Below are 72,089 nucleotides of genomic sequence, written 5' to 3'. Positions count from 1 at the left end.
TCGTAAAAAAACCTTGCTTCACCTGGCCCAGTGAGGGCCCCTTGCCAGGGATATGGGGAAGACCTTAACGGCAGTGAAGACGGAGATGAAGATCATCGGTACGGCGGAAGCGGTGGAAGAGGCAACCTTGCTTTTTGGGGTACTATAAATCTATCGTCCACGGTTATTTGGACAAAGGGCACGTCCAAAGGTTAATGGCGATACCCCTACAACGTATGTTCCACATCTTAGTGGAAGCTGATCTATAAAACTCAGAAGTAGAACTCTGAACTTAACCAGACTGAAATCTCAATTACAGTCACAAACCCAGTCCTAATAAGTCAACATGGATACAGCGCCTTCAAAGACAAATTACCCCAGTGGGTCAAATCCCCCGGTTGAAAAACCGTAAGTGGTCTATTCGGATTCTAGGGAGATCACAGAAGTGTGCATGGAGGTAAATCGGAATGCCTCAAAACCCCATAATAACAAAATCAAACCAAAATCGACAATTTGGCTAAAGACATTTAATATAAATTCTCTCTTAAAAATGAGAAAACTAAACAACGTCCTGGACAAATCCAGAGAACGTAAAATCAAACTTATCGCATTTCAGGAATCACTATATACAGATGAAAATCCTTTTGATTCAGAAGGATATAGGATATACAAAGGAAAACCTGGAAAACGAGCCATGGCAAACTGTCCACAATATGGAACTGGATTTTCAGTCACCACTTCCAATCTTACTCGGGTCGGCTCTCCACGATGACGATAAAATCAGCTAATAAGATATACACTCTAATCAATGGGCATGCAGCAGCTAACATCACTAACAAAAACAAAGTAGCAAAAGTAGAAGAATTCTGGAACCATTTAGATAATATTCTCCAAAAAATCCCAAATAATCATGTCAAAATCCTTATGAGCGATTTCAATGCAAAAATTTGTAAAGAAAAGGAATATCGATATTGGGTAGGCAAATGGTCAGGACATACACAGACCAACGGGAATGGCATGCGATTCATTGAAATCTGCAAAAACCACGACCTATTTTTTCAAATCGATATTTTTCAAGAAAAGAGCCTCGAAAACCAAAACTTGGATCTCACCTAATCCATTAGTAGGTGAATGTCAGTGGGATCATGCAATGATCTCCCGCGTAAATACAGTAGAAATCATGAAACTTAAAGTCCTTAACGGACTAGATCTAGATTCCGACCATTGCCCAACAAAATTCTCCCTAGAGGTCTTTCCAGAAAAAAAGAAAATTCACTAAGAAATCTCCATACCGTGAATATGATGTACAAAAGGTAAATGGTAATGAACAATTTACAAAAGAAACACAAAATTTAAAACCACAAAACTGGAAAAAACTGCAAGTAGGACTTTCAAAAGCAGCTGAAACTGGAGCACCGCAAACAAGAACACGTAAACACCCATGGTGGACAGATGTGTGTGTGTGACCAACTGATAAATCTCAGGCAACAGGCGTGGCAAAATTGACTGTGCAACAAAATCAAAAGACCCTGGAAGGTATCAGAGATACCAGGAAAATAGTCACAAAAGCAGTACGAATAGTCCGTAAAAACACGAAGACAAAAAATTGCAAGGCATAGAGGATGATTTCAAAAAAAAAAAAAAAATTTCTACGGAGTATTCAAACAAAAATTAACAAAGTACTCTCCTCCATCACTCCAATTCAAAAATGAACATGGGGAAATAGCCCATACCAACACCGAAAACTGTGAAATTCTTGCAAAATACTTTTCTAAATTACTGAATTGTGGAAAGCTTGCAGAAAAATTTGAGTTCCGTCATACACAACGAAACCCAGACTCAAAGCCACCAAATTTACGGGAGATTAAAGAGATAATTAAGGCACTGAAAAACAACAAAGCATTAGAAGAACACCAAATCATCGCAGAATTATGAAAAAACGCAGGAGAAGATCTTGTTGCAAAACTCAAAGAAATTATAGATGAAATCTGGAAAACTTAAAAAATCCACACAGATTGGAAGACAGCAATCATACATCCTCTGTACAAAAAAGTAAGACAGACCACAACAACTATCGTGGAATCTCTTTATTGTCAATAACATAAAAAATTCTCTCTAGAGCTCTCCTAAACCGAGCAGAACCTCAGATGGATTCAAAACTAGGAGAATACCAAGGTGGATTCAGAAAAGCTCGATCATGCGTAGAACAAACCCTTAACTTGAAAAACTCAATGAAATATTTGCATAGTACTTCAAACAAAAGTTATGTCATCACGTCTGTCGACTTTAAAAAAGGATATGATACTATAGACCGAGAATCCCTTTTTGAAGTGTTAGCAGAATTTGGACTAGATCAAAAGACAACAAACATCATAAAAGAAACACTCAAGGAGACCAAATCCAAAGAAAATTTATGGGATAATAGAGCATAGAATTTGAAATAGACAAAGGAGTACGAGAAGGGGATGGACTGATCCCAGTGCTCTTCAATTGTGCTTTTGAAAAAGTTGTTCGAAAATGGAGAAAAGCAGGTGCACTAGCACATTGACTGGGACCAAAACGGAAGGGCATAGAATTAGACTGTTTAGCATTTGCTGACGACATGGCACTGATCGTCCAAGACATTACCGATGCAGAGAAACAGCTAGAATTATTACAAGAGTAGCCGGCAAAAATAGGATTAGAAATTTCATTTGAAAAACAAAAAATTTAAATATTTAGGTGAATAGATTGCAGAAAATTGTAATGAAAAGAAATCTGTCAGCTGGAGAGTCTAGAAAATGGAAACGGCGTTTCAGTTAACAAAAAACGTTTACAACAAAAAGAGTCTCTCGTGGAACTGCAAAATACGACACTGTTGTTGTTGTTGTGGTCTTCAGTCCTGAGACTGGTTTGATGCAGCTCTCCATGCTACTCTATCCTGTGCAAGCTTCTTCATCTCCCAGTATCTACTGCAACCTACATCCTTCTGAATCTGCTTAGTGTATTCATCTCTTGGTCTCCCTCTACGATTTTTACCCTCCACGCTGCACTCCAATGCTAAATTTGTGATCCCTTGATGCCTCAAAACATGTCCTACCAACCGATCCCTTCTTCTAGTCAAGTTATGCCACAAACTTCTCTTCTCCCCAATCCAATTCAATACCTCCTCATTAGTTACGTGATCTACCCACCTTATCTTCAGCATTCTTCTGTAGCACCACATTTCGAAAGCTTCTATTCTCTTCTTGTCCAAACTAGTTATCGTCCATGGTTCACTTCCATACATGGCTACACTCCATACAAATACTTTCAGAAACGACTTCCTGACACTTAAATCTATACTCGATGTTAAACCTGAAGCTCTCTACGCATCTGAGACAATAAATCTTCAACACAGCACACTAAAAGGGGAATCGGAAGTGAAAGAACGTAAAATAATGAGGAAAATCCTAGGACCAAGAACTAAAGATGGTGTGCATTATCCAAAACCCAATGTAGAAATATATAAAAATATCTCCAAAATAACAGAGGCAATGAGCATGAGAAGAATGCAATTCATGGGGCATTTAGAAAGAATGGGCTCCAACAGGTTAATGCACGAAATCCATACATTTTAAAGAACAAAATTACAGTACCGAACTGGTACAAACAGACGGGAAAAGACCTGAGAGAATTAGGGTCTCCAAATCTACATGACAGAAATGAAATCAACAAAATCGCAAACACACGGGGTTTTGAGGTAGAAGAGAGAAGAACTAACCGACATACGTGGTCTGCGCAACGAAAAGTAGCCCATTCGTTGCGTATGAAGGAACACTGGGCGGAAAGGAAGGTCAACAAATGTTGATTACGCGTGGTCCTAAGTGGTCCATCCGCGAAGAAGAAGAAGAAGAATTAATAAGAGAATTTAGACGTTTTGGCACTTAGCACCCGAATTTGCCGGCCAACCAGAAGAAAGTTCAGTAAAATTGGGAGACTCTCCCACGGGAACGGTACACACTGTATTGTCTATCGCCTGTACCCCAACCCCACTTTTGTACCACATACCACTTCATGTGTATCAAGCTGCATCAAGGCGAGCTTCTACGAGGGTCACTCCAAAAGAAATGCACACTATTATTGTAAAAATAAAGTTTTCATTCTGCACGTGTGAAAGTTTTACAGTGTGTAGATACATCCTTCCCGCTTGTTTTCAAACTTAGTTGAATCTGCTCCCATGAGTGGCGCCGTCGCAGCATGTCTTCAAGACGGCTGCTACATTTGTCAGAAACAACGTGCTGTCATAGAATTCCTGTGATGTGAAAACTAGACAGTGGGAAACATCCACAAGAGGTTGAAAAACGTGCATGGAGATGCTGCTGTCGATCGCAGTGCAGTTAGTCGGTGGGCAAGCAGGTTATGTGATGAAAGCGGGCACGGCAATATTGAGGATTGTCCTCGCAGCGGCAGGCCTCGTACTGCACACACTGCAGACAATGTGCAGAGAGTTAACATATTGGTGACTGCTGACAGACGCATCACAGTGAACGAATTATCACGCTGCATTGGGATAGGGGAAGGAAGTGTCTGCAGAATATTAAAAGTGTTGGCGTTGAAAAAGGTTTGTGCCAGGTGGGTTACCAGGATGTCGGCAGTGGCTCACACATAAACAAGAAAAACGGTATGCAGCGAACTTTTGGAACAGTACGAGAATGGTGGAGATGAATTTCTTGGAAGAATTGTGACAGGTGATGAAACGGCTGCATCATTTTTCACCAGAGACGAAGAGGCAATCAATGGAGTGGCATCATGCAAATTCAGCCAAGAAAAAAAACTTCAAAACCACACCTTCTGCTGGAAAAGTTACGGCTACGGTGTTTTTCGATTCCTAAGGACTCTTGCTTGTGGAAATCATGCCAAGTGGAAACATCCTAAAATTCTGATGCATACATGACGACACTGAAGAAACTTCAAGCTCGACTGAGTCGCGTTCGACCACATAGGCAAAAGCAAGATGTTTTGCTGTTGCACGACAATGCATGGCCACATGTCAGTCATAAAACCATGGAAGCGATCACAAAACTCGGATGGACAACACTGAAACACCCGCCTTACAGTCCCGACCTGGCTCCATGTGACTATCATTTCTTTGGGAAACTGAAAGACTCTCTTTGTGGAACAAGGTTTGAAGATGATGACTCCCTTGTGCACGCTGCCAAAATGTGGCTCCAACAGGCTGGTCCAGAATTTTACCGTGCGGGTATACAGGCACTGGTTCCAAGATGGCGTAAGACAGTTGAGAGGGATGGAAATTATATGGAGAAATGAAAATATTGGTCCTCAAGGATGTATCTACACACTGTAAAACTTTCAAACATGAAGAATAAAATATGGATTTTAAAAAAATATTGTGCATTTCTTTTGGAGTGACCCTCGTAGCAAAATAAAATACTGGCGGCCACAGCGAGAAGTATCACCCAAGTGCTAGCCAAGCCCGACAGCGCCTAACTTCGGTGATCTGACGGGAACCTGTGTTACCACTGCGGCAAGGCTGTTGGCTTTAATAATGTTCACTCTGTATAAGCCAGTATCCCACATTGGTAGAGAGGAGGTTATTTTTCAAGTAATCATTTTCATTTTTAATGACTTGTAATGAAGTTAAAATTATAAAGAAGTTCTAGGTACTATCGACAGGCGTTTCATCGTGTCCACACTATCGTTCAACTCAATTGCGAGAATGTGTACTCGTTACTTCCAGCTAAAGATACGGCATCTGACTTCGTTTCGAAATATACAGCGCGCATCATCCTGTAGGCAACATTTCATTTGCGCATTCGTGATATCTGCATACACAGCACCGGAAAAGTACATAGATTCGCTAATGTAACGTTACCATCACGATGCGACAGAATCTATGAATTTTTGGCTGCCATTGAGTCTGTCCTGGACGGAAGTTTGGTAGTGTTCGTTTTTTTTTGTCATTAATGCTGAACCGTGAGTGCGACAGGTTAAAATCGCCAGGGCGGACAGCCTCTTTCCCACCCTGCAAACTGAATGCACCACCCACACGAATGGAACAGAGTGGGCGGCTCGCTTTAAACCCCGTTCTGTAGAGCAGCGCAGGCCTCACTCGCTGTGACTGGCGGGACGGATGAGATTAAAGACTAGCTCTGCTCGGCAGCGAACACAGAGCACGTAATTATCTGACCTGTGCGACAGAATGGGGCCAAAGTGGGTGCAGTTTGCGAAGGGCTAAAAGGCTGACTGAGTTCGGCTGTTCCCAACTCATGCTGCTGCCCTGCTACCGAATGCAATGCAAAGACATGAACTCATAGCACCTGTGGGATCTAAACCAGATCTTAAAGAAGCTATGAGTTCATACCTTCGCTTTGCATTCAGTAGCAGGGCAGCAACATGAAGTGAATGATTTATGTATACTACTGCCATTACAATTGCTACACCATGAAGATGATGTGTTACAGACCCGAAATTTAACCGACAGGAAGAAGATGCTGTGATGTGCAAATGATTAGCTTTTCAGAGCATTCACACAAGGCTCGCGCCGGTGGCGACACCTACAACGCGCTGTGGTTTTCGTTATTTGTATTCTTTTGTGCAGAAGATATGCTGAATTCATTTATTCAGATTAATTCACTGTTTTCTTTTACATGATAAAAGGATATAAGTGATCGTGTGAGGACTTACTTTCAATTAATTACAGAATATGCATTTCTTTTAATTAGTAATTACTATGTGAAGATGGGAGAGCTGTTTATTCTTAGTTCTGTGACTATGTATTCTTTGCTTCACTGTTGATCCAAGCGACAGAAATTAATGGTTACAATGAGTTGGACCATTAATATGCATTCGTTCAATAAGTAATGCCCTACATTTTCATAAAATGCCATTACTATACATATATAGACGAACGTCCTTGTTAGTGCTTCACATTTGATGTTTATTCTGTGCGCTGGTGAAGTTCCGAACCGTTCTGGCAGAGGGCAGAGCCGTAGCACAGCGACAAAATGGCGTCTACATACGACTCACGTTACAAGCAGTGTGCTGTTATTGAATTCTTGTGTGCAGAAAAAGAAACCGTGCTGAACATCCATAAACGTTTGTGTGCGGTGTATGGCGATGCTGCAGCTGATAGGAGTACCTTTGGGTGATGGGTAAAGAAAGTTACAGCCTCAGGAAATGCAGAAACAGAGTTCCTCGATCAACCCGTCACAGCCACTGCCCTAGACGTGCTGAATCGTGCGCATGCCATTATTCGTGCCGATTGGTGCATCACAACTCGACAATTGATTCTGCAGTTGTCGGTCAGGATTGGAAGTGCGTTTGCAATGATCGAGACTCTCGGATATTCAAAGAGATGCTCACTATGGGTTACATGAATGCTTACAGCGGACCACAAGATTCAAAGAAAGGCGCTATTTCATCTGAATTGCTGGAGCGTTTTGAGACCGACGGAGAGGCCTTTCTGTCACAGATCATTGCGGGAGATGAAAGCTGGGTCCACCACTTTGCGCCACAAACAGAAAGGCAGTCCATGGAGTGGCACCATCCTCATTCACCACAAAAGAAGAAATTCAAGACAACCCCCTCTGCCGCAAAAGTCATGGTGGCAGTCTTCTGGAATTGTGATGGCGTCATTCTCGTCGATGAGATGCCAAGAGGGTCAACAATCAATTCAGAAGCATACGTGAAGCCTCAGAATAAACTCAAGAACCGTTTCCGACGTATTCAATCGTACAAGTATCCAGCAGAAGTCTTGCTCCAACACGATGAAGCATGCCCACACAGAAGTCTGAGAACCCGGGAACACATCGCCAAATTTTGTTGGACATCATTGCCTCATCCACCCTAAAGTCCAGGCGCATCTGCCTCATCCACCACACAGTCCAGACCTGGCACCCTCGGACTTCCATCTCTTTGGGCCACTTAAATAATATCTATGGGTAACAAACTTTGAGGATAAAGAGAGTGTCAGTCATGCAGTGAAAACATGGCTACGCCTACGGGAAAAGAGCTTCTACCAGCAGGGAATACATGCTCTTCCAGAACGGCCACAGAACGTGATGGAGAATATGTAGAAAAATAGGACATAGACAAGACGTGTTGATGCATGTTGTCACCAAATCCTGACTCTTAACAATAAATATGTTCTGAGAAAAAAATGGGGACCATTACTCATTGACCGACCCTCGTATATAATTATGTAACAAGATCACTGTTTGTTTTTCTTGTGATATCACTGAGGTTTCTGCTATTATACTGAATGATTTGAGTTTAATTGAAAAAACTCAACAACTAGTTCCCGATTATTGGTTGGTTAGTTGATTTGGGGGAGAGGACGAAACAGCAACGTGATCGGTCCCATCGGATAACGGAAGGATAGGGAACTAAATCGGCTGTTCCCTTTCGAAGGAGCCTTCCCAGCATTTGTCTGAAGCGATTTAGCGAAATCACGGAAAACCTAAATCAGGATGACCGGACGCGGGTTTGAAGCCCTGTCCTCCTGAATGGGGAGTCCAGTGTGCTAACCACTGCGCCACCTCGCCTGGTATTGGTCTCGAGAGTATCCTAAAAATTGAAGAGTTCTTTCAGCCTGTTATGGCCCTAACATAAAAATTCTCCCACATTACGAGGGCAGGCTAAAAAGTAATGGCTACCATTTCTTGTGTGAAACCTATTAAAGTGTTTTAAATAAAACAATCGTTACTGATCTTCTACATCTTCATGTCTACATATCTGCAAGCCTCTGCTGCTAGGAGGCTCCGAACCATAACGTGTAACATGGCTGTGTGTAACATAACTGCGTCGGTGCGTGAGAAACAGCGTGCTGCAATCGGATTTCGGATTCGAAGACATCGTCCACACACGGAGTATTCTCTCCTTCAGAATTATAGTGCCAGACCACACAGGAGCGGTGCGACGTCTTCACCAAATGGATGCCTTGGGTAACTATCATCGACCGTCTTCTATACGGTCCCGATATGATCCATCCGACTTTCATTTGATTTCAAAATTCAAAGAACACCCTCGAGGACTTCACTTGGATAGTGATGTAGCGGTGCAAGCAGAAGTGAGACTGTATTCCGTTAACAAAGCTAAACATTCTAGAGATGGTATCAACAAATTGGTCTCGCGATGGGAGAAATGTGGTAGACGCCAATATCACTCTGTTGTGAAATAAATATGTAGACATGGAGAATAAAGATGAAAATTGTTAATAACGTGTGTTGTATTTAAAAAGCTTAAAGGGGTCTCACATCAGATGTTCGGAGGCGTTACTTTACAGCACACCCTCGTCCAAATGTCCCGGCAAAAATATCATGCTGCGACGGAAAAATATTCGATCTGACTGCATATTAATGGTTCAACCAACTGAAATCATCGATTTCCGCCGTTCCGTATGACAAATGAAGCAAAGAATACTTAGCCACAGAACGAAGAATAAACAGCTGTCTCGGCTTCATGTAGCATCTACTAAAAATAAAAACTGCACATTCTGTAGTTAAATGAAAGTAAGTCATCACAGCGCCTCTTATATCCTGTTATTATGCAAAAGAAAACAGTAAATTAAACTGAATGAATAAATTCAGCATATATTCTGCTCAATCTAACCTCTTTAGTTCGAGCAATGCAAAAGCTATTAGTAGTTGGAAATTTTTATTGCCTGCGTATGCGCAGAAAAGCCAGCTTGAAAACGTGTAAGGAGTGTGTCAGAACTCTCCACTACACTGAAAACAATACAGTCAACGCTATTTTTTGCTTTGTGTGAGCACTCAGATATCGATAGTAACAATCTGAGGGCGAAACGTGAGAGCGCGGTCCTAAGTATTATTGTGAGACGAGGTCTCTCTGCGAAAGTGGAAGTAATAGTGTCGGTCGAGAGCTCGGAGACAGAAGACGTATTATACTGCCCTCACGTCGGTGATGGCAGATCTTACCACACTCAAGGCCAGATTTCATTTATATACCCAGGAGAGATTTACCTGGCTTAACTACGCTTGAAGATGGAATTCAATGCAAAATTCGCAAGCACAGCGCAAAAGCAATTGAGGGTAAGGCTCGTGATTGTCAATCAATGCATATACGTATGCCACTACAGAAAACTTTTCAGATAATAATAGAAATCTACCAAGAAAGGAAAGGGCCAGAGATGGAAGTAAATCATAATAAAATGAAAGCAAGTGAACCACAAAGGGTTAATTAAAAAAACAAAAAAATATTTCCTGTACTAATGATCTTTTGCATGTGTCAGAGGAAACTGAATAGCCACTTCAAAAGAAGAAAACTTATTGCTTTTAACTTAGACACTAACGAATTTCTTCCTTTACAAACGAAAATGACGACTATAAACGTGCCAGCACCCACTGCAACGTAAACCATGAATGTGAAAATAAGAATTTTATGTAACATCTATACTACTGTTAGTATAAGGACTAATCCATTTTTTTTCAGATGAAAATAAAAGAGAGAAAGTATATTTAATAGTATTCCATAGTGAATACAACAATGAAGAAGCTGACTATACCAATTCCCTTCACTAAAATCTATATCCTGTAGAAAGATTGATCCAGTTTATGTGTAATATAGTTTCTTGTGTAGATGGTAGGACAGTACTTCCATTCCCAACAAAAGTGCACTTCTGATCATACAAATAACAGCTAGAAAGGAACTATATTATTCATTATATGATTATTAAAACATTAAGGTTGCTTAAGTAAAATACTGATATATGTCATTGTTAAGATTTTTAATCAATATGCACTAAATACTGCCTGTGCAGACCAATATATTTTTTAGCGTTCTTGCATATACACTCCTGGAAATTGAAATAAGAACACCGTGAATTCATTGTCCCAGGAAGGGGAAACTTTATTGACACATTCCTGGGGTCAGATACATCACATGATCACACTGACAGAACCACAGGCACATAGACACAGGCAACAGAGCATGCACAATGTCGGCACTAGTACAGTGTATATCCACCTTTCGCAGCAATGCAGGCTGCTATTCTCCCATGGAGACGATCGTAGAGATGCTGGATGTAGTCCTGTGGAACGGCTTGCCATGCCATTTCCACCTGGCGCCTCAGTTGGACCAGCGTTCGTGCTGGATGTGCAGACCGCGTGAGACGACGCTTCATCCAGTCCCAAACATGCTCAATGGGGGATAGATCCGGAGATCTTGCTGGCCAGGGTAGTTGACTTACACCTTCTAGAGCACGTTGGGTGGCACGGGATACATGCGGACGTGCATTGTCCTGTTGGAACAGGAAGTTCCCTTGCCGGTCTAGGAATGGTAGAACGATGGGTTCGATGACGGTTTGGATGTACCGTGCACTATTCAGTGTCCCCTCGACGATCACCAGTGGTGTACGGCCAGTGTAGGAGATCGCTCCCCACACCATGATGCAGGGTGTTGGCCCTGTGTGCCTCGGTCGTATGCAGTCCTGATTGTGGCGCTCACCTGCACGGCGCCAAACACGCATACGACCATCATTGGCACCAAGGCAGAAGCGACTCTCATCGCTGAATACGACACGTCTCCATTCGTCCCTCCATTCACGCCTGTCGCGACACCACTGGAGGCGGGCTGCACGATGTTGGGGCGTGAGCGGAAGACGGCCTAACGGTGTGCGGGACCGTAGCCCAGCTTCATGGAGACGGTTGCGAATGGTCCTCGCCGATACCCCAGGAGCAACAGTGTCCCTAATTTGCTGGGAAGTGGCGGTGCGGTCCCCTACGGCACTGCGTAGGATCCTACGGTCTTGGCGTGCATCCGTGCGTCGCTGCGGTCCGGTCCCAGGTCGACGGGCACGTGCACCTTCCGCCGACCACTGGCGACAACATCGATGTACTGTGGAGACCTCACGCCCCACGTGTTGAGCAATTCGGCGGTACGTCCACCCGGCCTCCCGCATGCCCACTATACGCCCTCGCTCAAAGTCCGTCAACTGCACATACGGTTCACGTCCACGCTGTCGCGGCATGCTACCAGTGTTAAAGACTGCGATGGAGCTCCGTATGCCACGGCAAACTGGCTGACACTGACGGCGGCGGTGCACAAATGCTGCGCAGCTAGCGCCATTCGACGGCCAACACCGCGGTTCCTGGTGTGTCCGCTGTGCCGTGCGTGTGATCATTGCTTGTACAGCCCTCTCGCAGTGTCCGGAGCAAGTATGGTGGGTCTAACACACCGGTGTCAATGTGTTCTTTTTTCCATTTCCAGGAGTGTAGCTGCCTCAAACAGCATACCCTTTGACCATATACACAAAGCACGTATTATGCAATATAATATTTTGTGCTATTTTGTGTATGACACTGCAATATACAAAGCATTTATTATGCAATATAATTTTTTTGCATCATTTTGTGTGAAACACTGTACATTGCAGCACATTTTGTTTAATGTTTATATTATAGGAAAATACTGCCTGTGCAGAATTACTTAGTATATGATTTATACTTTATATGCTTACCTTAATAAACTTCATGAGCAGAGATATTAATTAGTAATTAAACAGTTCTCACACTACCACACATATGAGTTTTATGTTCAATAATTTTACAATCATATCAATATATTTGTGTCTCATATGAAACAATTTACAAACTGTCATCCATATAAATTGCATGTGCAGTTACATACTTGACTATATTCAAATGCACATGTGATGTCTGCAACAGTGATGTCACTTCCAAGGATGGCAGCAACCAAGATGGTCTGTCATGATGAAGGATGTCTGCAATAAATACCTGTTTTTGAATGGCAGTCAACAACCACTGTTGAGCATTGCCTTCTAGAGCCACAATTACACAGTGCTTCTCAGTGAAAGGACATTAACAATACAAGCTGCTGTGTCACCAAAAATGCAGTTTCTCCAAGTAAAGGTGTCAGTGAGATAGACACTGTACACTCAACCGCATGATTCTACTACACTCTACGTTTCTGCATTGACGTGTTACTGATATAGACACAAAACGCACCTCCACACATAGTTTACAATGTTGCTTCTCCTCTCAAATTTGTATAAGTGTGCGAAGTGCAAAACAATACAAAACCCCCTGTGCAGTGAGCTTTCCCTTCTTACAAAACAATGACACTCCTCATGTTCTTGTTATTTTATTAAACTTTACAGGTAGAAATTTTTCATATATTACAATGTGCCTAATTACTTATTTTAAAAGGCTCTTAAGATAGTCAGAAGATAATTGAGCCAATAATGAACAATCCTAATATTAATAGAACTTCTACATCTTCATGTATTTTGTTTAAATATTTGAACATTTTTGGTAAGCAAGAAATGCTTCACTCTATTGTTTGTAAAAACAATATTTCCTGTCTAACCTATATGTTTATATAAACATATGTTTCATAATTAAGATCTTATAGATCTTTTTGTCCTATTTGTACATAAGCCCCATTCAAATTCTTAAAGAACCGACAGGGAGACTATGTAAGGAGTGTGTCAGAACTCTCCATTACACTGAAAACAATATAGTCAACGCTATTCTTTGCACAGTGTAAGCGTTCAGATATCGATAGTAACAATCTGAGGGAGAAACATGGGAGCGCGATTCTAAGCATTCTTGTGAGATGAGGTCCGTCTGCGATAGTGGAAGTAGTAGTGTAGGTCGAGCGCTCGGAGACGGAAGACGTCTCACGCTGCCCTCACGTCGTTGATGGCAGATCTTACCAAACTCAGGGCCCGATTTCATTTATATAGCCAGGGGAGATTTAGATGGCTTTGCTACGCTTGAAGATGGAATTCAAGGTAAAACTGGCAAGCATTACGCAAAACCAATTGCAGTGTTATGTTCGTGATTGTTAGTCCGAGTTTGCAATAATCCCATGTTTTGCTTGTCAGTTAAATAAGCCTCTTTATCCTCCAAATAATAACAATTATTCTCTGCATCTAATTAATAAATAAATGCTGTGGTTAGTAAATGTTAATGTAAGTTTGAAATTGAAATAATTTGTTAATCTTGCATATTATTGATACTTATACAGCCACTGTGAGGGATTTTGCCATTATTAATACTTCATGATTTCTGAAGTTTTTCAATAAACTGAATTTATGAAATCCCTTCTTACAAGTTATTTAGTAGTTAACAGAACCCAAGCAAACTCCTTTCTATTAAATTCATTCTTAGTAACAATAAGCTTTAGGCGCTGCTGCTGCGAATTGCTGTAAACGACGTGGAAAAAGGCAGTCATCTAAAGAGGTGAGTGCAAAACTCGGGGCCAAAAGAGAGATACTGACACACCGTAACATGTCATGTACCCTAACCCAGAAAAACCCGTTACACATACCAGATTCTGTAACACATGTACATTCTTGTTCAGAAAGTCAGATTGCTTAGGTATTTTATTACAGGTTCGTTTGTTCCTGTAGTTTTTCATATACGCAGTCAGATAGCTTATCCGAGGGTTAGTTTTTAGTTTTTCATGTAACGATGCGTTGAGGGCTTAAATGACAGTGAAACTGACACTCATACAACACGCACACAGTGTTATGTGTTATGCAGGTTAGATTCCGTTTACTGATAGCTCAGATTGTTTACCGAGTCCTTTTTGACAGACGAACATAGGCAATATTTGTTGTAGCTACGTCACATGTTAGTTGTAGGTACGTTACACATATGTTGCATATATGTAACAAACGTTGTCGGACGTTTTCTAATTACTGCTCGAATAGGCTGTCTCCGTGCTGCAGTGTTTGGTCCGCAAGCCAATGTGTGATGCCACGTCTAACGGCCAGCTACCACGACACAGCAAATTTAAACTATCAGGACATTACACGATACTGGTGAGACGGCGCGTTAAACATTTATTGGCGGCTGTGATTGTCATTTCATTAGTATTATCAGAAAGTTCTACTGTGGCTGAAGAGCAAGTAAAAAATTCCGCACCCGTTTTGTTTGTCTGTGTTCTCATCCGCATAACTCCACCAAAAGCTGCAATGGGCAGTTTTCAGGCGATACTCTAAAGGTATTGGGAGGATTCTGAGCTTCTACATGTTTGTAACAAAAATTTTCGGGAAAGCATTGATGTCCCATGTTAATAAAAAATTAATCTTGATGTGGGTGGCAGACTTGCTAGCTACGAATCATAGGAGAAATATCGGTGGTACCTGTAACGAAAAAGTATTATAATGAAAAGACTAAACATACATACCTATTAATGAGTATCGACGTATGACGTAAATATAGAAGTTCCAACAGCACTTATGATATTAATCAGTCCTTGTCGTAATTGTTTGCTAACTTTTCTTTAAAGAAAATCAATTAACGTTAAGTACAAAAACCCTGGTGTGGCGCGAACAAAATTAACGTCAGTCAAAAAGGATTACACGACAAAGACTGATGGAACACATTCAACCACTTATTCTTCGTTCACCAGGAAACAGCGGCTGGTTTTCGTCGCCCCATTGTTCTGCGACTCCAATTCATCCACGTTGCATTTCCAGATACACCATCCTACGGGTTGTTATGCTACATAGTGGTTCGAACGTTCATTGAATGCGACAATTTCACACACCACTGACTAATCGAAAGATTTCGTTTTCATTTTTCGCCCTTCTCCCACCACTCAGCAAATGTTCTTAATACATTATTTTGGTTCTACACTTTGAATTAATGCTTTGCCGGGGAATTAAAAGGCGAATGTAACAGGACTATTACATACCATGCTGTTTCTTTATGAAGTTCAACACGTATTGTATTGTATTGTATTGTATTGTATGTTAACCGGAGGCCTAGCAACGACGGAGAGGCTCCATACCCGCCGCAGCCGCAGTGGTCCACAACCCCACAACGACTACCGCAGTCCACTTCACCCCTCCGCAGCCCCACACCGAACCACTCTTTCAGTGTTATTGGGCGGCTCGGCTTCCAGTGCCCCCCCCCCCCCCCCCCCCCACGGAACGTCTCACACCAGACGAGTGTAACCCCTATGTTTGTGTGGTGGTAGAGTAATGGTGCTGTGCACGTACATGGAGAAATTGTTTGCGCAGCAGTCGCCGACATAGTGTAGTAGTGTAGCTGAGGCAGAATAAGGGGAACCAGCCTGCATTCGCCGATGCAGATGGAAAACCGCCTAAAAACCATCCACAGACTGGGCAGCTCACCGGACTTCGACACAAATCAACCGGGCGGATTCGTGCCGGGGACCAGGGGCCCCTTCCCACTCTGGACATCAACATGTATTAGTCAAATGTGATACCTATAAAGCGAGAATGGTATGTTATAAAGAATTTATCATCTATAATTGTCATATAATTCTCGATAACAAATGATTCCTCAAAAACAACTACTTTGGATTTGGTTGTCTGTACAGGGTGTTTCACAATTATACTACTGGCCATTAAAATTACTACACCACGAAGATGACGTGCTTCAGACGTGAAATTTAACCGACAGGAAGAAGATGCTGTGATATGCGAATTATTAGCTTTTCAGAGCATCCACACAAGGTTGGCGCTGGTGGCGACACCTACAACGTGCTGACACGAGGAAAGTTTCCCACCGATTTCTCATACACAAACAGCAGTTGACCGGCGTTGCCTGGGGAAACGTCGTTGTGATGCCTCGTGTAAGGAGGAGAAATGCGTACGATCACGTTTCCGACTTTGGTAAAGGTCGGGTTGTAGCCAATCGCGATTGCAGTTTATCATATCGCGACTTCGCTGCTCGCGTTGGTCGAGGTCCAGTGATTGCTAGCAGAATATGGAACCGGTGGGTCATACGGAACGCCGTGCTGGATCCCAACGGCCTCGTATCACTAGCAGTCGAGATGACAGGCATCTTATCCGAATGGCTGTAACGGATCGTGCAGCCACGTCTCGATCCCTGAGTCAACAGATTGAGACGTTTGCAGGACAACAACCATCTGCACGAACAGTTCGACGACGACGTTTGCAGCGGCATCAACTATCAGCTCGGAGACCATGGTTGCGGTTACCCTCGACGCTACATCACAGACAGGAGCACCTGCGATGGTGTACTCAACGACGAACCTGGGTGCACGAATGCCAAAACGTCATTTTTTCAGATGAATCCAGGTTCTGTTTACAGCATCATGATGGTCGCATCCGTGTTTGGCGGCATCGCGGTGAACGCACACTGGAAGCGTGTATTCGTCATCGCCATACTGGCGTATCACCCGGTGTGATGGTATGGGGTGCCATTTGTTACACGTCTCAGTCACCTCTTGTTCGCATTGACGGCGCTTTGAACAGTGGACGTTACATTTCAGAAGTGGTTCGACCCATAGCTCTACCCTTCTTTCGATCCCTGTGAAACCCTACATTTCAGCAGGATAATGTACGACCGCATGTTGCAGGTCTTGTACAGGCCTTTCTGGATAGAGAAAATGTTCGATAGCTGCCCTGGCCAGCACATTCTTCAGATCTCTCACCAACTGAAAACGTCTGGTGAATGGTGGGCGTCACAATACGCCAGTCACTACTCTTGATGAACTGTGGTATCGTGTTGAAGCTGCATGGGCAGCTGTACCTGTACATGCCATGCAAGCTGTGTTTGACTCAATGCCCAGGCGTATCAAGGCCGTTATTAAGGCCACAGGTGGTTGTTCTGGGTACTGATTTCTCAGGATCTATGCACCCAAACTGCGTGAAAATGTAATCACATGTCAGTTCTAGTATAATATATTTGTCCAATTAATACCCGTTTGTCATCTGCATTTCTTCTTGGTGTAGCAATTGTAATGGCCAGTAGTGTTCTATTACAGACTTTAGGGATTGTAGACGGGACTTCGTAGATAAATTTTTGACAGGGAACAAATGTCCGGAAATGTACCGTTTGGGTATGAAATAAGTTTGTACATCGGATCACTTTTAAATCTCCCGCTTCACCGTACCCACACAGGGGAGACAGTGAGCTGTGACACGTATGCTCGATATGAGCCCGTGGCATGGGCACTGTTTCGAGTTCTCTTGTAAGCCGCAAGTACAGTGTGTCAGTGGAGTGGCACAGTCAACCCTCGTAGTCGTGCAGTTGATAGTCGTGTCAGTTTTTTGCTGTTGAGGTCGACGAACCATGTGACACTGTAGGTCTTACAGAGCCAGCAGCCGTCTGCGGCGTGGAACAAGTAACTATTTTAGAGAATTTTAATAGTCATTTACTGCGCGTTTAAATGCATGCAAGTTCTAGATAGCACACGATATAGTGAAGCCCTTTAGTGGGTACCTTTTCGCTGCTATACCGATTTCCCGTGTGCCCTTCACGGAGCCGAGAGTTCGCAAAGTATGACAGCGAGGCAATTAGTGTGACGTCAGAAGTTCGTTGAGGGTGCCCGTATCTGCCACCGGCCCTCGAATGTGATATGCGATGTCGTTAAGCTCAACAGTGTCTTCTCACTTAATGCGTGTGCTGTGAAGTGGAAGATTTGAAAGTGATCCGATCTTCAAAGTCACTTACATCCAAACGGGGCATTTCTGGGCATAGATTCCTTACCAAAACTTGATCTACTAAGGCCCCTCTACAGCCTCTAGAAGCCTGTAACAAGAACAGTGAAACACCCTGCACATCTAGACAGCTATCAAATAGGACCCGCTTACCGTTGATTAGAGTTGAAGTCAATATTCTCTTAATTTCTCGCACTGTTCGTCCCGCAACATAAACACAGTTATCTTCTTACTGAAGTATATGCAATAGCGCAAGTGATTTTACGGCCAGACATGCAACTATCACAGAACTGCGAAATAATATAAATGAAATCATTATAAAAGAATTAATTGGAAAAATTGCAGATGATTAATGAAGTAGGTCAAACTGAAATACATAGGTTTTAAATGAAACGAAGTTTAGTTAAAACAGTTCCAAAATACGTTGTGAATGGTGGCCTTACTCATTGAAGTGGCGGGAAATGAAGACTTAAGGTGCAGCTAAGTTTTACGAATTGTGTAAACTGCAGAAGCAGCTTCTCCGAAATGAGTACGTCATGCCAAACAAGTCCCGAGGGGCACTCATAAACGTGTAAGTCTCTACCCCCATTCCAATTTCTGAAAAAAACTTCCGAGTTCAAATCCCCCTCGTAGAAGTTAAGATTCTAAACAGTCTTTTGCCGGCCGCTGTGGCCGAGCGGTTCGAAGCGCTTCAGTCCAGAACCGCGTTGCTGCTACGGTGCTACGGTCGCAGGTTCGAATCCTGCCTCGAGCATGGATGTGTGTGATGTCCTTAGGTTAGTTAGGTTTAAGTAGTTCTAAGTCTGGGGGACTAATGACCTCAGTTGTTAAGTCCCATAGTGCTTAGAGCCATCTGAACCATCTAAACAGGCAACCAAATTCTATGAGCGGATTCGATTACATTGCGCTAATCCCAACCAGAAGTTAAGGCATTCTACTCTCGCAACTGACTCAGAAATATTACACCAAGCCCGAACGAAAGTCATTGTATTTAACAAGCAAGGCCGACTCGCCGCCCAAATCACTCACGTAACAATTGACCCTTCTGATAGACAGGAGTTCCTCCCGCACTGACGACCACACGCATAAGAAAGACACCAAACCTTCAGTTCCCACGCTCTTTATACTCTGTGGCTACCGCCATTCCTCCATTTAAACCGCCAGTTCGGTAAAGTGGATCACCATTTAAATTTAAACAAACTTATAGCATAGCTACAGATACTGAGACTAGCGCTTCTCTTGACTGGTCCTTCTGAGACAACGCAAGACAATATTTGTGAACGTTCAGGGTAAACAGCCAGTTCTTGCTACAGCCATCGATCATCTGCAGGCATTCCTTCGTTTCGCAACAGTTTTGTAGCATTCCAGCCTTCCTATAGCATAATCTGCGGACACCTTCACGAAACCTTTAATCTAATTACAACTTGAAACTTCCTGGCAGATTAAAACTGTGTGCCGGACCGACCCTCGAACTCGGGACCTTTGTCCGAGTTCGAGTCTCGGTCCGGCACACAGTTTTAATCTGCCAAGAAGTTTCAAATCAGCGCTCACTCCGCTGCAGAGTGAAAGTCTCATTCTGGTAATTACAACTTGATAATACACACATCAAAAAACGTTTTGCATCACACCATTCCCAGAACTCTTGAAGATACACGTTGGCTGTGGATATTGTATCACAGACACGTCTCTGACTCTGCAGAGATGTCTCTAAACCCGCCCAAAGATGTAAACAACCATGCATGAGCAGCGGCTATTAGATGCAGGAGATCCGACAACCGATCAGTTCCAGTCATTCCACCAGGAAGGAGGTACATGGCTCGTGTTTTCTGTAGTTCAACCATGTCTAGAAGATCAACACCGCGGTTCGATCGCGTCCACATTGTTACTATGCGCCAGAAAGGGCTCTCAACATGGGAAGTGTCCAGGCGTCTCTGAGTGAACCAAAGCGATGTTCTTTGCGTTGTAGCTGCATTTAGTAGTTAAAGGCCACATTAATTTTGAATATAATTGTGACAATAATAATTTTCAACGTATAATAAAAGCGCACACTGCGCTGCAGAGTGGAAATCTCATTCTGGAAACATCCCCCAGGCTGTGGCTAAGCCATGTCTCCGCAATATCCTTTCTTTCAGGAGTGCTAGTTCTGCAAGGTTCGCAGGAGAGCTTCTGTAAAGTTTGGAAGGTAGGAGGCGAGGTACTGACAGAAGTAAAGCTGTGAGGACGGGGCGTGAATCGTGCTTGGGTAGCTCAGTTGGTAGAGCACATGCCCGCGAAAGGCAGAGGTCCCGAGTTCGAGTCTCGGTCCGGCACACAGTTTTAATCTGTCAGGAAGTTTCATATCAGCGCACACTCCGCTGCAGAGTGAAAATCTCATTCTCAAAGCGATGTTGTTCGGACATGGAGGAGATAGAGAGAGACAGGAAGTGTCGACGACATGCCTCGCTCAGGCCGCCCAAGGTCTACTACTTCAGTGGATGACGGCTACCAACGGACTGCAGCTTGGAGGAACCCTGACAGCAACGTCACCATGTTGATAGTGCTTTTCGTTCAGCCACAGGACGTCGTAGTACGACTCAAACTGTGCGCAATAGTCTCCATGATGTGCAACTTCACTCCCGACGTCCATGGCGAGGACGCTCTTTCCAAACACGACACCATGCAGCGCGGTACAGATGGGCCCAATAATATGCCAAATGGACCGATCAGGATTGGCATCACGTTCTCTTCACCGATGAGTGTCCCATATGCCTTCAACCAGACAATCGTCAGAGACGTGTTTGGAGGCAACCCGGTCAGACTGAACGCCTTGGACACACTGTCCTTAGACACACCGTCGAGCGAGCGCAGCAAGGTGGAGGTTCCCTGCTGTTTTGGGATGGCATTATGTCGAGGCTGACGTACGCCGCTGATGGTCTTGGAAGGCACTGTAACGGCTGTACGATACGCGAATGCCATTCTCCGACCGATAGTGTCACCCTATTGGCAGCATATTGGCGAGGCATTCATCTTCATGGACGACAATTCGCGCCCCCATCGTGCACATCTTGTGAATTACTTCCTTCAGGATAACGACATCGCTCGACTAGAGTGGCCAGCATGTTCTCCAGGCATGAATCCTATCGAATATGCCTGGGATAGATTGAAAAGGGCTGTTTATGGACGACGTGACCCACCAACCACTCTGAGGGATCTATGCCGAAACGCTGTTGAGGAGTTGGACAACCTGGACCAACAGTGCCTTGATGAACTGGTGGAAAGTATGCCATGACGAATACAGGCATGTATCAGTGAAAGAGGATGTGCTACTGTGTATTAGAGGTACCGGTACGTACAGCAATTTGGACCACCACCTCTGAAGCTCTCTATCTTTTGATTGCATTGGCTTAGAAGCTTCAATTTTTTTTACACCACCAAGGGACTGTAGGGCTTAGTATCTGACACAAATTTCAACTTGGTATATCTACCTATTCTTGAGAAAAAGGTTTTTAACATTCGGACAACAGACAAGACAGACAGACAGACGAACGGCCAACATACTGATCCTAGAAGGGTTCCTTTTTTATCGACTAAGGTACGGAATCCTAAAAAGAATATAATTATTATACCGTGCATTGAACAAATTGGTTCTTAGTGACTGTAGTAACTTATTATAGAGCGTCATATACACACTTCCACTGTAATTAGGCCTTAATATGAAATGTAAATTGATTGTCAATATTACATGATCGCATTTATCATATGTAAGATAAATAAAATCAGTGTATTAATATTTTGTCGATGACTATGAGAAATCTATGTATTACACAAAATAATTTTTATTGATTTTAGCAACTAATATTTCACGCTATTACGTTCTTACAGGGAACATTTATCTAATTTTAATCGATGATTACATAACCCAGGTGGCATAGAACAGCGTTTTATTATATCTCGGTGCCCTTTGAGAACAATAGTCACTCGTCTTATCATAGAGGTTTTTCTTGACCCCCCATAAATCAAATGTAAAACAGTTGTTAACAATGTACGATAACTTAACACAGGTGAGATAGGAAAACTGTAGTCTTAACGATTGGTCTATTTTCATAAGTAACTTTAATTTCAGTTATAACCTGACTGAAGCATAAGAACATTAATCTGATCTTATGACCGACAGATTTGACAACGTGTAACATATACGAGGGTCGTTCAATAAGTAATGCCCCACATTCTTTTAAAAAGCCATTAATATACATAGACAGACGTCCTTTTTGGTGCTTCACATTTGATATGTATTCTGTGCGCTGGTGAAGTTCCGAACCGTTCTGGCAGATGGCAGAGCCGTAGTACAGCTTCAAAATGGCGTCTACATACGACTCGTGTTACAAGCAGCGTGCTGTTATTAAATTCTTGTGTGCAGAAAAGGAAGCCGTGCTGAACATCCATAAACGTTTGTGTGCAGTGTATGGCGATGCTGCAGTTGATAGGAGTACAGTTGGACAATGGGTAAAGAAAGTTACAGCCTCAGAAAATGCAGAAACAGTTCCACGAACAGCCACACTCAGGACGTCCCGTCACAGCCATTGCCCTGGACATGCTGAATCGTGCGGATGCGATTATTCGTGCCGATTGGTGCATCACAACTTGACAATTGAGTCTGCAGTTGTCGATCAGGATTGCAATGATCGAGACTCTCGGATATTCAAAGAGGTGCTCACGATAGGTTCCACGAATGCTCACAGCGAACCACAAGATTCAAAGAAAGGCCATTTCATCTGAATTGTTGGAGCTTAAAGATTCTCTGCGGCGAATACAGTTTGAAGATGACGAGTGTGTCAGTCATGCAGTGAAAACATGGCTTCGCCTATAGGACAAGAGTTTTTATCAGCAGGGAATACATGCTCTTCCACAATGGCCACAGAACGTGTTGGAGACTACATAGAAAAATAGCACATAGACATGTTGATGTATTTTGTCACCAAACTCTGACTCTCAACAATGAATTTGTTCTTTGAAAAAAAGATGTAGGGCCTTACTTATTGAACAACCCAATAGTATACGATTAATGCTGTTACGTTGTTTATGTGCTACCGTAATCTAATTTTTGGAAAATTAACCGGTACATCTGAAGATGGGGCTGGCAACCCCGAAGTCGAGAAATATTAAAAACCATCCTTGCAGCTAGAGGCTAATTTGTTTTTAATTGCAAACACACTATCGGAATTTTAGCACTAAACGACGCCGTGATACACAAGGCCTTTCTCCTAGCGTCTACCACTCGACTCAGCATCTCCTTGACGCCTTCTTGCTTACTAACGAGGAGAACAAGGCAAGTGTTGTAAGCCGATTTCCCAGAAATTTCGCTCAGTGGAAGAGGGGTCAAGGCAAGCGAACACGTGTCTCAACTTATAGGTAGATATTCGACTGTTTCTGAGAAAGCAACTATCTAAGTTTTCGGCGTACTTTATGTGCCTTTCAGCGCGAAAGTGGTTGAAACGAAGCAGTGGAACTGTGGCTAGCGTCGTTGCTTCACACTTTTGCACCCCGTGTTTCAAAACCCGATCACTATTTTTATTTGACTCTGTCTATAGAATCATGTCCATAGAATTTTACTACACCAATGTTTTTCAGTGTGTACTGCAATAATGTTGTCCTTATTAGTCTAATAATTGTATGTCTAGTGAACGAACTAATAAAAAAGAATAAATTAATAACAAAATTATTTGTTTTCGGTGAAGTTCCTGTAGTCTATTTTGAGTCATAATCATTGAAAGCGCCAATTTTCCGTAAAGTGATCCATTATACTTGCTTTGCAGCGAAATGATCGCCAACGCCCAAATTTTCAGCAATATTAACGACGGTTCATTCCTGACTGAAATCCGTACAAAGAAATGTCGCTGTATCCTCCTGCAGAATGAACATAATAAAATATAAAAATTTAATGCAAGAATTAATATAACAACGAAATATAAGAACATGAGAATGTAAAACGATTGTAACCCCTAAAAATTCCATGCGATACATATTAATGTAATAAATGTATGACACTCATTGTGAAATGCATTTATAATTTTGCTATTAATATAACGCCCTTGTACCCCTAACGTGATAAGAGACACTGGTGTAGTAACCTTTTACGGATATGGGTACATAAATGAACAAAAGATACAGGATCTTGGTTTGCGATAAGCTCATGAAAGTTCTGACGTTATACACTGGATCATTTATCAAATATATTGTGAACAGTAGGTTGAATAACACTCCCTTCGGGAATTTCCGATGTTTCTTTTACATTTGAAAATTTCTTTCTGTTAAGAACGACACGATGTGTTCTATTTTCTAGGAACTCTTCAACCAGATCACACAGCTCTCGTGATATTTCGTACCGTTCATCCTGTTCATTCGGCACCAGTGGGGGAGCATATCGAAATATGGAAGTCAACGGACACGGCATCTGTCTGGGCACCTGGTATTTGTTTTCACTCGTTCGTTATTAGCGGGATCCATGGTGATTCCTACAGAAGAGACTTTTGGTTTCTAGAAAGATGATAATAGGCGAGCATAGAACGTATTCCAAAACTCTACAAGAGACACATAAACAATATAGTTCTGTCATTGTGAGCGTCTGTTCGACAAGTCCTCTTTAAGCTGGGAATGACCTGTGCCTTTTTTCCAATCACTAAGAGCGCTTCGATTCACCAACGATCTGCCGTACACTGCTGCTACAATAAGAACAAGTTCTTTCCTAAATCCCTTAAAGGGTACCCCCGAACTCCTTCCCAAGCCTTTCCCAATCGGAAGTTGTACTCTGTCTCTAAGGATCTCATCGTCGACCGGATGTTAAACCCTATCTTCACTCGTTTCCTTCCTTCTAAATCTGAATCTAAACGGGGCATGCTGTTGCAAGTCATTCAACGTACGACGACATGCTACTTTTGATAAACATGACAAACATGTCTTTTCCGTGAATGTGTGCAGCTGCAGGGTCAACAGCTACTCAAGGGAACCCATTGTCTTAAAGGAATCACGAACGTTCGAAAACTTCGTGCTATACGGATTTACTCTGTTGTGGAGAGACGTTGTTTGGGCGAAAGAACTGAGGATCTTCTTTTCTGTGTCGTGGAGGTTTAGCACATTTCCACGAGGAGACGTATCAACTAATCCCAGGCCAATGCGGTCTCGTTTAGCGACTATCAACATGAGATAACCCTCCTTGATTTGTATTTTATACATAGGAGTAGTTGCAACAGAAAAAAAATAGAGTGAAAAAAATACGAGAGACAAATTTTATTCACACTTCATCGCCGCTCCAAACGCAGAAATGATTAAAGAGTGCTGCACCGAACGGACAAGAACACGCGGTAAATTCCTGTTGTTGTTTGGGAATGTGGGCTGAGTGATTTCATGGAATGTACTCCATACGTGGATATTCGATTACACACTGAAGCACCAAAGAAACTGATGTAGACATGCGTTTTCATATACAGAGATACGTAAACTGGCAGAATATGGCGCTGCGGTCGGCAACGCCTATATAAGACAACAGGTGTTTGGCGCAGTAGTTACATCGGCTACTGCTGCTACAACGGCAGGTTATCAAGATGTAAGTGATTTCGAACGTGGTGTTATAGTCGGTGCAAGAGCGATGGGACACAGCATATCCGAGGTGGCGATGAAGTGGGGATTATCCCGTACGACCATTTCACGAGTGTACCGTGAATATCAGGTATCCGGCAAAACAACAAATCTACGACATCGCTGTGGCCGGAAAAAGATCCTGCAAGAACGGGACCAACGACGGCTGAAGAGAATCGTTCAACGTGATGGAAGAGCAACCCTTCCGCAAATTGCTGCAGATTTCAATGCTGGGCCATCAACAAGTGTCAGCGTGCGAACCATTCGACGAAACTTTATCGATATGGCCTTTCGGACCCGAAGGCCGAGTCGTGTACCCTTGAGGACTGCACGACACAAACCTTTACGCCTCGCCTGGGCCCGTCAACACCGACTTTTGTACTCTTACTGACTGGAAAGATGTTGCCTGGTGAGACGAGTCTCATTTCAGATTGTATCGAGCGGATGGACGTGTACGGGTATGGAGACAACCTCATGAATCCATGGACCCTGCATGTCAGCAGGGGACTGTTCAAGTTGGTTGAGGCTCTGTAACAGTGTGGGGCGTGTGCAGTTGGAGTGGTATGGGACCCCTGGTACGTCTAGGTACGACTCTGACAGTTATATGTATGTAAGCATACTGTCTGATCACCTGTATCCATTCACGTCCGTTGTGCAGTCCGACGGATAGCGCAAAGGGACACCCAACACGTCCAGAATGGTTAATGAGTGGATCTAGGAACATACTTCTGAGTTTAAACACTTCCGTTGGCCATCAAACTCCCCAGACATGAACATTATTGAGCATATCTGGGATGCCTTGCAATGTGGTGTTCTGGAGGGATCTCGATCCCTCGTACTCTTACGGATTCATGGACAGCCCTGCAGGATTCATGGTGTTAGTTCCCTCCCACACTATTTCAGACATTAGTCGAGTCCATGCCACGTTCTGCTGCAGCCCTTCTGCATGCTCGCGGGGGCCCTACACATTATTAGGCAGGTGTACCAATTTCTTTGGCTATTCAGTGTATGTCTTTAACCATTAGACGTTTCAGCACTAATGAATTTTCAAAGGAATTAAAAGAAAAGGAAAAAGAATACATTGAGAAACATGTGAGTATTAAATACAATATGAACTTAGCAGAATTTGAACCTACCATAATCCAACTGGAACAAAGAATTGCGTGAAAGTTAGGCACGTCAAGCATAATTGCAAGATGGCTTACGTGTGGCCATGGCAAGATAAGGAAAATAGCTGTGCCAGATGGCGCCAATGTAAAAAATGGTATTGTCCTACGCCGAATACATATTTTTGCCTTTACAGATTTAATTTATGGTAAGCCTCCGTGTGAGCCCCAACCCATCTAATTTTACCTTGATGGTCTTTCCACGAAATATACGAGGGCTATTCGGAAAGTAAGTTCCTATCAGTCACTAAATTAAAACCACTGTGAGAATACGATGAAGCTTTGCACATATTTGTTGTTCATTGTCTCTAATACGCCAGTCGATCGCGTCAAATCACTCTTTTCAGCTCTGAGCACATAGTGAGCACGTAAAGATGCTTATAACAGTAGTGTCTTCCGCCAAGTATTTGGGCCTGGTGAGAGATTTTGCCTGATGTCAGGCAGCCCTTATAACTGTCATAAGGTTTCTTTTTCGTGACAGTTCTCGGCCGCACTCTTCAGGAACAGTTCCTGGGTGAGGTATCGAATATATTACTTCCCTCCACTTATACCTCCAGAGGAGATCACTAATGTAAAATTACAGAGATTCGAGGGCGCACGGAGGCTTTCCAGCAGTCGTTCTTCCCCCGAACCATACGCGACTGGAACAGGAAAGGGAGGTAATGACAGTGGCACGTAAGGTGCCCTCCGCCACACACCGTTGGGTGGCTTGCGGAGTATAAATGTAGATGTAGAGAACAACGAAGATGCTCCTGCAGGGTTTGCGATGGTGTAAGGAGTGTGTTAGAACTATCCATTACATTGAAAGCAATATAGCCAACTTAACGCTACTCTTTGCATTGTATAAGATTGAAAATAAATAAGAACTCAGATATCAATAGTAACAATCTGAGGGTGAAACAAGGGAGTGCGATTCTAAGTAATGTCGGTCGAGAGCTCGGAGACATTTGTATGGCCAGGATAGCTTTAGATGGATTAACTCTGCTTGAAGATGGATTTGAAGGCAAAATTCGCAAGCATAGCGTAAAGTGCAAAAAAATGGTTCAAATGGCTCTGAGCACTATGGGACTCAACATCTTAGGTCATAAGTCCCCTAGAACTTAGAACTACTTAAACCTAACTAACCTAAGGACATCACACACACCCATGCCCGAGGCAGGATTCGAACCTGCGACCGTAGCAGTCCCGCGGTTCCGGACTGCAGCGCCAGAACCGCACGGCTACCACGGCCGGCGCGTAAAGTGCAATTGCAGGGTTAGGTTCGTGATTGTTAGTCCGAGTTTGCTGTAATCTCATGTTTTGATTGTCTGTTAAAGAAGCCTCCTTATCCTCCAAATAAATATGCTGTGATTATTAAATGTTAACGTAACTTCGAAATTGAAATAATTTGTTAATCTGGCACTCAGCCATCATTGATACTTATGACACTATCAGGTGTTTCGCCATTATTAATACTTGTCAAACCATTGTTGGTCACAATGATTTCTGAAGTTTTAAATAGACTTGATTTATGAAATCGCTTTTTAGAAGGTATTTAGTAGTTAACAGAACCCAAGCAAACTCCTTTTTATTAAATTCATCCTAAGTAACAATATGCTTTAACCGCTGCTGCTGCATGCTGCTGCATGCTGCTGCGAATTGCTGTAAACCACATTGAAAAAGGCAGTCTCCTAAAGAGGTGAGTGCAAACCTTGGAGCCAAAACAGAGACACTGACACATGGCAACGTTTCATGTACTCTAATCCAGTAAATTCCGCTGCACAAGTCAGATTCTACATCACTTGTAAATTCTTATTCAAAAACACAGTCAGATAGCTCAGGTATTCATTATTACAGGTTCATTTGTTCCTGTAGTTTTTCATAGACAAATACGCAATCAGATAGCTTACCCAAATGTTAGTTTTACGTTTTTCATGTAACGATACGTTAATGGTTTAAATGACAGTGAAACTGACACTCATACAACACGCACGCAGTTTTATGCAGGTTAGATTCCGATTACTGATAGCTCAGGTTGCTTATCGTCTCCATTTTCATAGACGAACATAGGCTTTATTTGTTGTAGGAACGTCACATATTAGTTACGGTACGTTACATATTTTGTTGTAGACACACACAGTGATATTTGTTGCATATACGTTACAATGGGAAGTGTTTGATCACCCACAACACAGACCGTAATAGGCTCCCGCTGAGTCTAATCTCTGCTCACATGAACTGCTGGCGACGAAGACAACGTTTTGGCAAAGACAACGAGCTGTATATCAGCTTAGGAAGCACAGGCGCCTGCCTTCTACGTCGAGGGTACTGGAAAGTTGGTGTAACACTACATCAAATGTAAGTCGGAGCGGTGACTATGTGGAGAACTGACTGGAAGGTGTAGCCAACTGTCACAAACAAAACATTTTTTATTTTTACAGTGGTTTCCATTTCGCGACCAATCGGAACTTAATTTCTAGCCCTCGTACGTAGGAGGAAGTTGCATATTAGCTGACTCCTCTAGGAAAGTACACCATAGTATTGTGACTTCCCATCGTAGAGTATGACGATTTGCAACAAGAATAGAGGAGAAAGATTGGCCCGGTGAGAGTAGAAATCGTGCCCGGACGGTTCTGTAAGGACTTAATTATGTAGGTAGACAGTTCAGCCGTCCCGGGCGTAGAGGATCTTGAAGATTTTTGCCTGTTAAAGACATTGATTCTGGCAGGATATCGGTCCTGTGAAATCCAAGACTTTGGAGAATATTTAAATTTGAAGTGGGATAACAAATGATAAAACAAATATTTTTTCGTGCATTGTAATTACAAACTAACTATTTCGGATTTTTTTTCTTTGCTTATATTCGCCACATTTTATGATACTAGCCAACGGAAAGTGTCCTATGGGTTTTGACAAATGAGTTTACGAGTATCAATATAGGTGACATAAATGGCCGTATCTTTTAACTACATTTACATAGAAGCTTACATTTATTGCAACGCCGAGGGACCGTACACCTTAGCATGTAATACAGATTTCAACATGATACGTCTACCCATTCGCGAGATAAAGGGGTCTCAACAGACTGGCGTATGGACAATCAGACAAAAAATGACAACTTTTTTCGTGTGAGATAATTAGAGATTAAAAGTTTCTGGATTTTTTGTTTACTTGCACTGTGAAACTTAGCATTTTGCGAAATTTCATTATTCTAGCCCAACGGAAGTACCTGCAAGAACCCCCCTCTTATCTAAACCTCCAGAAATGTCTCAGTTTAGCCATTGAGTCAGTAGATGTTGGTATAGGGCGTACAGTATAATTGGCCGCGCTTTTCCACCAGAGTTTTGCTGTAACTAAGCCAGTCCGTCTTTGAACTGACGTAGTGAGCCGCCACGTAGGAATTCTTCCTACCTGTTAGTGGAGACGCTCTCGTAGTTTTATGTCCCCTTGCAGGGCCGTAGCCGCGTCGTCGGATTCTGAAAGTGCAATACTGCTGTCTATGATTTACACAATAACACAGGAAGAAATTCTTTTTTATGCAAATAATTTTCGCATGGGATGCCACTATGGTGCATTTCTTTAAGAAAAGCCGTTCGCACTGATTATAAACTAACCATTATCGGTACGACAGCATGGTTTACTGCATGACTAGATCCACAGAGACATCCTATCGGCGACTGCCGACTATGACGCCCAGTCTGTTACTTGAGCCTACATTCGGTCTAGTTCATATAAGATCACACATCTTCGTTTATGCCAAAGTTATTCATTTTTTCCTGTATAATTATTGAAAGACAGTATTTATGACCCACAGACTGCTTCAAATGTCTGAATGGCAAAAGGCAACTTTTGTTAGCAAATATTTATTAAGAACAATTACTTGATTCACACCAGCATGACTGTACCTTCTCTACGTATCTCTTTGCTGATGCCACGAGCGATTTCTGCATCGGCGCCTCATCTCAGTTGCTCTGAATGCACAAGATGGCCAACCGCCTCTCCTAGCCGCTCCCTACTCTATGCGTACTACAACGCTGATACGTCCACTTCAATCAAGTATGTGAAATAACAAAACTGGAAATAAAGTAGAATGCGCTCTTATCTGCAAATAATGGATACCTTACATACCCTATAGGTGACTGTGAGTCACAAAATATGTGACATAAATTTCCCTATCCTTTGAGTGTTCTGACTTACAAGGGAACCTCCCCATCGCACCCCACTCAGATTTAGTTATAAGTTGGCAGAGTGGATAGGCCTTGAAAAACTGAACACAGAACAATCGAGAAAACAGGAAGAAGTTGTGTGGAACTATGAAAAAAATAAGCAAAATATACAAACTGAGTACTCCATGCGAAAGATAGGCGACAACAAGGGTAGGCTGAACTAAGGAGCGCCGTGGTCTCGTGGTTAGCGTGAGTAGCTGTTGAACGAGAGGTCCATGGCTCAAGTCTTCCCTCGAGTGATAAGTTTAATTTTTTATTTTCAGACAACTATTATCTGTCTGTTCGTCCGTCCGATGCGAGGTAACTGCGCAGTAGTATGGGGACGCTACACCTAAACAACATATTCCTCTCATGTGACGCACATGCCGTCACCAGTGTCGTATAGAATATATCAGACGAGTTTTCCTGTGGAGGAATCGGTTGACCTATGACCTCGCCATCAAATGTTTTCGGTTCCCATTGGAGAGGCACGTCCTTTCGTCTACTAATCGCACGGTTTTGCGGCGCGGTCGCAAAACACAGACATTAAATTTATTACAGTGAACAGAGACGTCAATGAACGAACGGACAGATCATATCTTTGCGAAAATAAAGAAAGTAAACTTCTCACTCGAGGGAAGACTTGAACCAAGGACCTCTCGTTCCGCAGCTGCTCACGCTAACCACGAGACCACGGCGCTCCTGAGCTCACACTATCCTTGATGTTACCTATCTTGCGCATGGATTACTTAGTTTATATATTTTGCTTATTTTTTTCTTAGTTCCACACAATTTCTTCCTGTTTTCTCAATTGATCTGTGTTCAGTTTTTCAAGGCCTACCCATTGTGCCAACTTACAACTAAATCTGAGGGGGGTGCGATGGGGAGGTTCCCTTGTTAGAAGTTTAAGTGTTACACGGCACCAAGGGACCACAGACCTTAGTATGTGACAAATTTTGACTTGATACGTCTACCCGTTCCTGAGGGAAAGGTGTCTTAACAGATGGATGGATGGACATTTTTTTTCGTGTTCTTACTACCTCGGAGATGCTGTGTCCCATCGCTCGTGCACCGACTATAACACCACGTTCAAACTCACTTAAATCTTCATAACCTGCTATTGTAGCAGCAGTAAAAGCGATCTAACAACTGAGTCAGCTACTTGTTCCGGCCGTAGTGGCCGAGCGGTTCTAGGCGCTTAAGTCTGGAACCGCGCGACCGCTACGGTCGCAGGTTCGAATCCTGCCTCGGGCATGGATGTGTATGATATCCTTAGGTTAGTTAGGTTTAAGTAGTTCTCAGTTCTAGGGGACTGATGACCTCAGATGTTAAGTCCCATAGTGCTCAGAGCCATTTGAACCACTTTTTTTTTAGCTACTTGGTGTCATATACGCGTTGCCGACCTCACCGCCGTTTTCTGCCTGTTTACATAGCTCTGCCTTTGAATATGCGTGCATTCACCAGTTTCTTTGGCGCTTCAGTGTGTTATAAATACCTCTGGTCAAGAGGAGAGTTTAATTGCAAGTGCAGAATATGACCGCCACGTTTCACAAAGCTTTCGTGTAATATGTGTCTTACCAACGTTCTGTGAATTTGAGCACCATTCGTGACTGGAAAGGGAAAGAGGATGGAGGGGGAGAGGGGGGGGGGGGGGAGTGATGCTCAAAGTACGCTCCACCACAAACCATAAAATTAGTTTCGGATTATGGCTACAGACGGAGGGAAGCCATGGAAAACTCTAATGTGGATTACAGGATGCACTTCTTAGCCGTCGTCCTCCCTAATATGTACGCCATTTTCCTCCCGCTGCGCCACCCCGCTCAGTTTTTAGATTTATCGCTGCACAAAATCCACCCTCCAGGAACGTGTCGTTAACTGCGTAATTTCTACTGAAAACGCTATTATCTTCGCATACTGGAAACTTGACACACGCCTTGTCAACCTGACCTCCAGGCAGGTGAGTAAATTTCAGGAATGGCAGTAAATTACTGCATTGACGTTAACGAGTAGATTTGTCGCACGCAGCGAAATGTTTGAAAAATGAATTAGATTTTTAAGTGCTCCGAGCATTAATTGAAACGTCAAGCACGAGATTAAAATTGTGATACGAACGGCAAGCTTAAATTCAATCTCTACCTTCGTCAGTCAGCTGCGCTAATATCAGAGGTCAAACAGCAGAATCACAATTTCAGATATTGCGAAGTTTGACATATATTAATCTCCTAAATTGATTTTAGAAACGAAGCGGCGAAGAGGAGATAACGCCGGAGAACACTGCCGTAATCTGCACTAATACGGAATATACACTCCTGGCAATTGAAATAAGAACACCGTGAATTCATTGTCCCAGGAAGGGGAAACTTTATTGACACATTCCTGGGGTCAGATACATCACATGATCACACTGACAGAACCACAGGCACATAGACACAGGCAACAGAGCATGCACAATGTCGGCACTAGTACAGTGTATATCCACCTTTCGCAGCGCTGCAGGCTGCTATTCTCCCATGGAGACGATCGTAGAGATGCTGGATGTAGTCCTGTGGAACGGCTTGCCATGCCATTTCCACCTGGCGCCTCAGTTGGACCAGCGTTCGTGCTGGACGTGCAGACCGCGTGAGACGACGCTTCATCCAGTCCCAAACATGCTCAATGGGGGACAGATCCGGAGATCTTGCTGGCCAGGGTAGTTGACTTACACCTTCTAGAGCCCGTTGGGTGGCACGGGATACATGCGGACGTGCATTGTCCTGTTGGAACAGCAAGTTCCCTTGCCGGTCTAGGAATGGTAGAACGATGGGTTCGATGACGGTTTGGATGTACAGTGCACTATTCAGTGTCCCCTCGACGATCACCAGTGGTGTACGGCCAGTGTAGGAGATCGCTCCCCACACCATGATGCCGGGTGTTGGCCCTGTGTGCCTCGGTCGTATGCAGTCCTGATTGTGGCGCTCACCTGCACGGCGCCAAACACGCATACGACCATCATTGGCACCAAGGCAGAAGCGACTCTCATCGCTGAAGACGACACGTCTCCATTCGTCCCTCCATTCTCGCCTGTCGCGACACCACTGGAGGCGGGCTGCACGATGTTGGGGCGTGAGCGGAAGACGGCCTAACGGTGTGCGGGACCGTAGCCCAGCTTCATGGAGACGGTTGCGAATGGTCCTCGCCGATACCCAAGGAGCAACAGTGTCCCTAATTTGCTGGGAAGTGGCGGTGCGGTCCCCTACGGCACTGCGTAGGATCCTACGGCCTTTGCGTGCATCCGTGCGTCGCTGCGGTCCGGTCCCAGGTCGACGGGCACGTGCACCTTCCGCCGACCACTGGCGACAACATCGATGTACTGTGGAGACCTCACGCCCCACGTGTTGAGCAATTCGGCGGTACGTCCACCCGGCCTCCCGCATGCCCACTATACGCCCTCGCTCCAAGTCCGTCAACTGCACATACGGTTCACGTCCACGCTGTCGCGGCATGCTACCAGTGTTAAAGACTGCGATGGAGCTCCGTATGCCACGGCAAACTGGCTGACACTGACGGCGGCGGTGCACAAATGCTGCGCAGCTAGCGCCATTCGACGGCCAACACCGCGGTTCCTGGTGTGTCCGCTGTGCCGTGCGTGTGATCATTGCTTGTACAGCCCTCTCGCAGTGTCCGGAGCAAGTATGGTGGGTCTGACACACCGGTGTCAATGTGTTCTTTTTTCCATTTCCAGGAGTGTAGATTCGAGTGTAATTATGTTCCCGACTAAACTGCTGGACTGACTTCGATGAAGTTAGGTGTGGAGCTAGCTTGAACCCTGAGAAAGAACGTAAGCTACTTCAAAAAATGTGTACTACAAGATATATATTGATCTGAAGAATATTACGCGAATTAGGGAAAAGTGTTTACTCTTTGAATAAGCTATTTACTCTTTAACTTTTGATCTTAACCATATTGGTGAAGTGCGTTTGTTGGCTTATATTTTCTATGTAACACGATTCAGGGTGCTTAATCCATACTTTCATGCGAATATTATTAAATACGGAAGTTACTCAGTCCGTTACCTTTCCATGACTAAACCAATGAACTGATTTCGATGAAATTTGGTAGGGCAGTTGAAGTTATCGCGCGTACAATAGCTTGCTTACTTAAAATCGCTCATAATACCAAAACTACTCATATAGGAGCGCAGCCGGTGGGTAACAGCTAGAGCTTCAGTAATCTGCACGTCTCTGATACAATGTATTGTAGCGACACTGAAAAATTATCTTGTTGCAAGGTGCCGATTGTCAAAGAATTTTACAAGACTTTCAAATGTTAGAGCGCAGCACCCAGTCTTCCTTTTCTTTCAGTTTTATGTGATATGTCTAGTTTTCGGTTACGCCTAGCCATTATCAATGCACTATTTCATAGTATCAATGCATGACCTAGTACATCACTCCCCTGCTGTTCAGGCCACATTCACAGTTCGTTCAAGACTATTGTGTGCAGTAGTTCTGAAAGAAAAGGACGACTGATTGCTGGGCTCTACCATCTGAAAGTCGTATTACAGTCGCTGAGTGCACCCACATTCCTAATGGGAGGTAGCTTGAGTTTATGAGACTTTATGTAGTCATAGTGTAGTTTATTCTTTGTTTCTACTTTTGGTCTCCATGTGTAACCAGAGATGTTTTTTACGCGTTGCCTCTGCGGCTTAATTCCGTAAATGTTGGAATAAACCTAGTCAAATGCCCATCATTTAGCGGTGACTCCGACGTGATCGCGCCGCCTAACAAGTTAAACGATCGCGTCGGTTACAGCGCAAGCATAAACCTCCCGTACCGTGGCGTAACGCGTAATAACCGCGCCAGCCGCGCCGCGTACTTCTACGCAATTTATAGACCGTGGATTTACTTTCAAAATCTTTTCATACAGAATTTACTTTATTTACTAGCGATTCATCAATAACATTAACACATTTAATCACACTATGTGAACGTGGAAGTAGCTTCCAGTGGGTAACTGATGAAAAATTTCTTTCAACAACTGGAAATTTTATTCCTAAAAACCCTTTCCTTTTTTTAAAAAAAAAAAAAAAGATTGAAAAATTATAATCAGAAAGCACCCTCTAAATATCAAGTTACAATTTATTCAGAGGCAGAAATAACTTTTTTTTCAGTATGAGCTTTCGGGCTGAGAATCTTGCCGCTCCCTTTTAACACGGCCGTAGTCACGACCGCTCACAACAACCTCTGAAAGACTACACTGGTGCCAATCTGCAACACACCAGATTACTTTATACTAAAAATTTTAACACCTCTCACAAACACAAACTATGCACCCCGTAGGAGGGATGGAAATGGTACAAAACACATTAAAAAATTACTTGCCACCGAAAGTGCAACTTGTTTTTAAAAGAAAACTCTTACGGTGGAAGGGTTGCAACTTTATACACTAAAATGACCATTTAAATAAAAACCCATGAAATGCAGTCTTACATAAAACGTACAAACATGCTCTACATTACACATATACCGCCCCGCAAGATGATACGGATGATAAAAACATATTTAAGGAATTGGGCCTTTACACCTTAAGCAATAAATTCGTTAACAGCGGCCGGCCGGGGTAGCCCAGCGGTCCTAGGCGCTACAGTCTGGAACCGCACGACCACTACGGTTGCAGGTTCGAATCCTGCCTCGGGCATGAATGTGTGTGATGTCCTTAGGTTAGTTAGGTTTAAGTACTTCTAAGTTCTAGGGGACTGATGACCTCAGAAGTTAAGTCCCATAGTGCCCAGAGCCATTTGAACCATTTTCTTTAACACCGAATCCGACAAACATGACAGAGGCAGTTATTAACGTATGGCAGATTGACAGGAGGATTACTGAATAACCCGAACCGCAGATTGCTCTATCCCGCCCCTACTCCACAAGGGAAAAACGGATCACCCATTTCATAAATAACCACCTCCATGCGAGTAGGCAAACGGAGAAGAATGGTGGGACGACCAAAAAACAAAGCGTCTGGTGACCTCACCAAGAAAACAAGTAGAATTTAACAAGTAAATGAAACAACATATCTCCAGTCACTTAACTTCTAATAAACTGCGATTTCTGGCGAAGACCAAGCGCAGCACCCCCAATGCTCTCCCGAACCGTCGGCTGCCATCCGCTTCAACGGACGCAGGAAGGCGCGCCGATCCCCCGTTTCACGGCGTCGCAGCTCGCACCGGCCAGCCCAATGTCGTGGTTTGACTTCTGTTGCTCTCGTGCCGATCGTGAATCCACTACCCCTTTCTATACGGCTCGGCCCACTGGACTCACGTGGGGACCTCACATACGCCGACGCTCAAGGTGGACAATTCATCTTGTGTGTCAGTGCGCGACCGACCAACTAATCGATCCAACCGCCAATGACCGTTGCCCGAGCAACTCGAGCAGACTGGCGGCCAAACGCGCGGACTCAGGTGCAGGAACTCAGCCTCGACCGGGCGACCACTAGCAGAGTTCTGTTAGTGGCAGAGTGGCAAGACTCTCATTTTCTGGCTTTAAAGTTTGATCCAAACGACAGACATACTAGCACTCCGACGACAGACAGACACTAACTGCCGCACAAATGCGAACGAGAGACAGACAGCAACTGGCGACGCGAGGCTGACCCAACCTCACTCCGACTGACCAACTGCCACTGGCGAACTTGTAGCGCCCCTTAAGTGCACGTGAACAGGCAACGTTTCCCCTTTTCCACCGAAGGGAGACACCAAAGCTGCGACCGCCACAGCGGCGCCACCGTCAAAAACGGAGGCCGACTGCTTCACACTACGCGCTGCGGTGCGCTCTTAAAAACAGCAAATTTTACCACGGCTCAGAGCCCAGACTATGTACAAATGTGAGAACTAGCAGCTACAATCGAGACGCCAACGATCTCGGTAGCCAGCCGCATATCCGTGAAACAGCCTCCCTTTTGGCAACAATGCACTGGTTTGCTCAGTAGGAGAGCTAGTCCTTATTGGCGCATGTCGCTGCCGTCGTTGCGGCACTAAAGGAAGAGATGGCCACCGAAGTACAGGAATCCTAACCGCGCCCACAGCCAAGGAAAGGTGCCCAACAATTAAAAGCGCACTAACGAAGGCCTGAGACCAAGAGACTGGAAAATTTGCTGCACGCGAAACAGCTCGGTGATAGCACGCCGTTGCAGTTATTACGTCATCTGCGCACTTCGGCAAACACTGAATTCAGTGACGACATACAGGGGAGCATCTCGACGTCATGCCTGCCCACGGACGCACAAAAGATACACTGAAACGCCAAAGAAACTGGTGTAGACATGCATATTCAACTACAGAGATATGTAAACAGCCAGAATACGCAGCTGCGGTCGGCAACGCCTATATAGGACAACAAGTGTCTAGCGCAACTGTTAGATATGTTATTGCTGCTAGAGTGGCAAGTTATCAAGGTTTAAGTGAGTTTGAACGTGGTGTTGTAGTCGGCACACGAGCAATGGGCACAGCATCTGCGAGGTAGCGATGAAGTGGGGATTTTCCCGTATGACCCTTTCACGAGTGTACCGTGAATATCAGGAATTCGGTAAAACATCAAATCTCCGGCATCGCTGCGGCCGGAAAAAGATCCTACAGCAACGGGAATGTTTTGGAAACTTGTGGTAAGTTCCTATGAGACCAAATTGCTAAGGTCATCGGTCCCTAGGCTTACACAGTTCTTAATCTAAATTAAACTAGCTGACGCCAAGGACAACACACAGCCATGCGCGAGGAAGGAATCGAACCTCCGACGGGGGTAGCCGCGCGAACCGTGGGGCAAGGCGTAGACAGCGCGGCTACCCCGAGCGGGAAGAACGGAACCTACGACGACTGAAGAGAATCATTCAACGTGACGGAAATGCAGCTATTTCGCAAATTGCTGTAGATTTCAATGCTGGGGCATCATTAAGTGTCAGTGTGCAAACCATTCAACGAAACATCATCGATATGGGCTTTCCGAGCCGAAGGCCCAGTCGTGTACCCTTGATGACTGCACGACAGAAAGCTTTACGCCTTGCCTGGGCCCGTCAAGACCCACATTCGACTGTTCCTCATGAATCCATGGGCTCTTCATGTCAGCAGGGGACTGTTCGAACTGGAGGAGGCTCTGTAATGGTGTGGGGCGTGTGCAGTTTGAGAGATATGGGTCCCCTAATACGTCTAGATACGACTCTGGCAGGTGACACGTACGTAAGCATCGTGTCTGAGCATCTGCTTCCTCCATTGTGCAGTCCGACGGACGTGGGCAGTTCCAGCAGGACAATGCGACACCCCACACGTCCAGAATTGCTACAGAGTGGCTCCAGGAACACTGTTCTGAGTTTAAACACTTCCGCTGGACACGAAACTCTCCAGACATGAGCATTATTGAGCATATCTGGGATGCCTTGCAACATGCTGTTCTGAAGAGATCTCCACCCCCTAGTACAATTACGGATTTATGGACAGCCCTGCAGGGTTCGTGGCGTCAATTCCCTCCAGCACTTCTTCCGATATTAGTCGAATCCATGTCACGTCGTGTTGCGGCACTTCTGCGTGATCGTGGGGGCCCTACACGATATTAGGCACGTGTACCGGTTTCCTTGGCTCTTCAGTGTACTTAGGGTGTGTGCAGAAGATTTAGAGGCGCCGGCGCAGACGGCCGACCGTATAGTGGAAAGGTATCCAATCCGTCTGCAAGTGTGGCAGCTGTCGCACCACAAGCAGAGTGTCCCGCCGCAGCAATATTTGCACTGTTACAGGCACAACTGTCAGAGCTTACAGCACAAGTCGCGGCTCTGCTCCAACCGACGCCGGCGCCGTAGCTGAACACGGGGTCGTAGCCATTCGCCATCGACCACCACAGACGGATCGGTACGGAGGCCGAGAACTGTAACCCGCCACGTGAAATGGGAAACAACAACAAGGGCTCAGTGATGAAGACAACTGACTCAACAGGTAACAGTAGTCGCCTTTTCGTCACCGAGCAATACACGAAACAGCCGTTCTTTGTAGATACTGGAGCAGATGTCTCAGTTTCCCCGGCCAAATGCCTTCCGTTCCTCGCCATAGTCGTGACGACAGTCACCTGTTCGCCGCCAATGACTCCACCATTCAAACATATGGACGGGTGATATTAACTCTCAATCTGGGTCTCCGACGTCGATCCGAATGGCAATTCATAGTCGCCGACGTAGTACATCCGATATTAGGAACAGACCTTTTGTCATACTCCGCCGTCTTCTGGACACGACAACCAACGTAAGCAGCCAGAGTCGATTTCACCACAGTGACTGTAAAATATTTGGGAATTTGTGGTAAGGACTATGGGACCAAACTGCTGAGGTCATCAGTCCCTAGGCTTACGCACTACTTAAACTAAATTACGCTAATGACAACACACACACACCCATGCCCGAGGGAGGACTCGAATCTCCGACCGGGGGGAGCCGTGCGAACCGTGACAAGACGCCCTAGAGCGCACGGCTACCCCGCGCGGCCACAGCAACTGTGCCGGAATACGAACAGTAATGGGTACATCTACATTTATACTCCGCAAGCCACCCAACGGTGTGTGGCGGAGGGTAATTCACCGTATGTCGCACAACTCCAGCAGTAACCAGAGATTACGCAGCAGTCACCCATGCTTGCACCAGTACAACAGAATACGGCGCACCAAATATTATCAGCTACCGCTCCACCGATTTACCAGTCGCACTAGACGATATCCCCAAAACGGCAGTGTGTACTCCATTTAGACTTTTTGATTTTACAAGGATGCCATTTAGTCTATGCACCGCTGCTCAGACTTTTCAAAGCTTTATGGACGAAGTGACACGTGATGTTGATTTCTGTTTCGTCTATATCGACGATGTTTTAGTGATGTCTGGATCAGAGACAAAGCACCTGGAGTATTACGTCAGCTTTTCGACCGTCTTCGTGCACACGGCTTGCTTACAAATCCTGTAAAGTGCGTTCTCGTAGCACCAGAGATGCAGTTCCTGGGCCACATCATTAGCACCCATGGAACACGAACACCACAAGAAAGGGCCGTGGCGATTTTAAATTACCCACAACCGACAGCCATACGTGAATTACGCCAAGTTCTAGGTGTCATGAACTTTTACAAGCGTTTCGTTAGTAAAAATGCCTTATTGACGGCACCTTTAAACGAGTACCTACGAGGACTGATGGAATGCTAGATGCTTTTTCGAAACTTAAATCTGCTATCGCAGATGCCCCTCTGTTGCCTCACCGAGCTCCACAAACACCTCTCGCCCACATGACAGCAATCGGTGCCGCGTAGCAACAACAGACGAACCAGTGCTGGCAACCATTAGCATTTTCCGGCAAGAAACTTTCGCCGGCACAGCAATACTGGTTCACGTACGACCGGAACTGTAAGCTGCGTACGCCGCTGTTAAAAAGTTCCGGTACATGCTTGAAGGGCAACAATTCTCCCTGGTTACGGACCAAAAACCTCTCACATATACATTTCAACATAAACCTGACAGTCTCACCACGCCAGCTCCGCCATTTACATTTCATGGGGCAATTCACAACCAAGATCGTACATGTCAAAAAAATGGCTCTGAGCACTATGGGACTTAACATCTATGGTCATCAGTCCCCTAGAACTTAGAACTACTTAAACCTAACTAACCTAAGGACATCACACAACACCCAGCCATCACGAGGCAGAGAAAATCCCTGACCCCGCCGGGAATCGAACCCGGGAACCCGGGCGTGGGAAGCGAGAACGCTACCGCACGACCACGGGATGCGGGCTCGTACATGTCAACAGTGAAAAGAATGTGCTGGCTGATGCTCTATCGCGCATTCAAGAAACTGAGAAGAGGCAAGCCACTCTCTCACTTTGTCCGCAGCTCGTGGTCTAGCGGATGCCGGCACGGTAGCTCAGCGTGTTCGGTCAGAGGGCTGCTCGCCCTCTGTACTAAAAAACTGAGTAAAGAAATCAACGACCAACTTGAACGGATGTCTTGTGACGTCCGCCCAAACGAAACGCAACGAACAATACCGAACAAAATGAAAAAGAAAAAGTGGCTAGCGTTGCTGCCTCTGGATCCCGGGATCCCGGGTTCGATTCCCGGCCGGGTTGGAGATTTTCTCTGCCCGGGGACTGGGTGTTTTTATCATCATCATCATCATCATCATCATCATCATCATCATCATCTCTCTCACTTTAACTACTCAGATTAATATTCATATTTTAGGTCATGATCTCTCTGTTCCCCAGTACTACATTTGGTATATGTGGCTTATGACTTTTTTTACACGGGGAAATTGTGAGCAAAATGTTCTTATAGTGCATGTTTAGCCTATAGAGAACTTGTATCCGAGGGGCCGTGGTGAAAGCGACGAGGAACAGGGAGGCTGCTGTACGAGGCTTCGTGGAAAGTGTTGGTGATTCTTGGCTTCTCCGTCTTCTGGTCGTCCTCCGGTGGAGAATTTCAGCTCTTTCCCTAGTGGGTGAGACTTGTAACATGCAACTTACAGTGGACTAAGAGCCAGTGGCAGTCTCCACCTGTACCGACAGTGGAACTGCATATCATCTCAGACATTTCGTATGTCACGATGGTGAACTTATTCGTCCCGAGTCGGCTGTGTGACGTTTGACAATTCCATCACGCGTCTTCGCGCCTGTGAGTCAAATTGGTTTGGCCAGACCAGCGAAGTGGTGTTCCTCACACTGAAATCTGCCGGGATTTCAGGACTCTTATAAGGAAGTTTCCCGCGTTCTAACAATCGGAACGACAGTCCGCGTAGTTTGCAAGTTTTCATGGACGCGTCAGTTCACTATAGCTGCCGCCACGCTCCACTCCCCACCCACAGAGTGCCGTTTTCTGCTGTCGCCTGAATCAAGGTGAAAGGGCAAAGCACTGCTGCACCGGCGTAGTGTTGTTAAATGATATTCACACCTCCTGTTCTCAGGTGAACTATAGTTTGCTGTGTTACGGTATATTGATAATTTTTACTTATGGACCGTCTGACAGCAACTGAATAAAACATAATTTTAGTGCCATACGCGTTTCTCCTTTATTTTCTGCAAGGCATCAGTGGCAGGTTGCGTGGACAGTTTCATACATACACTCCTGGAAATGGAAAAAAGAACACATTGACACCGGTGTGTCAGACCCACCATACTTGCTCCGGACACTGCGAGAGGGCTGTACAAGCAATGATCACACGCACGGCACAGCGGACACACCAGGAACCGCGGTGTTGGCCGTCGAATGGCGCTAGCTGCGCAGCATTTGTGCACCGCCGCCGTCAGTGTCAGCCAGTTTGCCGTGGCATACGGAGCTCCATCGCAGTCTTTAACACTGGTAGCATGCCGCGACAGCGTGGACGTGAACCGTATGTGCAGTTGACGGACTTTGAGCGAGGGCGTATAGTGGCCGGGTGGACGTACCGCCGAATTGCTCAACACGTGGGGCGTGAGGTCTCCACAGTACATCGATGTTGTCGCCAGTGGTCGGCGGAAGGTGCACGTGCCCGTCGACCTGGGACCGGACCGCAGCGACGCACGGATGCACGCCAAGATCGTAGGATCCTACGCAGTGCCGTAGGGGACCGCACCGCCACTTCCCAGGAAATTAGGGACACTGTTGCTCCTGGGGTATCGGCGAGGACCATGCATGGGGGCTTAATTATAATATAGATATAAGAATGCAATGCAAATACTTTTTAATTTTCTGTCGCTGTATGTCCGATTACGCTGTTTCGTAAACGGCTGGCCCTGACTAGTTTTTGTACGCAATCTGACTGCATGTAACAACCACAAAGAATGAAATGAAAATTTCAGTTAATACAATTAATTAATTAAGTCCCCAGCAACTATAAAACCTACGAAACCAACAAAGCACAAGTGTAGCTGTTCTGTATGTGGTAGTATGACTCAACGCACATCTGGCACGGTTCTTCTTCAACAAGACAAGAATTTTTAAATACCAATTATACTGACGTGATAAAAGAAAATTACAAATACTATAATTGTGCAAGAAAACCAAAATTACACTCTAATACAAGAACACACGCCAGATGCTTGTTGACTGAACCTGTAATGACACATTATTCAGGTCACTGAAATAATGAGAGAGAAGAATAAAAGTAGTTTGTTACCTTAATTTATATTGACGAAATGCACTCTGATCATTACAATGTCTCCATTAGAATAACATCTGCTATCTCTCCCATCACATAGCTGCATAAAACATGGAACAAACACTCACTACTACCCCATCTCACTCCAACTTCAGCTACAAGCAGTGTCCACCACAACTTCTCGGCAAGAACTGCCTGCCGCTACGTCTCAATAATCACTGCCAGTGGAGGCGGCGGAACAATACTCTCTGGCGCGATTTCTGGCGCTGTGGCTCAGTGTAGCCACCTTTCATATGCCCTTCCTCCACGGGCTAGAATTTGATGGTATTTTTACCAGCATTGGTGGTGAAAATACCACCAAATTCGTCAAAAAAAATTACAGACAAAAATAAAAGATAATATTAATACGTAAGTATCATATAACTAGATAAAATTTTGGCTTTGCACTGACCTTACAATAGCCTAATATATAAAATACAGTAAGGAATACAAATTCTTTCATACATATGACTTTACATAATAGTTTACAGAAATATCATGTGGTTAAACAATTCAATCGATAGCGTCAGCAATGACGAATATGAGCAGGTAAGAGTCTTATAACTTTTCACAAACAGTAATACACAAAAAATCAGTTTATACAAATATTCACATAAAATGTTTTCATAACAAGTGGTTGACAGTTCCAGCAGTAGCACCCAGCAATGTTGAGTAGGTGCAGACACCATCAGGTGACATCATTTCAGTAGAAGCAGTCCATCAGTGGCACCCAGCATTGTGGAACAGGTGCAGACTCCAACAGGTGACATCATTTCAGTAGAAGCAGTCCATCAGTGGCACCCAGCAATGTTGAGTAGGTGCAGACTCCAACAGGTGATATCATTTCAGTAGAAGCAGTTCATCAGTGGCACCCAGCAATGTTGAGTAGGTGCAGACAGCAAGAAGTAACATCATTTCAGTAGAAGCAGTTCCATCTGTGGTACCCAGCAATGTTGAAGAGGTACAGACAGCAAGAAGTAACATCATTTCAGTAGAAGCAGTTCCATTTGTGGTACCCAGCAATGTTGAAGAGGTACACACAGCAACAAGTCACATTTCTCAGTAGAAGCAGTTCATCAATGGCACCCAGCAATGTTGAGTAGGTGCAAACAGCAACAGGTGACATCATCTCAGTAGAATCAGTCCATCAGTGGCACCCAGCAATGTTGAGTAGGTGCAGACAGCAGTCCATAATATTCACTATCACTGATCACACAGTTCATCAGCAGAAATTAAACATGTCCTAGTGGCACCAATCATGTAGAAATAGTACAAATAACAGTCCATAATATTTACTATCACTAATCAGACAGTTCAAGCATGAACAATAGTTTGAATGCACATACAAATGCTTTTACAATGCTCTTACACTAAACATACAAATCATAACAAACACACAAATGATATCAGATAATTGTCATATTACTATTACAAATACACAAACATCAGTAAACCTATAATATTTATGGGTGTCAGTGCAAGCCACTACAAACAAATAAAATAATATTTAGGAGATAGGTGGGTAGGATTAGCAAAGGAAAACACACAAAACACACTCACTCATCTTTCATCCACATTAAGTACTACTGTGTAATTGAATAGTGTTAACTGTGTGAATCCACTTCTGTCAAAATTTCATGTTCATCATGTGTATCAAGTAGTAGTGACAGCAATGTATAACAGTCAATAATAGTTAAGTCAACGTCATAGTCATCATGTCAAGACCAATGTTTGCCAAGCCAGATCAAAATGTACGGTTGCTGAACAACTGTCAGTGTGCCAAGATATGCAACTTCCTCTCTCCAAAAAAAAAAAGTACATACTGCTTAGTGATTTAACAAAGTGTGTGTAGACAATCTTCCTTCCATTTTAGTGTTCTAGTCTGCTATCTTCATCCTCCTTGTTCTATATAGACCAACAACAACAACAAAAATATGCACCTCACTTATTTTACCTCTTATACACCATAACTCCAATCAACTTCATATAATCTCAATATCTCCATAATACCTCTTCAATACGTCGATACATATAAACCTTATTGCCAGTATCATTTCACTTCCATAACAACTCTTTCCTCTAGTCAGTCTCCTCGATCGAGTACAGATAAAATCCTAATGCAAACCTCCTCATCCCATACAATCCGAAGACACACTGTCAACACACAACCTCTGTGTAATCCATCTGACCAAAATCTTCTACTCATTGTGAATTATAAACAAAGAATGCATACATGACCTCTAACAGACTTAGTTCGAATAACTCTCAGTAATTAAGTACGATTACGGAGTGTGAATGATCCTAATATTTCACAGTGTGTACACCACTTCAAGAATTATGGCAAACAGAAGCAAACATGTGGAGTATTTCTTGTGTCAAGTGTCACTTCCTATTTCAATTGCTCACGAAAAATGCAGTGTAATAACTGTGTTGGTATGTCATGTCGTTAGCTTCCTTCCTATTGGCATACATTTATACAGCTTTCATAAAACCTCCAGCTCATGTGACTTCTATGATGTTTCTTGTACTAAAGTCGCTCGTCGAATTACTGCAGTTCATTTTCTTATGTTAAAATATAAAGCACTGAGCGTAAGCAAAACAAGCAACAGCGAGTAAATATACCAGTAGTGAACAGAATGTCAACAAGTGGATGCAGCACAATTTCTATAACGAGGCTTCGCCAAGCGAACAATCCATAACCCATACCACATCGTAACCCACACTCCATGTCCGTACACTGTACATCAGCATTGCTATATACCAAATTAAAGTATAGTTATGATAACAAGCAGAAATGTGTAAATGTGCAATCCATACGCATAGCAGTAAACATATATCTTACGTACTAAACAGGTCATTAGCATCGTATCTTAATAAGTAAACATGAAGGCGCAAGCAGATAAATCACAAAGTATAACTTACATACCTAACCACATCAGCACAATTAATCAGGTGACAATTATAATTTAAATAAATAGGCACAGCAGGCACATAATTAAAAATATGACATCAGTGAAAAAGCAGTGCAGCCAAGCGATGCATAATATACACAAGTAACAATCCAGTTAATTTATAATCATTGTCAAAATCAGTTAACATACGCAAGCACGTCGCTTCACAAGTAATTTCATTGAACATGTAATTAGCACAAAGTATGAATCACGTAATCGCGAGCAGCAAATTACGTCTAAATTACGTACCTAAGTGGAAATATGTTACCTGAAAAATAAACTCAATTAATAATTACCTTTTTAGTTTATTACTTTCTTCTTCGAAATGACATTTTTCCTGAAATTTTCTCGATAGCATGTCGTCTTAACGTCGGACACGCACAGAATTTACCTGAAGTTCTTAAATATTTTATAGAACCGTATCCTGAAAAATACTGAATGTTAATAACAGAATTCATCAAGTCACTATAGCTTTATACTGAATTTAGTCGGAGAAATTAGACTGTGTATTTATTTACGGCTGTCAGTGCATTCGCACTGAGCGCTCGATCAGCTGTAGGCGCGTGACGTAGGAAGTGATTGTTTGCGGTCAACGACTGCCTTGTGCGGCGCGCAGACTTGACTGTTGCTTTGAGTATATGCCGCCGCCAAAACACAGCGCGGTATCCTTGTACTCTCCGTGTGTTTACATACAACTGTTAGTTTCTCAAAAGTATGTCATTCTACAAAAATTTTTCAAAAGTATATCATTCCACAAAAATTTTAACGTTAGATATATGATGTATTCCCTTAGAGCGTCGTGATTTAAGAGTTTCTACTTCGACAGTGTTATCATGAATAATTTTGCGAATTCTATATGGACCGTTATAAAGCAGAAAAAATTTCCGACACAAGCCTTTTCCTTTGTGAGACAAACGATGAGCCTTAATTAACACCTTCTGACCAACTGACAAGATTTTTAAACGACCAGGACGCTTAGCTGATTTCTCTCTTCTAGCAGCCGCAGATGCAATATTTTGTAGAGCCAGGTTGACAACTTCAGAATGCCGCAGTTTCCGTGTAGGCGGAAAAGGAACGATTTCAGAAATGCGATTTGTCGGTGCTTTGTTTTTTAATATCAGTATAGGTGGTAAAGATGTTGAGTCGTTAGGAAGTTCATTCAGAATGTTTTGAAAAATATGAAGATACTGATCCCAAGTTCTGTGATTCTGATGACAATAAAGACGACACAATTTATTGATTTCCTTCATCCATCTCTCTGAAGCGTTAGATTGAGGGTGAAAAAGTGAAATGAAAATTGGTTTAATTTTACGACGCCGTAGAGTACGAAGCCAAATTTTAGAACGAAACTGTGATCCATTATCTGATATAACCTTATCAACATGACCCACTTCTTTAAGAAAATGGTTAATGAAAGCATTAGATACTGAACGAGCTGTTGCTTTGCGTAACGGTGTAAAACACACATATTTTGATGTCAACTCCACTGCTACGAAAATGTACGCAAAACCATTAGTAAATCGAACCACTGGACCGAACAAATCAACTGCAGCCATGTCCTTTAATTTCGCTGGAATGATAGGAAACAATGGTGCTCTGTGAGATACTGTTGGCGGCTTAGCCTTTTGACATAATTTGCATTTGGCAAGAACAAATCGAATACGTTTTTCCATATTATTGAAGTAGCAATTTTCTCGTAATTTATGAAAGCATTTTCTGGGACCAAAGTGTGCATAACTGAAATGCGTATACCAAATCAGCTTATTAACCCACTCATCAGGAATACAAACTAACCAAACAGAGTTGTCGACCAATTTTCGTTTAAAAAGAACTTTCCAGATAGATCGCAAAAACGAGGTGTGACCAAATTGTCCAATCTAACAAAGCGTCTAAGAAAATTACAGACACCAAGGAAACTACGAACATCACGTTTTGTGGTAGGAACAGCATAATTACGAATAGCGTCTAGTTTCTCTGGATCAGGAAGAATACCTTCTGTAGAAATAATGTGACCGAGAAATTTCACCTGAGAACGACCAAATTCAGATTTTTCTAAGTTCACTGTAATGCCAACTCTTGCAAAGATACGTAATAATGAATCCAAAATTTTGTTGTGCTCAATCCAAGAACGTTTAGCAATAAAAATATCGTCAACATATGAGGTAATATTGTCACGAAGATAAACAGGTAAAATTTCGATTAACTACGAATGAATGCTGCTGAAAATACAGTAAGTCCAAACGGTAATTTACGAAATCACATTTAGGTAAATAGTCATATCCGGTTATTGTTTACTTACTCTCTAGATAGATTTATAGTCAAGAGTTGTTTTGACAGATGCAAAGAATAGTAAAAGAGTAGGCAGCGGTACAGAAAACTAAAAGAGAAATAGCACCACTACAGCTCGAGGCCCTGTGCACGCTACGGCACATATTCACTTAAGAGTAGTGAATCCCCTGAGGACATTAATAGCTGCACATAATTTCTGGTTTGTGACTTAGTGGCAAATTTGGCGGGAGTGCGTACATAAATTGATCTAACCATGCACATGGATGTATGTCATTCTTAGAATTGCGGAAGATCTTAAATTTCCGAACAGTCAAAAAGTGTTTATAGTCAAAGTTTTCGCCTCGTGGCGACAAAGACCTACCGCGTCTGTCCCAGTCCCAATGTCGATTATTGTCAATCTCGCGCGCCTGGCGCTCTCTTGTTGCATCCCGTGAATGAAACAAATTATTTTCTTCAAAGCCCTCTGCTATCCGTGATTCTAAATTTCTTCTGCTATTTTTTCCTACGATTTCGCCTTCGATCTGTTTGACTTGCTTTCGTAATGCCTCAACTTCCCTTTTAACGCGTTCATTAAATTCTCCCTGATTTTCAACATGCTTATTTATGTTCTGGTACTCTTCGGTTTCTGAAAATGGCAATGGAGTTGTATCATCTGAATCTGTGTCTCCATTTAAACTAAGATTTGACAATTTATCTGAAATCTCCTCCACTCTTTCCGATAAGTTTACGTCTTCCGTAAGTGTCACGACTCGGGTTTCGGTATTGTCACATTTAGTAGTTAACTGTTCACACTGTTGCGTTAAGTTATTTATTCTGTCATTTGGTACGGATTCCTCGGTTCTTTCAATTATTTCTTCCTTATCGTGTGCACGATGTAAATTTAACTCTGAAAAATTTTGTACTATCACGCGATCTTTTTCTTCCTGTTCCTTGTCCTGTTCCTCTTGTCTAATTTCTGTTCAAATTAAACTATTATTGTGAGCATTCAAAATTGGTTGCACTTCTTCTCTAATTTCTTTGTTTGATTCATCTTTCATGTTGAAATATGTCCCTATTCGTGAACTTAACCGTGTTTCCATTGTTCCCATCTGTGTTTTTAATTCAGATCTAAACTGTGTTTCCATTGTTCCCATATCATTTTTTAATTCAGATCCCAAAGTTCCCATCTCAGTTTTAATTGTTCCTATCTCTGTTTTTAATTCAGATGGAAACTGCTCCATTGTTCCTCTATCTGTTTTTAATTCAGATCGTAAATTTAATATTGCACTCATCAACTGCTCCAGATTAACTTGTTCGAAATTCTTTTCGCCCCTAACATTTCCCGTAAAACTAACTTCCTTCGTCATAGCAGTAAAGCTATCTGAGTTCGATACTATTCCAGAATCTTCTGTCGTTAATCTCGGATTCTGTGAATTTTCTGATTGAGAAAAATTTTGAAATGGTTCCGGACTATTTTCCCGACTTATTACATTGTTTTCCACTTCATTATTCATCACACTGTTCTCCTGTGTTGGCGAGTTCGCCATGTTAACAATTTCGTTATTCTGATTATTCATCATTTTTGCCTTTTTCATTGATCGCGTAATCATTTACAAAATATACAAAACTCGTCACTATATGAAAATTGCACACAATGACACTTTATCTTCAACAATACCATTCACACGAAATATTTCCCTCAAACACGATTAATCGAACAATTGAAATAATTGCACCAAATCGTCAAACGCGTATACAAAGCAATAAAAATTAAATTTTGAAAAATACCATTAGAAGAATGCCAATTACCAAATCTACACATGCAAAATAGACTACAATTACTAAACTACAAAAGACTACTACAATACTACTGTCTACTATTTTTACAATCAGAAGAATTCCAAGGGACGATCCGAAGCAGCGGTCGCCACGTGCATGGGGGCTTAATTATAATAAAGATATAAGAATGCAATGCAAATACTTTTTACTTTTCTGTCGCTGTATGTCCGATTACGCTGTTTCGTAAACGGTGGCCCTGACTAGTTTTTGTACGCAATCTGACTGCATGTAACAACCACAAAGAATGAAATGAAAATTTCAGTTAATACAATTAATTAATTAAGTCCCCAGCAACTATAAAACCTACGAAACCAACAAAGCACAAGTGTAGCTGTTCTGTATGTGGTAGTATGACTCAACGCACATCTGGCACGGTTCTTCTTCAACAAGACAAGAATTTTTAAATACCAATTATACTGACGTGATAAAAGAAAATTACAAATACTATAATTGTGCAAGAAAACCAAAATTACACTCTAATACAAGAACACACGCCAGATGCTTGTTGACTGAACCTGTAATGACACATTATTCAGGTCACTGAAATAATGAGAGAGAAGAATAAAAGTAGTTTGTTACCTTAATTTATATTGACGAAATGCACTCTGATCATTACAATGTCTCCATTAGAATAACATCTGCTATCTCTCCCATCACATAGCTGCATAAAACATGGAACAAACACTCACTACTACCCCATCTCACTCCAACTTCAGCTACAAGCAGTGTCCACCACAACTTCTCGGCAAGAACTGCCTGCCGCTACGTCTCAATAATCACTGCCAGTGGAGGCGGCGGAACAATACTCTCTGGCGCGATTTCTGGCGCTGTGGCTCAGTGTAACCACCTTTCAACCATTTGCAACCGTCTCCATGGAGCTGGGCTACGGTCCCGCACACCGTTAGGCCGTCTTCCGCTCACGCCCCAACATCGTGCAGCCCGCCTCCAGTGGTGTCGCGACAGGCGTGAATGGAGGGACGAATGGAGACGTGTCGTCTTCAGCGATGAGAGTCGCTTCTGCCTTGGTGCCAATGATTGTCGTATGCGTGTTTGGCGCCGTGCAGGTGAGCGCCACAATCAGGACTGCATACGACCGAGGCACACAGGGCCAACACCCGGCATCATGGTGTGGGGAGCGATCTCCTACACTGGCCGTACACCACTGGTGATCGTCGAGGGGACACTAAATAGTGCACGGTACATCCAAACCGTCATCGAACCCATCGTTCTACCATTCCTAGACCGGCAAGGGAACTTGCTGTTCCAACAGGACAATGCACGTCCGCATGTATCCCGTGCCACCCAACGTGCTCTAGAAGGTGTAAGTCAACTACCCTGGCCAGCAAGATCTCCGGATCTGTCCCCCATTGAGCATGTTTGGGACTGGATGAAGCGTCGTCTCACGCGGTCTGCACGTCCAGCACGAACGCTGGTCCAACTGAGGCGCCAGGTGGAAATGGCATGGCAAGCCGTTCCACAGGACTACATCCAGCATCTCTACGATCGTCTCCATGGGAGAATAGCAGCCTGCATTGCTGCGAAAGGTGGATATACACTGTACTAGTGCCGACATTGTGCATGCTCTGTTGCCTGTGTCTATGTGCCTGTGGTTCTGTCAGTGTGATCATGTGATGTATCTGACCCCAGGAATGTGTCAATAAAGTTTCCCCTTCCTGGGACAATGAATTCACGGTGTTCATATTTCAATTTCCAGGAGTGTATTACGCTCCTGTTGCATTTTTGGTGTTGTTCTTCTTATGAATGCCAATTTGCGGATTTTCCCCCACAATCCATAGCACTATGAACTGAACGCTTGTTTCAATGCAATGTCAGACGGCCCATAAGTAAAAATTACCAGTGTACCGTAATATTGCCGGCCGGAGTGGCCGAGCGCCTCTAGGCGCTACAGTCTGGAACCGCGCGACCGCTGCGGTCGCAAGTTCGAATCCTCCCTCGGGCATGGATGTGTGTGCTGTCCTTAGGTTAGTTAGGTTTAAGTAGTTCTACGTTCTAGGGAACTGATGACCTCAGAAGTTAAGTACCATAGTGCTCAGAGCCATTTCATTTCAACCGTAATATTACACGCAACTGAGGAAGACAGGACTACAAAAGTTGAAGATAGTTTGCTGTGTACCTGGTCGTAGCTGATTACGTTTGAATAGTATTCAGCTTCACAATGGATTCATGTAAACAAAGCCTGATTGCGTTATAAATGGGATTAATTCAGGAGAGAATTTTTAAGTTTCCACACCAATGAATGCTTTGCCCATAAACCACCATCGCTTCCCTGATTTGTGTTTGTCGTTTCTTTGTAAGATTTATCTGCTCTATTTTAGTTATGAAAGGATAAATAAAAATTTGTCATTATTTTTGTAACTTAAATATGCCACTGTTCTCATTCATACTCCCCCCCTTATTAACCTTTTTTATTTTTTTGTGGTAGTGCATGGATGCACCAGCAATTCAGAACGCAATCGTACTAAATTAGTTAATTTGATGGTTTATTTGAGTTCTGAAAGTGACTGCAAAAAAAAATCAGCAAAACTGCCGTGAGTAAATTCACTAACTTCATATCTAAAAATTAAGAGTGTAGCTCATGATTTGAAGATTGTTGAGAAGATAATACTTTTCTATATGTAAAGATAATAACATTTAGCATCACTTGGACATATATTTATGAAAAAGTAAGCGACATCTAACAAGATCACAAACACTGCGGACTATGAAGCCCCTGCAGCAGCACAACAGCTAGATACAGAGCTGCGAGAGATTTTGGCAGAACCCGCGGTCAACGACTGCGGCGTCTTGCACTGCCAGCATATACTGGGACGTGTCAACACCAGGACAGCGTCCGTTTGAGACAAAGGGTTCCGCCACAAAGTCAGTGCTTCATTGCATCAGCCGTCACACTCATGATTCCGCGAAACCGCCAGACTGGTCAAACGATCTTCTGTGTGGCCGAGTTTGAACTCAGACTGCAAGGCTTATGTACATCAATGCACCGCATGCCAGCGCAGTTAAATTACGCGTCATGTTCGTGCACCGCTTGGCACATTTCTGCCACCCAATCAACGTTTCGAGCATATACATTTGGATGTAGTAGGACCTCTCCCGCCATCTGAAGGATTTACGTACTGTTTGACCATAATTTATGAGTTCGCACGTTGGCCAGAGCTTTTTCCCATGGCAGACATCACAGCAGATACTGTAGTTACCACCGTTTTCCGAGGGTGCATCGCCCGTTTTAGCGTTCCCCTACGCATCATAACGGACCAAGGTAGACAGTTCGCCTCATCTACACCTTCATCTACATCTACGTGATTACTCTGCGTTCACAATAAAGTGCCTGGCAGAGGGTTAAATCAACCACCTTCAAGCTGTCTCTCTGCCGTTCCACTCTCGAACGGCACGCGGATAAAAACGAGCACTTAAATATTTCTGTGCGAGCCCTGATTTTCTTATTTTATCGTGATGATCATTTCTCCCTATGTAGGTGGGCGCCAACAGAATGTCTTCGCACTCGGAGGAGAAAACTGGTGATTTAAATTTCGTGAGAAGATCCCAACGCAACGAAAAACGCCTTTGTTTTAATGATTGCCACTCCAATTCACATATCATGTCTGTGACACCATCTCCCCTATTTCGCGATAATACAAAACGAGCTGCTCTTCTTTGTACTTTTTCGATATCATCCGTCAGTCCCACCTGATGCGGATCCCACACCGCACGGCAATAAACCAGAATAGGGCGGACAAGCGTGGTGTAAGCAGTTTCTTTAGAACACCCGTTGCACCTAAGTATTCTGTCAATGAATCGCAGTCTTTGGTTTGCTCTACCCACGATATTATCTATGTGATCGTTCCAATTTAGGTTATTTGTAATTGTAATCCCTAAGTATTTAGCTGAATTTACAGCCTTCAGATTTGTGTGACTTATCAAAAAAAATGGTTCAAATGGCTCTGAGCACTATGGGACTCAACTGCTGTGGTCATAAGTCCCCTAGAACTTAGAACTACTTAAACCTAACTAACCTAAGGACAGCACACAACACCCAGCCATCACGAGGCAGAGAAAATCCCTGACCCCGCCGGGAATCGAACCCGGGAACCCGGGCGTGGGAAGCGAGAACGCTACCGCACGACCACGAGATGCGGGCGTGTGACTTATCGCGTAATCTAAATTTAGCTGATTTCTTTAGTACTCATGTGAGTAACTTCACACTTTTCTTTATTCAGGGTCACTTTTCGTACCATACAGATGTCTTATCTAAATCATTATGAAAGTCGTTTTGATCATCTGATGACTTTACAAGACGGTAAATGACAGCATCATCTGTAAACAATCTAAGACGGCTGCTCAGATTGTCCCCTGTGTTGTTAATATAGATTAGGAACAATAGAGGGCCTATAACACTTCCTTGAAGAATGCCTGATATTATTACTTCTGTTTTCCATGACGACTTTCCGTCTATTACTGCGAACTGTGGCGTTTCTGACAAGAAATCACGAACCCAGTCGCACAGCTATGGCGATACTCCGTAGGCACGCAGTTTGGTTAGAAGACGCTTGTGAGGAACGGTGTCTAAAGCCTTCTGGAAATCTAAAAATATGGAATCAATTTGAATCCCCTGTCGATAGGACTTATTACTTCATGAATATAAAGAACTAGTGTTTCACAAGAATGATATTTTCTGAATCCGTGCTGATTATGTGTCAATAAATCGTTTTCTTCGAGGTATTTCATAACGTTCGAATACAGTATATGTTCCAAAACGCTACTGCAAATCGACGTTAGTGATATAGGCCTGTAATTCAGCGGATTACTCCTACTTCCCTTTTTGGGTATTGGTGTGACCTGAGCAATTTTCCAGTCTTTAGGTACGGATCTTTCTGTGAGCGAATGGTTGTATATAATTGCTAAATATGGAGCTGTTTTATCAGCATACTCTGAGAGCAACATGACTGATATACAATCTGGACCGGAAACCTTGCCTTTATTAAGTGGTTTAACCTGCTTTGTTACACCGAGGATATCTGCTTCTATGTTTCTCATCTTAGCAGATGTTCTTGATTGCAGTTCATTGATATTTACTTCGTCTTCTTTGGTGAAGCAGTTTCGGAAAACCGTGTTTAATAACTCTGCTTTAGTGGCACTCATCAGTGACTTCACCGTTGTCATCGCGCAGTGAAGGTACTGACTGCGCCTTGCCACTGGTATGCGTTATGTATGACCAGAATCTGTTTGGGTTTTCTGCCAGATTTCGAGAGAGAATTTCGTTGTGGAAATTATTAAACGCATCTTGCATTGAAGTACACGCTGTATTTCGAACTTCTGTAATATTTTCCCAATCTTGGGGATTTTGCGTCCTTTTAAATTTGGCATGCTTTTTTGTCGCTTCTGCAACAACGATCTGACCCGTTTTGTGTACCATGGGGGATCAGTACCATCACTTATTAATTTATGTGGTATATATCTCCCAATTGCTGTCGATATTATCTCTTTGAAAACATTCCACAACTTTTCTACACTTACATGATGAGATCGGAAGAAATGAAGACTGTCTCTTAAGAAGGCGTTAAGCGCATTTTATCAGCTGTTTTAAATAGATAGACTTTGAGTTTCTTTTTGATGGTTGTAGGTGTTACGGTATTCAGCCTAGCAGCAACTGCCTTGAGGTCGCTAATCCCTGTATTCGTCACAATGCTCACTATTTGTCTAGGATTATTTGTTGCTTAAAGGTCATCAAGTATGCTTCCGCAACCATTTACGCTTTGAGTGGGCTCATGAACTAATTGTTCAAAATAATTTTCTCAGAAAGCATTCAGTACAATTTCGGATGACGTTTTATGCCTGCCGCCGGCTTTAAACGTATAATTTTTCCTGCATTTCGAGTGTAGTTTGAAGTCACAACCGAATATAATTGTATGAGCGGGATATTTATTTGAAATGAGACTCAAGTTTTCTTTTAACTGTTCAGCAACTATATCTTCTGAATCGGTCGGGAGTCAGTAAAACGATCCAATTAATAGTTTAGTCCGATTGTCAGGTATAACCTCTACCCATACTATTTCACACGAACTATCTACTTCAATTTCGCTACAAGGCAAACTACCTCTGACTGCAATAGATACTCCACCACCAACTGTATTTAACCTACCCTTTCTGAACACTGTTAGATCGTTTGAAAAAATTTCGGCTGAACTCATTTCCGGCTTTAGCCAGCTCTCTGTACCTACAACTATTTGAGCTTCAGTGCTTTCTATTAGGGCTTGGAACTCTGGTTCTTTCCCAACACAGCTACGACAACTTACAACTACAATACCAATCGTTTCTACAACTGTGTTTTACCTGCCCACTTTTAGATGGACTCCCCTCCTGTGGTTCCCTGAGACCCTCTAACCTAAAAAACCGCCCAGTCACTTCCACACAGTCCCCGCTACCCGTGTAGCCACCTCACATCTATTCAAGGCTTTGCTTCGCTGGTAGCAGGAAAGAGGATTAAAATCACAGCGTACGGGGATTAGTGAACACAGGTTGTTGTACCGATATTTAATATTGTAACACACCCAAATCCTCAAAAAAATAAGCGAAAAATATACCTATTCAAAAACGCCGATAAAAGTTCACTTACGCCTTCCTGAGAGAAAATCTTCACGCCTTCCAAATTAACAATGTAAGTGTACACCAGATTTGGCTTGAATTCAAAGAAACAGTATCGGCAGCAATCGAGAGACTTATACCAAATAAATTAACAAACGACAGAGCCTATTCCACTTGGAACACAAAACGGGTCAGAACACTCTTGGAGAAACTACGAAAAAACATGTCGAATTTAAGCGGACGCAAAATCCCCAAAATTGGCGATATTTTACCGAAGCTCGAAATTTAGAGTGGACTTCAATGCGAGATACTTATAATACTCGTAATTTCCACAACGAACATTGGTCTCGAAACATGGCAGAAAATCCAAAAAGATTCTGGTCGAACGTGAAGTATGCTAACGGCAAGACACAGTCAATGCCTTCTCTACGCGACTGCAATGGAAATACTATCGACGACGGTGCTACCAAAGCAGAGTTACTCCACACAGCCTTCCGAAATGCCTTCACAGAAGAAGATGAATTAAATATTCCAGAATTCGAATCAACAGCAGCTGTAACATTAGTAACGTAGAAACAGATATCCTCGTAGTAGTGAAGCAACTTAAATCACTTAACAAAAGCGAGTCTTCCAGTCCAGACTGCGTACCAGTTAGGTTCGTTTCGGAGTGTGCTGACGCATCAGCTCCATACTTAACAAACATATACAACCGTTCGCTCGACGAATGATCCGTACCCGAAGAGTGGAAAGTTGCACAGATCATACCACTATTGGAGAAAGGTAGGAGTAATCCACTAAATTACAGGCCGATATCATTAACGTCGATGTGCAACAGGATTTTGGAACATTTATATTGTATTCGAGCATCATGCATTACCTCGAAGAGAAACGGTCGATTGGCACACAACTCTGATTTAAGAAACATCGTTCTTGTGAAACACAACTAGCTCTTTACTCACACGGAGTTTTGCGCGCTGTTGACAAGGCATTTCAAATTGATTCCGTATTTCTAGATTTCCAGAAGGCTTTTGACACTGTCCCACTCAAGCGGTTTGTAGTGAAATTGTGTGATTATGGAATATCATCTCAGTTATGTGACCGGATTCGTGACTTCCTGTCAGAGAGGTCACAGATCGTAGTAATTGATGGAAGGTTATCGAATAAAACACATGTGATTTCTTGCGTTCGGCAAGGTAGAGTTACAGGTAGTTTGCTGTTCCTTACCTATAACATAATATGTATTTTTAGGCTACCAGAAGGCTTATTTTATAAACTAGTGCTTTATTTATATTTCATGTTACGTCAGTCATTTCACGTGTTTTATAGAACTGTACAATGTCGATGAATGTACGTTTCACCTGGCTAAGTGACGGTTATTTTTAAGTTTTTTTTTTAACACACATTCTCGACTTTAACGTTCCACACGAGAAGCAAAAATGCTCGGTCCATTAGATTAAAAACATTCTGTGCCAAGACATTACACAACTATCTGCCCCAAATCCTTTTCCGTACCAGGAACACGTATCTTCGATGACCGCTTTCACAGCATAATAGAACTGGCTCAAATTTCTAGGTTCAAAAGCCAGCTAATGACCTCTCTCATAAAACAATAAATAATAGCAACAAGTGATTTGGAACGCGCATCTCAGCCACAGTGCAACTGATTATGTTCCTTTGTCACCATATTTTTGTTCAATCCCAACGCCTCTACATGAAACAGTCCACCTATACTCCTCTCTTGCAGTTTCGTAGCCGATATTGTTATTTAAAATAGCCTTTGTAATAGGACTGACAGTGGACCTGTTTGTGTTTTTGCTACTATTGATTATAAAGCTTGCATCAAAAGATGGGTTTAAAAAATGATTTTAATTATCGTTATAACTACTGTTATTCATGCTGCAATGTTAAAGGTGCAGTACTACTTTCTTTGTGACGCCAAACCCGCTTGGCAATAGAAATCGTCTTCTTCTCAGAGCATACGCTTAAATAAATAACAATAATATGACTGAATTGTCTGGGTGTTACGTGCACAAGAACACGATTTTATAATAATTGTAGATACATGGTGAGAATAGCGTATATCTGCAAAATAGCCCAGCTCCCACTCAGTTTGAAGACGGGGAAAATTGTTAAATATGTTCTTGTCATGTTTCGCGAAGATTCTCGCAAAGTAATTTCCACGAGCTCGGGGGTATGGATCCACATGTCGTATACAGGCACAAAGGGTGAGTTAATGAAGTGAGAGTTGCCCTTTGGAAGCGCGAGGCTAAAGTTGAGTGGGGGACGTAGCCATAGGTAACAAGCTAAAACTCGTTAACAACTTGCGGCAAACACGACGTTGAGGTCTGTGGAATACGTTAGCAGTGCGGGGAACCGGAACAGAGTCGGGCTGAAACTAGAAACCGGAAAACCGCCGCCAAGCAGCTACGCCGTGAGTCCGGTTCACAATACGTACCAGTTTTTAATTAAACTGCAAAAAGTCTCTGGTTGAACGTTTGTAAAGACAAGGATACATCAAATTTTCAGCGTCTAAATTACATACATACAGCGTTCGGCAGCGTGATATGGAACAAGATGTTTGAAACTCTCATAAAAATACAGTCATTTCAACAAGAAAGTGCACGCCGTTATTTCTATGAAATAAAAGACACTATTATAAATATTTGTTTGCATGAAAATACATGTTATAACTGATTGCACGGTTACCTAATAGTTAATCCAATCACCGCCATAATAGCTTGGCGCCTTATTGGCATGCTTTTCACGAAATTTTCTGCATATTCTCTCGGTAACGATCTCCATATCGTCCTGATTTTATATGACAGCGGCTTCAATGCATATTTGGCTTTCCTTTAAGCTTCATCTTTAATACACGACCAAACATTTTCGATCGGATTTGCATCCATTGACATTGCAGGCCAATTCATCGCGAACACCCAATTGTGTTGTTCCCACGCTGTACGGAGATGGCTGCAGGATCATTATCCTCTTGAAGCACCCAATTTGCCTCGTTAGAACCAAATAGCTTCTTAACAGACCTCAGAAGGCATTTTTGATAAATATTGCACTTTTTTTCAGCGTTCAAACTGGCTGTAAATAAGCTCAAATAGCCGAAACATTCAACTCTCACACTGTTCGTCTATACACTGTTCAAACGCGCCCTGATTACAGATTCGAGACCACTACCACAGATGTCGCTGCGGACATTACATTTAAAATTGCAGTGTACACTTTTTTGTGGAACTGACTGTAAGCTATAGGGAAAGACTGGTGGTAAACAATGTATAGAAGAAACAAGAGGGAACAATAAGAACGGAATACCAACAGAGAAATGTGTAACGAAACCCATTCTGAAGAAATGTACGTATCGAATTTTGAACTTGAAACTGTCTAAATAGTTCAGAAATGCAACTAAGTGAAATCTAATGTTTCCAGATTTGAAATAACGTGTTTTACTATCACAGTTACTCTAATGATCACGTTAGAATAAGCGACATCCCAAAAGAAAATAAATTACAACGTCCCATGAATTCTTTTGAAAATAAATTATTGTAAACAACTGCACTATCGCTCAATGGTATCTACAAAAGCAAGTGAATTCTCTTACGGCTTTGAGAATGCTGTAATATGACGAGTAACATTGCGTAATCACAGTTCCTGTAGTCATGTAGCTGTCAAATTCAAAGTTTACCCTCTGTGTGTATCTTGCACCAATGAGAAAGGGTCTACTTTATTTCTATTGATCGGAGCCCAGTAACTAATGGTGAACGCCACAGATCGCTCAGTTAAATACATACAACATATAAATGAGTAAAATTACTTAACAAAATCACTCCTCAAACACACAACATTGATCAGCCATAAAACTATGAGCACCTACCTAATAAGCCAATAAGTCCACTTTTTGCACGAATAACAGCAGCGACTTGTCGTGGCATGGAGCAACGAGAACTTGGTAGGTCGCTGGATGGAATTGGCAACACATCTGCACACACAAATCTGATCCTCGTAAATTCCGGGGAAGAAAGCGATGAGATCTGATGCTACGTTCTACCACTTCCCAGCTGTGTTCGATTGGGTTCAGGCCACTGTGTTCCTCAAACCACTCTATCACACTCCTCGTCTTGTGACATGTCGCATTATCTTACTGAAGAATGTCACTGCCGTCTGGAAACATGATCGTCATTTAGGAGTTTAAATGGTCTGCAACCAGTGTACGATACTCCTTGGCGGTCATGGCGCCTTGCACGAGCTCCACTGGACCCATGCACGCCCACGTGGATGTTCCCCAGGGTATAATGGAGCCGCTGCCAGGGTGCCTATTCTGTATCTTTCCGCTATTGTGCCGATCGTTTCGGTACTCAAGAGCACCGAACGGTCTAGTACTCGAATTAGAGCCACTGCATTATTCAGTATGCATTTCGGAAGCGATACCGTTTGGGTCTAGAGAACCGAAGCGCTGTTGTCGGTTCGCGTCGCGCAAGCCAATCAAAAGCAAGCGGTTGCAGATCCACGCCTGCGCAATGCAGCGCACACAGCGCCACGAACACAAAGCGCCTAGCAGGCGACACAGGCGGGCTATTCTTCGAAGTACCGAAAAGATAGCGTATATGGCTGTACTGTGCAGATTGTCGTAAATGCCGCATTATGTCATCTTATTCTCATTCACACTGACATCGTGTTTTGGATTTTACGTTTCGGAACATGAGTTAGCAATAGTGTGTAGTACCACATTGTACTAATACATCGATAAAAACACCCGAAAAATTGATTCTGAGAGTTTCAACGAATAAACAGAATGTGGATATAGCTCGCTCCAAGACATGCAAATGATTAAGTAGCCCGCTTCCCTATATGATACGTCATCGATTTGGGTATTAAAAACAAAACTGAAAAAACGCATTTTTGAGTGCTCCTGCAGTTCGTCGAAGTTTATAACATGCATCTCATGAATGAAAATGTTTCTTATATGGTGCTACAATCTAAAAATATTACGACGGAGATCTTTCATCTCTGTCTATTGTTGTTGAGGATTCGATCGCAGATAAATACTTGTGACAAGCAAGATTATGAAGATGACTGCTGCTAGTTACATTCCCAGTATTTTAAATTGTGTTATTAGATTCTTGTCTAACTGCATACTCTGAAATCACTATATATTCGGAAGAAATGTCGCTTGTTTCATTCACAGCAATTTCATATTTCGATTTTTAATCACACAGAAATCACGAAATCATTACTGAGGAAGTGCGCTCTTACATGTAAGTAATAACAAATATTGCAGAAAAATCATCACTTACGCGAATAACATTGTCTTAGAACGTGTTGCATATATGAAGAGGAAAAAAAAATTTCGTACTCTATCCGTGCTCGAACCCGCATACCCGCGCGCTAACCATTTAGCCACGCCAAACATCAGTATTGCAAAGCTCAATTCTTGTACTATTGCGGAGAGGAACGTAGGCTGACTTTGTTGCCAAACGGTGCTGCGTAAGTCATAAATGCGTGATAGTTTGGAAGGTTTCCAATGTCAGGCTTCACATAATTGCTTTCGATTGTTACCTGAAACTTGTAAACACATTGCGATAATTACTAACTAAACCATTTGGGAAAAAGTACACAAAGTCACTAGTAACGTCAGTTCACACTACATCTACATCTACATGACTACTCTGCAATTCACATTTAAGTGTTTGGCAGAGGGTTCGTCGAACCACAATCATACTATCTCTCTACCATTCCACTCCCGAACAGCGCGCGGGAAAATGAACACCTAAACCTTTCTGTTCGAGCTCTGATTTCTCTTATTTTATTTTGATGATCATTCCTACCTATGTAGGTTGGGCTCAACAAAATATTTTCGCATTCGGAAGAGAAAGTTGGTGACTGAAATTTCGTAAATAGATCTCGCCGCGACGAAAAACGTCTTTGCTGTAATGACTTCCATCCCAACTCGCGTATCGTATCTGCCACACTCTCCCCCCTACTACGTGATAATACAAAAAAACGAGCTGCCCTTTTTTGCACCCTCCGTCAATCTCACCTGGTAAGGATCCCACACCGCGCAGCAGTATTCTAACAGAGGACGAACGAGTGTAGTGTAAGCTGTCTCTTTAGTGGACTTGTTGCTTTTTCTAAGTGTCCTGCCAATGAAACGCAACCTTTGGCTCGCCTTCCCCACAATATTATCTATGTGGTCTTTCCAACTGAAGTTGTTCGTAATTTTAACACCCAGGTACTTAGTTGAAGTGACAGCCTTGAGAATTGTACTATTTATCGAGTAATCGAATTCCAACGGATTTCTTTTGGAACTCGTGTGGATCACCTCACACTTTTCGTTATTTAGCGTCAACTGCCACCTGCCACACCATACAGCAATCTTTTCTAAATCGCTTTGCAACTGATACTGGTCTTTGGATGACCTTACTAGACGGTAAATTACAGCATCATCTGCTAACAACCTAAGAGAACTGTTCAGATTGCCACCCAGGTGATTTATATAGATCAGGAACAGCAGAGGTCCCAGGACGCTTCCCTGGGGAACACCTGATATCACTTCAGTTTTACTCTATGATTTGCCGTCTATTACTACGAACTGCGACCTTCCTGACAGGAAATCACGAATCCAGTCGCACAACTGAGACGATACCCCATAGGCCCGCAGCTTGATTAGAAGTCGCTTGTGAGGAACGGTGGCAAAAGCCCTCCGGAAATCCAGAAATACGGAATCAACTTGAGATCCCCTGTCGATAGCGGCCATTACTTCGTGCGAATAAAGAGCTAGCTGCGTTGCACAAGAACGATGTTTTCTGAAACCATGCTGATTACGTATCAATAGATCGTTCCCTTCGAGGTGATTCATAATGTTTGAATACAGTATATGCTCCAAAACCCTACTGCAAACCGACGTCAATGATATAGGTCTGTAGTTAGATGGATTACTCCTACTACCCTTCTTAAACAGTGGTGCGACCGGCGCAATTTTCCAATCTGTAGGTACAGATCTATCGGTGAGCGAGCGGTTGTATATGAGTGCTAAGCAGGGAGCTATTGTATCAGCGTAATCTGAAAGGAACCTAATCGGTATACAATCTGGACCTGAAGACTTGCCCGTATCAAGCGATTTGAGTTGCTTCGCAACCCCTAAGGTATCTACTTCTAAGAAACTCATGCTAGCAGCTGTTCGTGTTTCAAATTCTGGAATATTCCATTCATATTCCCTGGTGAAGGAATTTCGGAAAACTGCGTTCAATAACTCCGCTTTAGCGGCACAGTCGTCGGTAACAGTACCATCGGACTGCGCAGCACAGGTATTAACTGTGTCTTGCCGCTTGTGTACTTTACATACGACCAGAATTTCTTCGGATTTTCTACCAAATTTCGAGACAATGTTTCGTTGTGGAACCTACATTACTCATGTAACTACATTACTCATGTAATATACGTAAGCAGAACCGATGTTTTGATATTTAATGATCTTTAAACTCTTATTTGCACAAAAAACCACACGTATTTTCAGAGAATATTGACCGTAAACGTTTTTTTTAATGTAATCATTCACAGTAACAACCTAACCCAACCATATTTCTAACAAAGGAAAATATGTCTATTATGAACTAATTTTCCAACCAGATGCGTCCTCTGGTGATTCTTTAGTAACACAATCACTGAATCCAACGCTAACACCACTAAATATGTTTAAAATAACATATTATAGGTGTACATAAACCACAGCTCACCGATCGACAGGGCCACACCGAAATCCAAAATCTCTCGGTACAATTGTCGTAAAATCGGTGGGAGGACCGTTCGGTAACAGGTCTCAGAAGCTTGCTGAATAGGATATTTCGATAAAGAACCGAAAATGACGTCACTACCATCGGTATGAATGATGCAGCATAGGGCCCCAACTTCTCTCCGTGCGGCAGCACAGGTGTCAAGCAGGCGTTCCCCTGGAAGACGACGGATACGCGCTCTCCCATCGGAGGATGGAGGAGGTATCAGGATTCATCATACCGTCATTGCTCTGCCAATGAGCGATAGTGCAATTGTTTCCAATAATTTATTTTCAAAAGAATTCACGGGATTTTGTAATTTATTTTCTTTTGGGATGTTGCTTGTCCTAACGTGATCGTTAAGGTAACTGTGGTAGTAAAACATGTTATTTCAAATCTAGAAACACTAAATTTCACTTCTTTGCCTTTCTGAACTATTTAGCAGTTTCAAGTTCAACGTCAAGTGCCGATGGCCTCGTGCCCATTTCAGTCGTAGTCGCCAATGTCGTGGTGTTACCATTGGAACATGCATGGGTTGTCGGCTGCGGAAGTCCATCGTTAGGAGTGTTCAGTGCATTGTATGTTCAGATACACTTGTATCCTGCCCAGCAGTTCCGCCACAGTTCGCTGCCTGTCCTGTTTCACCAATGTGCCCGGCTTACGACGTCCGAGATCTGGAATCAGGGGTGGCCACCCTACCCCATGACGTCTGGACGTGGTATCACCATGGTTCCGGCACGTGTTTAAGACATTCACCATGCAACGTCCCCTTAGAAAAATTAATGAATTACTGTGCTGGTAAACCCCTTACGTTATTTGATTTTCAAACAGCTGAGCAGAACTGAACGTACTCAGACATTTCTCTCTTTACTTATTCTGATCATCACTAAACTGACACGCAATATTTTTAGCGCAACACAATCTGACTTTCAGTAATCCCTACAAAAGAATGGCCCTGACTAACATTAACCTATACCTTTCACGAATCACTTACCTCACAAAAATCTTCGTTACTCGAACTACTACAATACAGCGAGCGCCAATACTTCCAGCTAAATAAAACATTCTAACTGCTGAAGGCACTAACTACTGATAGGCATAGTTAGCAAATGAAAGATTTTGATAGAGAACAAACGATGTATTTACCTTAATAGTGATCAAAAATCATAATATATATATATTATATATATATATACATACAGGGTGAGTCACCTAATATTACCGCTGGATATATTTCGTAACACACATCAAATACTGACGAATCGATTCCACAGACCGAACGTGAGGAGAGGGGCTAGTGTAATTGGTTAATACAAACCATAAAAAAATGCACGGAAGTATGTTTAACACAAACCTACTTTTTTTAAATGTAACCCCGTTAGTTTTGTTAGCACATCTGAACAAATAAACAAATACGTAATCAGTGCCATTTGTTGCATTGTAAAATGTTAATTACATCCGGAGATATTGTAACCTAAAGTTGACGCTTGAGTACCACTCCTCCGCTGTTCGATCGTGTGTATCGGAGAGCACCGAATTACGTAGGGATCCAAAGGGAACGGTGATGGACCTTACATACAGAAGAGACTGGAACAGCACATTACGTCCACATGCTAACACCTTTTCATTGGTCTTTTTCACTGACGCACATATGCATTACCATGAGGGTTGAGGTACACGTACACACGTGGTTTCCGTTTTCAATTACGGAGTGGAATAGAGTGTGTCCCGACATGTCAGGCCAATAGATGTTCAATGTGGTGGCCATCATTTGCTGCACACAATTGCAATCTCTGGCGTAATGAATGTCGTACACGCCGCAGTACATCTGGTGTAATGTCGCCGCAGACTGCCACAATACGTTATTTCATATCCTCTGGGGTTGTAGGCACATCACGGTACACATTCTCCTCTAACGTACCCCACAGAAAGAAGTCCAGAGGTGTAAGATCAGGAGAACGGGCTGGCCAATTTATGTGTCCTCCACGTCCTATGAAACGCCCGTCGAACACCTTGTCAAGCGTCAGCCTTGTGTTAATTGCGGAATGTGCATGTGCACCATCATGCTGATACCACATACGTCGACGCGTTTCCAGTGGGACATTTTCGAGCAACGTTGGCAGATCATTCTGTAGAAACGCGATGTAGTTGCAGATCTTTGGGCCCCTGCAATGAAGTGAGGACCAATGATGTGGTCGCCAATGATTCCGCACCATACATTTACAGTCTACGGTCGCTGTCGCTTTACCTGTCTGAGCCAGCGAGGATTGTCCACGGACCAGTAATGCATGTTCCGTAGATTCACTGCCCGTGGTTTGTGAAACGCGCTTCATCGGTAAACAGGTAGAACTGCAACGCATTCTCTGTTAATGCCCATTGACAGAATTGCACTCGATGATTAAAGTCATCGCCATGTAATTGTTGATGTAGCGACACATGAAACGGGTGAAAGCGGTGACGATGCAGTATGCGCATTACACTACTTTGACTCAGTCCACCGGCTCTCGCAACTGAACGTCGGAGGTTTCAAGCGTCGACTTTAGGTTACAATATCTCCGGATGTAATTAACATTTTACAATGCAACAAACGGCACTGATTACGTATTTGTTTATATGTTCAGATGATCTAACAAAACTAACGTGGTTCCATTTAAAAAACGTAGGTTTATGTTGAAAAACATACTTCCGTGCATTTTTGTATGGTTTGTATTGAATAATTACACTAGCACCTCTCCTCACGTTCGGTCTATGGAATCGGTTCGTCAGTATTTGATGTGGTTTACGAAATATATCCAGCGGTAACGTTAGGTGACTCACCCTGTATGTATGTATATATATGTATATATATCAGTTCATGACATCTAGTCTTACAAATTTACTCTCTCTGATGGACCAAAGTCCAGATCATCCGCTCTCAAAACTCCGCCATATCACTCCCCACATCCACCACTGCTGGCGACTCACCTCCAACTGCGCAACGCTATGCGCTGTTCACATCCAACTGCCCAACACTACAATAGCGAATATTCCAACAATGCCAACCAGCCACAGACTGCACACAGCACAGCCAGTGATTTTCATACAGAGCGCTACGTGGTGTTACCAATATAAAAATCTAAACAGCCTACATACAACCACAGCATTCCTCGAACACCCGACAAGTCGTGCAGTTTCCTAAATGAGATCGTGCGATTTCTCCAGGAGAGCACGCTCAATGATATTACATGTACCGTGGGTGTGTCTCATTAGCAGTCATTCCTCGTCAGGTGACGCTGCTATTGCCTGGATGCGTTTATGTCGATAGTAGGAGGCAGTCATAATGTTTTGGCTGATTAGTACATGTCGAAGAACATCCCCAAAGTAATCTTAAAAGATACATGCAATAACAGCCAAAATAAAAAAAAGAAGACAGGCGGTTTTAACAAACGTTAATGGTAGAGAAGTAACATTACGGCAAACAGTGTCAAGACGAAGTTTTGATTACACTCACTATAAAATAAAATTTATTCAAAGAAAGACAAATATTGGGAAAAGTTGTCACAAAAGAAAAGTAATTACATTTAAATTTATTTAAAGTGCTTTCTGAGTCTGTATTGACAGAGATTTTGTGACGAGGCTTAACTGTGCGTGGATGTTGAAGTGCGAGGTCGTCGGCAGCCCGGAAGAGGTGGCAGCGCAGTTATAGCAGATCCAATTCGTCCTGTCTGGTGAATCATCCCCTTAAGGGAATATTATTCCTGCGTCCCCTTCCTTTGGGCACAGGCTAGCTGAAAGTTTCTGGTACTCGTTGGATTGAGGTTCGTATGTATATGGCGATAAGATTTCTGGGATACACGCTGCAGCTATTAACGCCAAGTCCACATTCTTGGAAAAGTATAAAATTAGCTTCAACTCGCCGACCACAGTTACAAGTGATCGAATTTGAAAGGCCGTAAGGCAGGTGACAATCTTTCTCCTTTACTGTTCAACCATTACACCGAAGAAACAACAACAGAAAGATGAGAAACGTTCAGGAGCGGGATCAAAATTCAGGTTGGAAGAATAGCCGTTATAATATTTGCTGATGACATTACTATTCACGTTAAAGCTGAGGCGTACAAGACGTGATGAACGGAGTTCAAATGGTTCAAATGGCTCTGAGCACTATGAGACTTAACTTTTGAGGTAATCAGTCCCCTAGAACTTTGAACTATCTAAACCTAACTAACCTAAGGACATCACACACATCCATGCCCGAGGCAAGATTCGAACCTGTGACCGTAGCAGCGGCGTGGTTCTGGACTGAAGCGTCTATAACTGCTCGGCCACAGCGGCCGGCACTCACTCCATAACTGAATATGTCTTAAGACATCAGCGAATAAGGGTATAGTACCACAGGGAACCGGAGGCATTGATGACAGAGATTGAAATAAAGTATATACCACAAATAATCGAAGGGGTCGAGTGTTAGTTGCGCTCTGAGAGGAGGTGATTGGGTCACGAGAGAAACACATAGCGGGCTGCATTAAATGACAGATTTCTCGTAAAAAACGCCTAACAGAAAAGCATATTTATTGTTTTATTGACATAAGCAACTTACATCCTACAGCAACAACTCAGTCCACAGTACCTCTTCGAAGTAACGACCTCCAGTTTCAGTTTTTGAATTACGACAGTGCATACAATTTTGTCGCACAGTCTCAAAAATTTCGGTTGTCTGTTGTAGAAAGCGAGAGGTAGCTAGGCCCCTACTGACCTGTCCGTCTTCGGTTTCTTTTCGAGGTTCATGCAACGAAGAAGTCATGTAACAACATAGCTGAAATCCTTTGGGCGAGATGATGTCCTCGGCGCAGTTCCTCCTTTTGTAATTCGCCGATGAGGACATCTGTCGTCCAGAGCGGGGAGATGCACCGCCGTGCCGGCCGCGGTGGCCGAGAGGTTCTAGGCGCTCAGTTCGGAACCGCGCGACTGCTACAGTCGCAGGTTCGAATCCTGCCTCGTGAATGAATGTATGTGATGTCCTTAGGTTAGTTAGGTTTAAGTAGTTCTAAGTTCTAGGGGACTGCTGACCTTAGAAGTTAAGTCCCATAGTGCTCAGAGCCATTTTTTGTACCGCCGTGCTGAAATCACTTTCGCTCAGACAGCAACAGGTGCGTCTGCACATCTCCAATGAATGCCAGATAACATGCACCATTCAAACATGGTAGCAGAAATAATTGTTTTGTAAATAAAACCGCCTTTTCTTAGTGCAACGCCATTTATTTTTCCCAGACGCGTTTCTCCTTTTTCTTGCTCTAAGGCATCATCAGAGGGATCTATAACGATACAGTTTTGTTATTTTTAGATTATCAGCCGGCCGGAGTGGCCGTGCGGTTCTAGGCGCTACAGTCTGGAACCGAGAGATCGCTACGGTCACAGGTTCGAATCCTGCCTCGGGCATGGATGTGTGTGATGTCCGTAGGTTAGTTAGGTTTAATTAGTTCTAAGTTCTAGGCAACTGATGCCCTCAGAAGTTAAGTCGCATAGTGCTCAAAGCAATTTGAACCATTTTTAGATTATCAAACCGTTCACGTCGCGATTGTTTATGTAAATAAGTAATTACTTACGGTTTGCTGTGATCAGCGTTTCCTCTCACCTTGTCTAAAGGTCGCACTACCACTTTATTTCCGAGAAATGATTTACAAAACAAGTATTTCCGTGCTTGCTGCGAAGGATGGCCACGCAAACAAACTTGTTATGGTAGCAGAAACTTAATCCTCTAGGATTCAAAACAATTAACGGTAATTCTAGGTTGTTCTTAGTAGAGTATTATTTACAGTTACCAATATGAGGGCTATGGTCTTTCCAGTTGTGATGTATGGATGAGAGACCTGGACCATTAGAAAGGCTGAACGGCGAAGAATTGACTCCTTCGAATTGTGGTGTTGGAGGAAACTTCTTAGAGTTCCATGGACTGCAAAGAGAACCAATAGATCAATATTGGAGCAAATTAAACCAGATTTCTCCCTGGAAGGTCTAATGTTAAAACAAAAGCTTACCTACTTTGGACACACAATGCGAAGGCATGCCTCGCTGGAAAAGAACATTAATGCTGGGGAAGATTGAAGGAACTAGAAGAAGAGGACGTCAGAGGATGAGATGGATCGATGGCATCACAGAAGCAATGTGTTCCAAC

Source organism: Schistocerca cancellata, chromosome 3 (assembly GCF_023864275.1).
Source record: "Schistocerca cancellata isolate TAMUIC-IGC-003103 chromosome 3, iqSchCanc2.1, whole genome shotgun sequence".
NCBI lineage: Eukaryota > Metazoa > Arthropoda > Insecta > Orthoptera > Acrididae > Schistocerca > Schistocerca cancellata.
The sequence above is the reverse complement of the archived record's forward strand: the minus strand, read 5'-3'. Positions refer to the sequence as shown.